The 68,657-nt window shown below is 39.2% G+C and overlaps 4 protein-coding genes across 4 annotated transcripts; 2 read left to right on the plus strand and 2 right to left on the minus strand.

Annotated features, from left to right (window-relative positions):
- Window positions 1-26,484: 26,484 nt before the first annotated feature.
- LOC120294609 (probable calcium-binding protein CML44) lies at window positions 26,485-27,196 on the minus strand. The gene has a single exon (XM_039314888.1). The coding sequence runs from the start codon at window positions 27,112-27,114 to the stop codon at window positions 26,632-26,634; it is 483 nt and encodes a 160-aa protein (XP_039170822.1). The 5' UTR covers window positions 27,115-27,196; the 3' UTR covers window positions 26,485-26,631.
- A 6,285-nt stretch (window positions 27,197-33,481) lies between these two features.
- On the plus strand, window positions 33,482-35,691 carry LOC120294564. The gene is made up of 2 exons (XM_039314720.1): window positions 33,482-34,128; window positions 35,613-35,691. The coding sequence occupies exons 1-2, from the start codon at window positions 33,482-33,484 to the stop codon at window positions 35,689-35,691; spliced, it is 726 nt and encodes a 241-aa protein (XP_039170654.1).
- Window positions 35,692-37,364: 1,673 nt separating this feature from the next.
- On the minus strand, window positions 37,365-40,996 carry LOC120294792 (BTB/POZ domain-containing protein At4g08455-like). The gene is made up of 2 exons (XM_039315304.1): window positions 40,638-40,996; window positions 37,365-38,292 (listed from the first exon to the last, which is right to left on the minus strand). The coding sequence occupies exons 1-2, from the start codon at window positions 40,953-40,955 to the stop codon at window positions 37,828-37,830; spliced, it is 783 nt and encodes a 260-aa protein (XP_039171238.1). The 5' UTR covers window positions 40,956-40,996; the 3' UTR covers window positions 37,365-37,827.
- Window positions 40,997-58,183: 17,187 nt separating this feature from the next.
- LOC120294565 (BTB/POZ domain-containing protein At4g08455-like) lies at window positions 58,184-59,075 on the plus strand. Its single transcript, XM_039314721.1, has 2 exons — window positions 58,184-58,420; window positions 58,560-59,075. Exons 1-2 carry the CDS (start codon window positions 58,184-58,186, stop codon window positions 59,073-59,075), a joined length of 753 nt encoding a protein of 250 aa, XP_039170655.1.
- Window positions 59,076-68,657: the final 9,582 nt, after the last annotated feature.

Here is a 68,657-nt window from a genome sequence, read left to right on the forward strand (position 1 = left end):
TAATAAAGAGCAATATATTATCATCTTCAGCATTCTTGTATGATAAGTCAACGAGATATCCACTTGCGATAGGTAGATTCCACAGCAATCTCAATAGAGATCTCACGCCATGCCATTTGCAACAGGATGCCTTTGTTTCGCGGAAAATATTTCTCATGAAAATGTTTTTTCCTCATTTTCTAGCATTTGATTCCCTTAAAAAAAATGAGTCAACGAGATATTTTCTTAGTTAATGAAAAATTTTTCCCACCAAAACTTAAATTCAGGAAAACGATTTCTCTTTTTAAAAAAACTAGAAAACATTTCAAAATATTTTCCTAATCTTAGAGTCCTTGATTAATAAAAAAAAAAATCTTATAAAAAATTTATTATAAAAATTGAATTTTTAATTATGTTTAAGAATTATGAATTTATTATTATTTTTTTTTCCTTTTTCTTTTTTGTCTTTTCCTTTCTCCTTCTTCCCCCTTCTTCCTCCGCCGGCTAAGTGTCTCAACTACTATTGACAACCCTTTGACGAGTGGCTAAGACATGGGCCTACAAGCTCAAAGCTTGGCCATTCGGCTAGCTCGGGCTCCATCAAGGTGGCGAACATGCAGCTCGCCCAATCTTGGCGAGGCGAGTTTGCCTATGGTCATTGCCGGTAGAGGGAGGAAGAAAAAAAAAAAAGGGAAGAAAAGAAAAAGAAAAAGAAAATAATTAAAACATTTGAATTTTTTTTTTTTTGTTTGAAATAAAGTCATAAAATTGAAATCATTTTTCAATATTATCCAAACATCAAAAAATATTTTTAATCATATATTATCAAACAAAGGAAAATTAACTGTATTTTTATAAAATAATTTACTGAAAAGCATTTTCTTATATCATTAAATTTTTCGCGAAACATACACATCCCAGAGAGAAGAAATACTTGAGAAATATATAAATATATATTTATATATATTAGGAAAACAAAAGTGAGATTATCCTTTTCTTGATAAGATACTAAGTTTGGTTGAACATAATTTTTGTCTTCACAGTTGTTAAGAATCGTTGCGGAAATTAATTGTGGATGAGTTATCTTACAAGGATAAAATTAGTCAAATGCAAATAGAGACTTCAGAGTCGTGAGAGGTTACTTTCCATAATTATATATTATATCTTTGGTCGTTTTAGCGCATTTTAACTTGACCGTGCGCTGCAAAAGATTTCCGACTTTTTAGATTTTATTTGAGTCGTCTCCCGACCGACTCGTCTTTTGTTGATTAAATAGGGAAATAATATATTAGGTACACTAGTGATGCCATATCATTTGGTCCATTCATTATGGAACATGTGCTTATAAAGGGCCCACTTGCTAGGTTTTCCTCTTGTTTTTACCGTCTCTCTTCTCTCCGTAATTATAAATTATATCTTTTGTCGTTTTAGCGCCTTTTTACTTGACCGTGCGCTGCAAAAGATTTCCGACTTTTTTAGATTTTATTTGAGTCGCTTCCTGACTGTCGCGACCTTCCCGAATTTTTTATGTGGTCAATTACCTAAAGAAGGCTAATGGATTATTAAGTCCGAAGACTTGGTATGGACCCTCCCAAGTCCTACCAAACGCGACTTAATATTAAGAAATTAATCTATTTAAACATACAATTATATTCAATTTGGAGCCGCCACTAACCAATTAGGGTTGGTTAGAAACCCAAGTAAAGTATGGGAGAATACTTTACTTTTGCGAATCGAGATTCAAGAGGTCGGGAACCGGTTACGCTAGATTAGTCTAACGCCCTTTCGGTACCTTTTATTTTAATTTCAAAAATATTTTGCAGGCAATGTTGATTAATTTTAACCTAAGCTACTAACATGCAAATGTTGGTCATACGGGTGCACAATCAATAAAATAACATTCGAATAAAAAAATGCTAATAAAAATGCATGTCCTAAACACACCTAATTTTTCTTTTTCTTTTTTTTTAAATGTTAATTATATGCAATCTTAATTTAACTTAATATGCATGAATTTATTTTAATGACATGCGAGATGCAATTCATATAATATGACTTAAACTTATCACTATATATATGCAATCTAATTTATATAATCCTAAATATGAATGTGCTACGTGATATGGGATGAATAACACGGTAATTCTACATGCTTACCCTTTTATGATTTTTTTTTTATGAAGATTCAATTTTTAATGCATATATGCAACCTATGCTAACAAATGATGATATGAGATTAATTATGAATTAACCTATTAACTAACCAAGGAAATGATTTTTTTTTTGATTTTTTTAATGACATAATGTTTTTTATTGAAAAGAAAGTAACTTAATGGTGCAATGATCATCTTTTAGCATTTTCCTTTTTGTTAAGAAAAAAATTAATTCTAATTCATAGGGCATGCATAACATTTTTTATTCCTCTTTTTGTTTTACTAAATGAAAGTTGACTTAATCTAAAAATATCTAGGTGCGTTGCTTTAATATGAAATGTATGGACCTAAACACCTAAGTTCTAGATTTTTTATTGAAATTCGAAATTAATAAAGAATAATTAAACTATCTAAAGTGAATAACATTCTAATTTATTTTAGGAATCAATTTAACTTAAACTATATCTTATCTTAAAAGCTATAAAAAAAAAAATCAAGACATGCCAACATTATTTAAAATTAGCCCTAACAAAAATCACCCATCTAAAAGTATAATCTAAAATTATATTCCTATAAATGTAATTCTAATTTACTAACCCTAAAAATACCGTCCTAATTTACTAAACATAAATGCTCTAATGCAATATTTAGATTTTTATGCACTTTTTGATTTTTTTAAAATCTTTTCAAGCAAGTAATTATAAAGATAAGAATTAAAATAACCGAAAAAATAATCCATTGTCTCACGGATTAAATTAACAATTATTTTAACTCTATAATGATTTAATGATTGAAATATTATCAAAATTCCTAAAAACTAAATTAATTAAAAAAATGACTCGACATCTTACGGGTCAAATTAATAATTACCTTAATTTTGGATAAAACTCATAATGTCTACAAGGTCTACAAATACTAACATACAATACTACAAATAATTAAACTTAAAAAAAAAAAAAATTAACATAACAAGGAATAAGTAAAAAATAAAAAATAAAAATATACTACCTAAGGCTTGGAAAATGGGAGCAAAGAACGGTGCTTGGTGATGGGTCGTGGTGGTGGAGTGGGGCGGTCGTCGGAACTCCGGCGAGGCTGGGTAGCAACCAGGACTGCGGCGAAAACGGGGAGACGGCGGGTGGCGGAGCTTGGGGTGTTGTAGCGGCGGACACGGGCGGTGCGGGGTCCGGCGAAACGCGGGCTGACCCGCAGCTGCGGCGCGGGCGTCGGGGTGGAGCGGCGAGGCGTCCGCGGCGGGTCGGCGAGGAGGGCTCGCGGGCTGGTGCGTCGGAGGCGCCGGAGTGGAGGGCTTCGGCTCGGTTGCAGCGAGGTAGTGTGCGGCGATGGTCGCGTTTCGCGGCTCTGGGCGACGGGGCGGAGCGAGAACAACGCCGGGCCGTCGGTGTCTCCGGGCGAAGGCGACAACACGGGGAGTGCGGGGCGCGAGATCGGGCACGGCAGCGGCAATCGTCGGAGGAACAAAGAAGCGCCGGCGTCTCGGTGGCTCGGAGTAGCACGAGCACGCGGACGAGGCGGGGTGCGGCCCGGCGGGCGTCGGGTCGATAGCGATCCGACTTGGGTCCAGTTGTTGGGCGACGGGTGGTGATCGGGATCGAGGCGTCGGGAGTTTCGGCGCCGGCGGTGTCGGTGCGGTGGCGCGGCGATGACCGGGCTGAATCGCGAACCGGCGGGTTGCGGCGAAGCCAAGGGAGCCGCTGCAGCGTCGGCGTCGGCGGTGGGGCTGGAAGTCGCGGCGTGGGGCGGAGCAGCGGTGGCGAAGGCGAGCGAGCAGCGAGGTGGCGAGACGCGGCGGTGGCTGGCGTTGCGGCGGCGCGGGTGGCGCAGTGCGGTGGGCAACGGCGGGCACCGGTGGTTTCGGAGAAGACGGTTTCGTAGTCCCTTTTCTTTTCTTTTTTTTTTTTTGGTTTTTCTCCCTACTCTCACTTCTCTCCCTCACGTCACTTTCTTGTTAGTAGTATGCCCTAAATTAACTTATTAACAAATAATTTAAAAAAAAAAAAAAAAGTAAAGCTTCATGCATGTGCACGAATTCGTGCACATGCACGAAGCGTAATGGTCGCCGGTTGCTGACCATTATGCTCGTAGCATTGATGGTCAGCAACCGCTGACCACCATGCCACTGTCGTGCATGAGCGGTTGCTCATGCACGATGGTCGTGCATGAGCAACCGCTCATGCACGATCGTCCACTATGGACGATCAGCAACGGTTGCTGATCGTCCATTGATCAGCAACCGTTGCTGGTCATTTTTGATATAAAATGAGTGAGGACGAGTGTAAAATAGCTGCTGAAAAATTGAAAAAGACTTCGTGTGTATTGTCTTCTTGTTCCGGATCCGCTCTTCACCATGAACAAATATTTAGAGTTCTCTAGTTGCTGAATATTGAGAAAAAGTGTGCGTGTGTTCTTGTGTCTTTGAGACACGAGGAAGAGAAACAATTCTCTCGTTCGGGCCGTGACTATTATACATCAAGAATACGACGGATTCTTTCCACGTGATTGCTAGCACGATCGAAGTTGTGGATATCCGAAAGTTCTCTCCTCCGTTCGACGTTCGTTGTTGGTGTGTCTGAACTAGAGGTCCGACGCTTGTGGGACTCAAATTGTAGAACAACCGAACCGACTCGTTTCAAAGTGCACTTCGAGAGGTATTTCGTTTAACTCCCTTTTATGTTTAGATTTTTGATTAAAACGCACGAACAACGCCTAAGGAGAATCATGTGTAATATTTATCTTTTGTTTCCGCTGCGTTTATTTCGTTAATTTTCTTATACATGATTCATGAAATCCCAACAGTGGTATCAGAGCCAACCTTAGGCGTTTTCGTGCGTTTAATTGATTTATAGTTCAAATATGTTTTTGCGTTCTAATGGGCAATTTATTTTGTTAAGAGAATTGGTTCTCTTACTCTTATGTGGCCTATAGAAGTTGATTAATTTATATGATAAATTTAATCAACTAAGCAAAAATTAGAACTAAATCAATTTTGAATCAAAAATCCGTAATTTGTTATACTTTGTGTTTATATTCTACAAGTGATATGCAGAATTTTATGCATGCCTTCCAGAGCTTTAAATTTTGAATTTATGGCTCATAAGGAAGGGTGGTGATCATGGAAAAATCCCTAAATGTTGTGATTATTGTATGGATGAATGTATGATGATTACGGGTATTCTTTTTGGGGATGTAATTATTAAATGGAGGCTGCGTCCTTCCTTTTATATTTATTTTTATGAAATGTAATTTTAGTATAGTATTTCAATTATTGATGTAAATACTACAAGAGAGGAGGAGCCATTGGAGGAGCCATTAAACCGGTGAGCTCTTTGGGCCCGGTCTTTGAAGAGTTCAAAGATTGAAGAAAAAGTGAAGAGCAGGTCCATATAATTAAAACATTAAAATGGCTAAATGGGTCTCTTTGGCTCGAGACCCATTGAACCATAATTCCATGATCACCACATAGGATAGATATTATGTGATATCTATTTATTTATTGTGTTTATGGTATCGTGCATGTTAAACCGGTTAATGTGCAAAGTGAGACCGTTAATAACGACCCAAATCTCCTTACAAAGAATATTAAGTCGAAACGGGTTTCGGACTCGTGGCCTTCCATCGTCGTGGTTTGATCCAATATTATAGTGGTTAATTAACCGGTTATGGATACATAGGGGTTAATTACCATTTATAATATTGGACCACTCCATTATGCATATGATGCTGTGGGGTTGGAGCCAAATGATTTCCAATAACTGTTAGGTGAGGGAATTATTTGTGTTTTCAATACTTGCATGAGACGATGGGCTAGACTTAACTATGATCATGATGCCAATAACTGTTAGGTGAGGCTTTCATGGTCTAGAGGCCGAAGTTATGATTGGAACTCGCATATGATGTGTTGAACAAGCTGGTTCACTCACTAAGTTCATAGGACACCAATAACTGTTAGGTGAGGTGGACTTTGGACTAGTGGGACTCCAATCCCCACTAGTAATCTTTACCCAACAAAGATTACCGCTTCCCATCTTAAGGAGTATGGGATTCGAATATAAATTTAGTGGGAGGATCTATTTCATTTAAAGGCCAAAATGAAATAGTTACTTTGAAAGATACAACGGCTAACAATTTATTTTCTGCAAAGATATATTATTACTCTGAAAATGGTGACCACAAACCCACTCGCTTCTATACTTGACAAGAATTGTTTGACTGGACCCAATTTCACCGGGCGGGTGAGGAATTTGAGAATTGTTCTCAATTCAGAAAAAATTGGGTATGTGCTTGATGAAAAATGCCAACCTCCTTTCCGAGGGTGGGACCCAAGAGGAGCGTGTCACTTATGATAAGTGGCGTGATGATGACTTAAAAGTTAGGTCATATATGCTTGCTTCTATGAATAATGAATTACGAAGAAGTATGAATCTATGGAAGATTTGGGTCGATCATTTTGCACTTAAAGGAATACTTTGATGAGAATGGTCGAACCTCTAGATATGAGATATCTAAGGCATTGTACCGTATGAGGATGGCTGAAGGATCATCCGTTAATGATCATGCTTTGAAAATGATCGGCACATTGAAGAATTGGCTAGGCTGAATCTCGTTATGGACAATGAGTTAGCTGTGGATTTGATCCTCCAATCTTTACCCGATTCCTTCTCTGGTTTTGTCCAAAACTTCCACATGCATAAGATGGAGAAAACTCTTGCTGAGTTACATAGCATGCTGGTAGTTTATGAGAAGGAAATGCATAACACGAGGCCAAATGTAGTGGCTATGGCTAAGGCTTCTTCTTCAAAGGGTAAGACCGTTTTAAAGAAGAATAAATGGAAGAGGCCTGCCAAACCTGTTGTGCAACCAAAACCCATGATTGATAAAGGGAAATGTCATTACTTGTGGTGTCAAAGGGCACTGGAGGAGGAACTGTAAGAGGTACCTCGCGAGCTTGAAGGTCAAGCCCAAGAACCGACCTTATGAAGGTATGGTGTCTATGCTTATTGAAACCAATCTTATGGTTAGTGCTGAATCCAGCTCATGGGTTCTAGATTCTGCTGCAACTTCACATATTTGTATGTCTTTGCAGAATCTGGAAATAAGCGGATGCTAGGGCGAAATGAGATTGTTCGACGTTTGCCAATGGAGCAAGAGTTGCTGCATTAGCTATAGGGACTTTTCGTTTATGTTTGCCTTCCTGGACATGTAATGGTATTAAAGAACTGTTTGCATTATAAGAATGCTGTTAGGAACATCATCTCGTACCTCGTTTGGGTAAAGAGAATTATGAATTTTCTTTTGTTGATGATGTATGTTCTATTTATCATAATAGAATATGTGTTGGTTCTAGCATATTAACCAACAATCTTTATACCATTACAATGTCCGGTAATGTGATTACCAATGTCAATAAGCAAAATAGAATTGATATAAATGCCATAACTAATAAACGCCCTAGAGACGGTCCAAATAAAAAGTATGTTTGGCATCTCCGATTAGGTCATATTGGAGAAGACAGAATTAACAAGTTGAGTACTGATGGATACATTGATCCTTCAAATTTTGAGTCATACTCGACTTGTGAGGCATGTCTTCTAGGAAAAATGACCAAAGCGCCTTTGTGGGACAAAGTGCGCGAGCTGCTGACATATTAGGATTAATACATACAGATGTATGTGGACCAATTAATGAATTTGCTAGAGGCGGTTATAATTACTTCATTACCTTCACTGATGATCAGTCACGGTATGGTTATTTATACCTCATGAAGTATAAATCTGAATCCTTTGAAAAGTTCAAGGAATTCAAAGCTGAAGTTGAGAAACAAACAGGAAAATGTATTAAGGCTCTTCGATCAGATCGAGGAGGTGAATACCTTAGTACTGAATTCCGGACTTTCTTAAAGAGAATGGCATTTTATCACAATGGACACCTCCGGAACTCCGTAACATAATGGTGTATCGAACGAAGAAATCGTACTTTATTAGATATGGTACGATCTATGATGAGTTACACCGATTTGCCAATATCACTTTGGGGATATGCCCTTGAGACAGCTGTATATATCTTTTGAATAGAGTGCCGTCAAATCTGTTCCAACTACGCCCTATGAGATATGGCATAGTAGGAAACCTAGTCTTAATCATATTAAGATTTGGGGTTGTCCAGCTTTTGTGAAAAAGCTGAAAATGGAAAAATTGGAGGCAAGATCTGAACAAGGTCGCTTCATTGGATATCCAAAGGAAACTCTTGGATATTATTTCTATTTTCATTCAGACCAAAGAATTTTGGTATGCAAGCACGCTTCCTTTTTGGAGAATCAGTTCGTCCAAGAAAGTGGTGCTGGGCGGAAAATAGTCTTACAAGAAGAAAATAATGAAGTATCAAACAACCGAGTTCAGATACCAATCTACGATTCGGTGGGAGCTTCGATACACAACCTCTTAGGAGAAGTGCGAGAACGTCTCGCCCACCTGCTCGTTATAGACACTCGGTTGATCATATTGAACCATTATTCATTGTGAATGATAGTGATCAACCCGGTGATCCTAAAACCTATGAGGAGGCGATGTTGGACATCGATTCGGTAAATGGCTAGAAGCCATGAAATCCGAAATGGATTCAATGTATTCCAATGAGGTTTGGACCTTGGTGACCTGCTCGATGGTATTGTACCAATTGGCTGTAAATGGATCTTCAAGAGGAAGATGAATGTTGAAGGTCAAATTGGAATTTATAAAGCACGGCTGGTGGCGAAAGGATATCGTCAAAAAGAAGGAATTGATTATGACGAAACTTTCTCACCTGTGGCCATGCTAAAATCCATTCGGATTATGTTGGCTATAGCTGCACACCTTGATTATGAGATATTCCAGATGGATGTCAAAACGGCTTTTCTAAATGGTTTTCTCGATGAGGACATCTATATGGAACAGCCACAGGGTTTTGAATCCAATAGTGAAAACAGAAGGTGTGTAAGCTTAAGAGATCCATTTATGGACTCAAACAAGCCTCCAGAAGTTGGAACATTCGTTTTGATGAGGTAGTCAAATCGTTTGGCTTCATCAAAAATCCGGATGAACCTTGTGTATATAAGAAGATTAGTGGGAGTGCAATTGCATTTCTGGTTTTGTATGTCGATGATATACTTTTGATTGGAAATGATGTACCAATGATATCATCGATAAAACTATTCTTGTCACAGAAATTCTCCATGAAAGATTTAGGAGAGGCAACCTACATTTTAGGTATCAAGATCTATAGAGATAGATCAAGACGATTGATTGGCCTCTCACAATCTACGTACATAGACAAAGTGTTAACACGGTTTAACATGCAATGTTCCAAGAGAGGATTATTGCCTTTTAGGCAAGGGATCCGTCTTTCTAAGGAGATGTGTCCCAACACTCTTGAAGAAAGAGAGCGGATGGCAAAGATACCATATGCATCCGCTATTGGAAGCATAATGTATGCTATGCTATGTACTAGACCGATATTGCGCATGCTGTAAGTATTACCAGCGAGATATCGGCCTCGATCCAGAGAAGAGCTTTGGATAGCAATCAAGAATATTCTTAAGTACTTGCGAAGGACTAAAGATTTATTCTTGATATATGGAGAAGGAGAATTTAAAGTTGTAGCTTATCTTGATTCCGATTTTCAATCGGATCCTAATGATTATAAGTCTACATCTGGGTTTGTCTTTACATTCAATGGTGGTGCGTTAGTTGGAAAAGTTCCAAACAAAGTATAACCGCTGATTCCACCACCGAGGGCAGTATGTAGCGCTTCGAAGCAGCAAAGGAAGCCGCTTGGATGAAGAAGTTTATTTCTGAACTTGGAGTTGTTCCTTCAATTGAGCAACCGATCACATTGTTTTGTGACAACAATGGGGCAATAGCTCAAGCTAAGGAACCAAGGTCTCACAGAAGTCCAAGCATATTGAGAGACGCTTCCATCTCATCGAGAAATTGTTGGGAGAGGTGATATCGCCTTGCAGAAAATTGCCTCAGCAGAAAACGTGGCAGATCCCTTCACTAAGGCCTTACCTCGCCCACTTTTTTTGAAAGACATATTGACAAAATGGGTTTGAGGTACTGACAAGCTGGCTTTAGTGCAACCGGGAAATTGTTGGATGTATGCCCTAAAGCTACTATGTAATAGTTACATATTAGGGATTTCAGTTGTACTTTCATTATTATTATTCAATTAATGGCAACGACGTATTCATTCATTTGTCCAATTATTTTATATTGATGAATGATTCCATAAGATCAGTTGCAACTAGACCTATTCTTGAGACGTCAAGAATATATGTGACGGGTTCATAGTTAGACTGAATCTTTAAATTGTTCCCGGTCGATGGATTATTAAGTGGATATTAATAATCCTGTTGAGACCGGTGTGTTCTTAACTTCGCCATTAAGTATTGGATACTTAAGGGAATGATGAGTCACATGTCATTGGGTATTATGATGCCTGAGTTAGAACACAGGTGTTTGTATTAGACAAATTCACTGAACGTGACGCATATGGAACGATTAGCGACATGGAAGCTTTTAGCGTGGTCAATGTCTAATTGTTCATGCTTTGGTCTTGTGCAAATAATCCTTAGACTGAGGCACAGTGTTAACTTGTGTATCGAACAACTATGGTTCACGGGTGCACATAATGCCGGGTCGTCGATCCGTCTTTATACTTGATGGTCATAGTTTGTTCATATACGAAGTTACACGTGTGCGCAATATGGAATCTGTCTCCTTGTTATATGCAAGGTATGATAATGATGTCCTATGCGATCTAATTGTGACACTGCATTGAAATCCTCGGCCGGGGTTGTAATCGAGAATAAATTGTTTATGTCTCGAATAAAATGCATGTCAATTAGATTTGTGCATATGATCGAATTAATGACTTGACAAATATTCCATGGTCTTTGTTTGATCGGGACATAGTAAGACAGAGGGATTCAATTACACCGTAGCCAAAGCGACGGGTTCATTATGTTCTTAAAGTATTCACACTATCTGGGTAGCCATGATATATTGCTAGATGTCAATCGTGGCTTGTAGGACCTAAAAGATTAATCGGGACAATTAATTCTTTTGGAAGTACTAATGTGTTAGTACAAGTCTTACTACCAGCTTAGTGATGAACCTAGGGATGTCACACACCATAAACAACTAGAGTGACGTGGAACAAGAGAGAAATATTATTGCAAATATGTTTGCAATTATTGCAATCGAATTGAGTCGATTTGAAATTAAATTAAATGAGATTTAATTTAATTTGTATTATAGTCACGAGCCTATTTGCATATGATGCACACGATGCACACGCATGCCCAAAGTGGATATATGTTAACATACCAAATAAGTTGGCTTTAGTGCAAGTGGGAGATTGTTAGTAGTATGCCCTAAATTAACTTATTAACAAATAATTTAAAAAAAAAAAAAAGTAAAGCTTCATGCATGTGCACGAATTCGTGCACATGCACGAGCGTAATGGTCAGCGGTTGCTGACCATTATGCTCGTAGCATTGATGGTCAGCAACCGCTGACCACCATGCCACAATCGTGCATGAGCGGTTGCTCATGCACGATGGTCGTGCATGAGCAACCGCTCATGCACGATCGTCCACTATGGACGATCAGCAACGGTTGCTGATCGTCCATTGATCAGCAACCGTTGCTGGTCATTTTTGATATAAAATGAGTGAGGGACGAGTGTAAAATAGCTGCTGAAAAATTGAAAAAGACTTCGTGTGTATTGTCTTCTTGTTCCGGATCCGCTCTTCACCATGAACAAATATTTAGAGTTCTCTAGTTGCTGAATATTGAGAAAAAGTGTGCGTGTGTTCTTGTGTCTTTGAGACACGAGGAAGAGAAACAATTCTCTCGTTCGGGCCGTGACTATTATACATCAAGAATACGACGGATTCTTTCCACGTGATTGCTAGCACGATCGAAGTTGTGGATATCCGAAAGTTCTCTCCTCCGTTCGACGTTCGTTGTTGGTGTGTCTGAACTAGAGGTCCGACGCTTGTGGGACTCAAATTGTAGAACAACCGAACCGACTCGTTTCAAAGTGCACTTCGAGAGGTATTTCGTTTAACTCCCTTTTATGTTTAGATTTTTGATTAAAACGCACGAACAACGCCTAAGGAGAATCATGTGTAATATTTATCTTTTGTTTCCACTGCGTTTATTTCGTTAATTTTCTTATACATGATTCATGAAATCCCAACATTTCTCTCTGACTCTTCTCTCTCGTGTATTCTTTTTCTTCTTTTTTCCTCTCTCTCACCTGTCTCTCTCACGTCACTTCCCCTCTGTTTTCTCTCTGCACATTTCTTCTGACTTTTCCTTCAGCAGATTTTCTTCAAAGGCATGAACGAAAAAACCCTGAAAAGACCTTTCATTCTTTTCACTTCTTTCGAACCCCGAGAAGCCCCCCACACTTTTTCTTTCTCTTTCAGTTTTCTATTTATAATTACTTGCTTGAAAAGATTAAAAAAAAAATCAAAAAGTGCATAAAAATCTAAATATTGCATTAGAGCATTTAGGTTTAGTAAATTAGGACGATATTTTTAGGGTTAGTAAATTAGAATTACATTCATAGGATTATAATTTTATATTATACTTTTAGATAGGTGATTTTTGTTAGGGCTAATTTTAAATAATGTTGGCGTGTCTTGATTTTTTATAGCTTTTAAGATAAGTTATAGTTTAAGTTAAATTGATTCCTAAAATAAGTTAGAATGTTATTCACTTTAGATAGTTTAATTATTCTTTATTAATTTCGAATTTCAATAAAAAATAAAAAAAAAAATATTAGGTACATATTAATTAATTTGCATAATAGGGTTTAATTAGAATTTGTTTACTAGTAAAATAATTGTCATATCTAGAACTTAGGTGCTTAGGTCCATACATTTCATATTAAAGCAACGCACCTAGATATTTTTAGATTAAGTCAACTTTCATTTAGTAAAACAAAAAGAGGAATAAAAAATGTTATGCATGCCATATGAATTAGAATTAATTTTTTTCTTAACAAAAAAGGAAAATGCTAAAAGATGATCATTGCACCATTAAGTTACTTTCTTTTCAATAAAAAACATTATGTTATTAAAAAAAATAAAAAAAAATCATTTCCTTGGTTAGTTAATAGGTTAATTCATAATTAATCTCATATTATCATTTGTTAGCATAGGTTGCATATATGCATTAAAAATTGAATCTTCATAAATAAATAAAAAATCATAAAAGGGTAAGCATGTAGAAATACCGTGTCATTCATCCCATATCACGTAGCACATGCATATTTAGGATTATATAAATTAGATTACATATATTTAGTGATAAGTTTAAGTCATATCATATGAATTGCATCTCGCATGTCATTAAAATAAATTCATGCATATTAAGTTAAATTAAGATTGTATATAATTAACATTTTTTTAAAAAAAATAAAAAATAAAAAATAGGTGTCATGTCATTTAGAAATCATGTTTAGGACATGCATTTTTATTAGCATTTTTTTTATTTGAATGTTATTTTATCGATTGTGCACCCGTATGACCACCATTTGCATGTTAGTAGCTTAGGTTAAAATTAATCATCATTGCCCGCAAAATATTTTTGAAATTAAAATAAAAGGTACCGAAAGGGCGTTAGACTAATCTAGCGTAACCATGTCCCCGACCCTTGAATCTCTGGTTCGCAAAAATAAAGTATTCTCTCATACTTTACTTGGGTTTCTAACCAACCCTAATTGGTTAGTGGTGGCTCCAAATTGAATATAATTGCATGTTTAAATAGATTAATTTCTTAACATTAAGTCGCGTTTGGTAGGACTTGGGAGGGTCCGTACCAAGTCTTCGGACTTAGTAATCCATTAGCCTTCTTTAGGTAATTGACCACATAAAAAATTCGGGAAGGTCGCGACACTGACCAACTCGTCTTTTGCTGATTAAATAGGGAAAGAATATATTAGGTACACTAATGATGCCATGTCATTTGGTCCATTCATTATGCCCACTTGCTAGGTTTTCCTCTTGTGTTTACCGTCTCTTTTCTCTCCGTTTTCTCTGTTTCGTTCTTGCAGGTCATGGATAGCGCTCCCTCCTCCGTTACCCCCTCTTCTCTCTCCGACCTCTCCCTCATCTGCATGGTGCACCGATAATGTCGTTGACCTGACCTCTCCCTCACCTGAGTTTGACCTCTACGCCTTCCCACCAGTGACGGCACCACCATTGAAGTCATCCACCGCCCCCCGAGTCCAAGGACAAGCCCATGTCCCTGCCGTCATCACCCATGACCCCAGGCACTCCCTTTCCCTCAACCCTGCATACTTGAGTCCTCTATAGCTCCGATGTCGTCACTTCTCTCCATAGCTTCTGGCTTTGACGAGGGCGTTCGGCGCTATCGACCCTCGTCCAAATTTTTCTGTATTACTCATAGATTCAAATATTATTATATCTCCAACTCTCCAGGTCAAAACACATAATTACAAAATAGCTGAAGGGTATATTCCTTTAACTATTGTCTATAAAGTTCACTATAAAGCCATGGTCTCATATTTTGGGATTAATACATTTAAAAATAGTCCAGGAGAAACTCAATTTCTCCAAACCAATATCCCTAGGGTTAATACTATTATTTCTAGATCTATAAATTGGAATGATATTGTTTTTGCGAACAATGGGAGTTAGAAGACCAAACTCCACCAAAGGTTGTTCGTAATAGTGAACCAACAAATATAATTCAACATCCTAAAGGAAAAGTAACCATTTGATATAAGATCTATACTTTTCTCTTCCTCTAGGAGATCGGTTGATCTTCATCCAAACCTCTCTCCTCTAATTACTCTTCCGCCAAAAAATCAAGATGGAGCTACAACTTCTAATCAACCCAATAATCCTAGCATTAGTGGTCTTGATAATCAATCTAGAATTGCTAAGCCTATTTATCAACAAGGTCAAAATGAACAAAACTTTGATAATTCATACTCTCACCATCACTCTCCTACTTATTCACAATTAGTAGATCCCAAGGTTCTTGTTATTTAAAAAGAATTTGAACCTAACCGTGGGTTTCCAAATAAAGAATTTAATTCAGAAGAAAACAAAGAAATTAGACAATGGTTTTTTTAATACTTTCCATAAGCAAGCCAAAGAAATTAAATAAAAATATTATGATTTTCTCTATGAACATGAAACCTATATCTTCTTTTTTTATTGGTTTGAAGAATATTTTCTCCAACCTAGAGAAATTTACGTTTTTCGATCATGCTTATAAATGACAACTCGATAATGGCCAAACTATAAAATCTAATCATCCTCCTTTGAGAAAGATTAGAATCCAATATAGGGACAGTGAAATCATTTCTACTCCTTTCAGAATCACAGCTGATAATGATGAATCCCAAACTTCAAAGATAATACAGCAAAATAATAACACCAACTAGCATTTCCATACTATTGGTAATCAATTAAATAGAATAGATTCTTCTATTCAGTTGTATTCTACTCAATTACCAAAACCTGAAACCTTTAAACCATTGATTTTTTAACATTTTGAATTTCCTAAAGCTTATCGCCCAAAATTTGCTAAAGCTTTAGAAAATGAAAGGAGGTCTTTAGGAAAGATACCCGTCTTAGACACTCTTAATGTTAGGGGACCTCGTCCAACAAAAGAGACTTCTAAGGTCAGAGGTCTAGTTATCAACGATACTCCTGACCAAATAAATGTCCTTGAAAAATCCAATGAAGAATTTGAAAATGAATTAGTTCTTGAAATAAATATATTTTCATGGAAAAATCCTTAAGAACTTTACTATCAAGGGGCCACTCCTCCTGATATTGTCCTTGAAGAGTCATTACAAAGAGTTCAAAATAAGTATTCTCCTAATGCCATTTATGAATGAGATATAGATGGTGTCTCAAAAAATAATATTATTAATATTCCGAATCAAATGGTCACAGTAGCCAATGCCTATAAAACTCAACAAGAAATTTTATTATTGGAGTCGCAATTACTTCTGGTTAATGAGTATGACATAAGCTACGAGGCACTAGCCGAGGAGTTCCATATGGAGGAAAACACTCTAGAGAACAGAGCACTAGACTTTTACAAAAGAACAGAAATTTTTATTTCGAGAAACAGAAACAAAATTTGCCAAACAAGCCCTTAGCTAAGAATCAATGGCGCATAGATGCTTGCCTAATCTGACAACCTTTGATAAAGTTATTCAAGTTATATTAACAAGGCCAGAACTAACATGAACTCGATGGTATAGGTTGTAGAGACATATATCAAGTTTATATGCAGGAACATTTAGAAAACATCCATCTTAAGCATGCTTAAGATCATAAAATGATAAATAACATCATAGATCAAGATCCGAAGTATTACTTGAAAACAAATGTCTGCACTAGAAGTCGCGGAATTTTCAAAAGGTAAGTTACTTTAAATGAAAGGAATGCAGGAGTAAAAATAAGAAGTTGCAACCTAGGACAGGCAATGGGAAGAGTCATTAGTTGCTTCAATAAAAAATACAACAATGAAGAGAATTTTTCTAGTTCTCTTTGATCTATGAAATGAAAAACACTTGCATCAGCAATTAGTTGCGAATTTCTTCTAGCTCTTTGATCTATGAAATAAAAACACTTGCATCAACAACAAGCTGACAAGTTTCTGTTAGCCTATAATTATATTATGTTTTCTATATAACTTCTAAATGTCCATAAGAGGACTTTCTTCATCGGCATATTTGCCTTCTCAAAGAAGTATGAGGCAGGTTTTCTCAGGCTTAGATACTTCTTTTACTAACAAAAGAACCAAAAGAAAAAAGACAAATGAATCAGGTGACAAAGTTTCAAAGTTTGGTCTCTATCATACATCGACCAAAGTAACTGAAATGGTTGGTATCGAGCCTAACGAACGAAAAGGATCATTAAAACTAACAAAGCCCTTTTCTTGTGGATACGAAATTCTTTTCTGCAAAAGAGAGTATTACTTCGCAGAAGTATCTTCAGGTGCTGCATTTTTTTCCCACCTTGCAAGACATGCTGTCAGAAAAAGGCACTGCCTCTCTCTCTCTCTCTCTGGATTTCTCCAGATTTCTCTCTCTACTGCTCTAGATTTTTCTCTCCCTCTCTCCAGATTTTTCTTGACCACATAAGTCCACCGACTTTGCAGCCTGTAAATAGGAGAAAGTGTGTGTGTGGAGTGTGTACGTGAGGTGAGTGGGGGTGTGTGTAGGGGTCTTGTGTAGTGTGAGTGTAGGGTGATAGGAAGTGAGTGGGTGTGTGCGGAGTTGTGTTCGTGTGTGGCTTGTGAAGTGAGTGGGTGAGCAAGTACAATGAATTTGTGATGGTATAGAGAGTTTGTAATATTGTTTAATAAAAATAATAATTATTTTACTTGTACACCCATTTGTTTCTCTACACATGCTTCTAGTAACTCCAACCCAAGGCGTGGGTTTTCAGTGAGTATAAAGTATACTTGATGTTTTCTAAGCTTATCCAAGTTGTCTAAGATTAGGGACGTGGCGGCCTCCTTTGCATTGTGCTGGTGCGCAAAGGCATAGTACCTAATCGAGTTGCCCCAATTTAATTTTGATATCAAGAACTTCTCATGATAAGCTTTGAGGTGCTCCACTTGATACTTTTCAGCCGATGCCAGAAGCTCACAAGCCATTTGCTCATTGAGGCATGCTTCAGCATAAAGAAAGATAACAAATGCTCGGAAGATATGATACGACATGCCACTTATCTTAATGGTGCCACTTCAGCTTTCTTCCATCTCATTCTCGAGCATTGCTTTAAATATTGGGGATTGACTAGCCATATAGTAAATAGAAAATTGAAGAGCACTTAGAAAGTACAATTCTTGCAGTGTGAAAACTCAATAGTATTATAGGAGATATTTATGCATCCACTCTATAAGAGTCAAAGTTTGCTAAATCGAAAAAACTCGTATAAATATTATGAGCATGCGAGCAAAGCTTTGAATATGTACATGCTAAAGTTATCAATGACAAAAATTTTGAAAACTATGTTATGCTCATAAGTGTGCTATGCCACGGGAAAGACCATAACTCAAGCTTTCGTAATGTTTGAGTTGATAACGCCAATGAAATGCACATAGTAGCAGGCAAAATGCATATCCAATGGCACAAGCATCGCTTAAATCAAATCTTGTGAAAGGGTCATAATGAATAAAGTATCCAGCTACGCAATTACTAAATATGTCACTTCATATAGAGGTTAATATTCCACCCTACACGACCCTCATTTCAAGCAAATAAAAGGAAACAATTAGCTGCAAAAGAAAAAATTTGTGAATCACTCTCATTTAGAAATCCGGTCCAAGCAAATAAATATGTACTTCTAATGCCTGAATAGATGAAAACTAATGTAAAAACTTCAAGATCAACCTAAGAGAGAGTTTAACAATTGACTAGGAAGTAAACGATATAATCCGTTAGTGGAAATGTCTTATGTAGGTGCATCTTTAGCAGAATGCAGTTCCAAATGTAAATGCAACCCGCATTTTCACCATATTTACCTCGCCACAAGCATGTACAATGGCAGAATTTTACAGTGAGCGACCTCACCAGCGGCAAGAGGATGATGAAGAAGAAGAAAACAAAAAGAAGAAAGGAGAAAGAAAAAAAGAAGAAGAAAAGGTTTGGTTCTAGATGTGTCCCTGGAAACAAAGAATATTTTTTTTACTTCAAATCTATTCTTGGAACAAAATCATTTCTAAACGGATTTCTTTTTTTTTTTTTTCAAGGAATTAAAAAATAGAAGTAGATTAACAAATACACCCTAGTCCACTCAAAAAATTAACTACAATGCTTATCCACCGGCACTCTCGCCTCTTTTGGAAATTCTCAAATTCAAACGGAGAAAAACTCAAAATTTAAACTGAGATCAGAGCAAGAACAGAGAAAGAACCATAATTTAAAGGGAGATCAGAAAAGACACAAAATTTAAATCAAGGCAAAACCAGCCACGAACCGAGCAAAAACAGATGCTCACCAGAATGGCCCTGTGAGCCGGCACTGGCTTAGAGGGGCCTCCGTTGGGACTGTCCCCCGCGGCGACCAAGACCACGTCGGTCGACCCGGGGCCATGAGGGCGACCACTGAGGTGGAGGTGGTTTATACTCAAGAAGGCGACTTTGGCCTTTAAATCCTCGATCTCTCCCTTGAGCTCTTCCTTGGTTTCCTTGGTCTGTTCGGCCTCCTCGGAGCACCCCTTGCACGTGCCATCCTCGATCTCTCGCTTGAGCTCTTCGTTCGTCTGTCTGGCCTCATCGGAGCACTCCTTCCACGTGACGGCATCGAGCATGACGTGCTCCTCCTTGCAGGAGGTGCATGTGCATGGCATGGAGTCGGTCTCCTCCTCCTCGCAGGGTCGCTGCATTTGCTGAGGGAGAGCTAGTTCGCTAGCAGATCCCAAGAGATTTTGCGTGGATAGGGGCTCGATGAGGCCTCCTTACTATTTAATCAGCAAAAGACAGAGTCAGGAAGTGAATCAAATAAAATCTAATTTGGAAATCTTTTACAAGTAAAAAACGTCCGAAACCACCAAGGATATAATTATAGTTATGGAAAGAAATCTCTCACGACAGCTCTGAAATCTCTATTTGGATTTGATTAATTTACCCTTATATCTCATCCCCAATTAATTTCCATCTGGAATCATCACATAATCCGATCTTCTTTGATTAAAAGCCGAACACGATTTTCGATAAAAGATATCTTGTCCGCAGCCAATTCCGACGAAACAATATCTAACTAATAAGTCTTTAATTCAAAGCACAATTACTAATATAAAATAGGGGTGTGCAAAAGAACCGGGATCCGCCGGATCGCTCAGAATCGGACTGGAATCGCTCGAAATCAATGGTTCTTGAGAGAACTAGTCCGGTTCCCGGTTCCAATTTATGGGAACCGGTGGATACCGGTTCGATTCCCGATTCCATGGGCAGATCCATCCACCTGCTCACCCGAACCGGACCGATTAATTTTTAATATTAAAAAAATAAAATTACTAATTAACAAACTCTCGATAGCACCTCTCCGGTTCGGTCTCTCTCTCTAACCAAAGGATGAATCTGCCCACTGCAGCTTAGGATTTACGAGAAGGATGGAAAGGCCACTTCCACTTGAAGTCATCAGCAATAACAAAATATGTAGTGGAGGGACATACTAAAAGTTCTCTATATACTCCATGTTCACATTGTCATAAACATCAACTATTTTGTGAAATTTGCAGCTTGCCCATCCCTCTTTTAATGAGTTTATCAATTTTCAAATATACGTTGCTACTATTTCCGTTGTTCCTGTTCTGCCGATTTAGGGAATAAAAAAAAAAGGTTCTTATTGACTCTTAATCTTCAATTGAGTGAGACCGGTTCCATGGATCTACTCGGGAACCGGATCGGATTGGCGGTCTGGTTCCCGGATGGATCCCGGTTCCAATTTTTCAGAACTAGTCCTTAGCGGGCGGTTCCCGATTCTAGGTCGGGAACCCCCCGCCCGGACCATGCACACCCCTAGTATAAAACGTGGAATAACGATGATGGAGAGATGCATTACAAATACGAACAATTTTTCACAGAAAATTAAAAAAGAGTAGCTAATAGAATAAATCAGAAAAATTAAGAAAAGTTCCAATTTGAGAAATTTAACAGAAGCTCGCCACATGTAATTTGAGGTTTTCTGGGTTCTTTCCGCAAGACGTGTCTACTAATGTATGGTGGAGTGCAAGAAAGCACACGAATGGAACCAAAAAAAAAAAAAAAATTATGTTAAGAAGCAAGGACGAAAAAGTGAGATTTTACTTTTGTTGATAGGATACTCAATTTGGCATAAGGCAATTTTTGTCTTCCCAGTTGTTAAAAATTGGTGGATCTAAGTAAATTCTTGAAAGGTTTCTTTTAAACTCTGGGAGGTAAAAATATGAGGTACTCTCTTGAGAGAAGCAAGAAAAATATTTCTCTATTTAGGGATTTCATAGTGATTCCGGACAGAAAATATCTCATGGTGAAGTAGTCAACTATGTTATTCTAGTGTTGTCTACAGGAAGTACCGTAGATGCTAGTAAGCTAGAATGTAGATAAATTTTACCGAAATTTAATTAACAACAAAGAGCGAATACACTCAAAATAGAGATATTGTGCCAAAATTTAAGCAATGACAAAGCACCCAGAGAAGTGATTACACATCGAAATCTAATCGACGACACCAATTGGAAATAAAGTGTGATACAAAGCAATAATGAAATTTGCTTGATTTTTTATTTGGGGGGACGGCTAGGGGTATTTATATTTTATAGTGACTCAAGAAACAACTGCCTTCCGACGATTCTTGATGGTTGCAATCTCTTCGATCACGGATCTTCACGTTCCCTATTCTTCAACTTCTGCTTGCCTTTAAATTGACACTTTTAATCACGCGTCTTTCACGTGACCATTTGTGCTCCAACTTAAGCACATGCTTTTCAGAGTCATCGACTGTGTTATTTTCAGTGTAAACATATACCCTAAAGGATTTTGAATTCTTTTAAAATATCACCTCTATTGCGCACATTCTTATTCTACGGGCAGCTCTAAAGATAAACGTACATTCTCCTGACCTTTCGTACTCTCTGCATAGTTGACCAGCCTGCGATATTCTATAACATTTAGACATATCACCTTGATTACTTCTAATCTACTAATCGTCATCATTATGGGTCATATCGTTTCAAATCACTACTTTTCATGTGATCATTTACCTCGAGAGATATACGTAAGAAAAATCCAATCTTTACGTTCTGGTCTTCAACCCTAACCCTTCGTAAGACTTCAAACCCTTGATCTTCTTCGCCGCTACTCTCTATCGTCATGGCTCCCAAACCTAGTGAGTATTCCCTTGCGGATTATATTGTTTGATTCGATGATTCACAGGGAGACAAGTACTCTAATAATTGCTGCTTTCGCCTTTTATACTTAATCGAAGAATGACCTGAATGGCTTGTCCTTGGCTCCTGTTTTAAAGATCATCGAAGCCTTACTTCTCTCAAACCCTGTTTCCCCCCGGAAAAAAAAAGGGGAACTACCCCCCATCGAGAGATCTTTCGTTGTTGATATATTGACTACCCAGCCCTCACGATCCAGAGGTTTCCCGTCTTTTGAAGTTGATTTGTACGAGTGGTATCAGCGGATGAAATCCAATATTCGAATACAACTTGTTTGGAAAAGAGCCGGAATCCAGATGGCCTCAGCTTTACCTTCATGGCTGGTCATAGAGCCACTGAAACTACAGAAGCTCCTTCAAGTCCTGAAGATTGTTGTCTTCATCGACCAACCCTCTTCTGAAGACGACACTGGAGCAGATGCCGAATCGAGCTGCAATCCCCCATACCCTCTTTTTCAGGCGCATCATTTACTCTTGTTCCAACTCCTTTGGCAGGACGCGGTTATTATTCTTAACATGCTGCTCACTACTCTCTTTAAATGACCTTTTCCCAGCGGTGAACGGAACTGACAAATGTACTTCCTGCTTCAATAATCAAACCTTGCTAGAGGAAAACCAACGCCGCTTCAAAACAGCCTAGTTCATTGAAACTTCCTCTTTTACTTCTTCCAGAACCAGAACACAGTATGCATTTGCAATCTCTTTGCCATACTTAATCCTGTATTGTAGGCCAAACTGATTGGCAGCATATTTACTCTCATCAGGCAACGTAGAGCTCTCTTTATTAACCTGATCGTCACCTGCAAGTCAAGTCATAAGTTTGGAAATCTTCTCCGATTCTGACGTCTAATGACACCACTCTTGCTGCTGTCACTGCTCCTGATGTTCTTCTAGCCTCGGCTTCCACTGGAGGTTCATCTCCCCCTCCAGCAATGCCGCTGCCATCTTCTCCTTTGACTGAACAGTCAAATCAAAGCCGAACCAGGAAACCCTTCCAACATTTTGGCCGGGGCCAAAGCTTATTTTAGCAAAAGTTACAAAGCTTTTAACTCAGCCGATGGTGGACTCCAAGGACCCAACTTCCGAAGGTTCCTCTTCTTAGGATGTCATTTTGATGAGATGGTGAAGGACAAACTGTTAAGAATTTCTTAGAACTCTCGAGTGGTGGCCTTCCAATGATTGTATATCATTCATCAGCTGTTCCGAGACTCGAATCTCTACTCAGTGAGGTATGCAGCAGTGGCGTCTCTTCTACCAAAGCTTCGGAGCCTAGGCAGCAGTTCTGATGAAGCGGAGGTTTACCGACGCAACCACGAGACAATTCTCACATTGACCGTTTCGGGAGGAGATCGTCCACGCCCTGATCATGCCATCGAAGAGGCCACCCAGCATTTGAAAGTCAATAAGACTGCTTCGCAAGTAATAGCAGATGACTTGGCCAATCTAAACGCGGAGGAGGAAATGGATCTCGAAAAAAGATTTAGCTAAAGTGCGTGGCCAACAAAAACTCAAGCACGCTCAATGAGCCCTAGCAGAAGAAATTTCAAACCGAGGCACGAGCGACACCTCTCTCGAAAAGTTGAAAAAAGAGAGAGAGGACCGTTTGGTGGGGCTGAAGGTTGAAAAGAGACGCCAAGAACCGATACCTTGGTGAAACATCATTCCACTATCCATGTTTCCTTCCATTATGCACGCCTTGGTGTGAAACGTCGAGTCAGTTAATTGGAGCCGGCCTATTTTGTGTCAGGCCTTCGGGGTCGTCCCAGATATTTCCTTCTTCTCTATCTCCTTACATACACCGTTTCCTTTCTTCTACCATGGCAAGAACGACCAAGAATATAACAATAATTATGGAAAGTAATCTCTCACAACATCTCTGAAATCTCTATTTGGATCTGGTTAGTTTACCCTTAGAACTCATTTCCAATTAATTTCTGTAAGGAATCTTAACAACTGTGAAGATGAAAAATTATCTTATGCTAGATTGAGCATGTTATCAAGAAAAGTACAGTCTCAATTTTGTTTCCTTGCTTCTCCCCCATAAATAAATGAATATATATATATAAATAATTAATTAATTAATTATCAATTCCAAGTATCTTCTCTTAACAAAATTTTCTTTTATTTTTGTTCCATTCGTGCGCTTTTGCACTCAGCCATTGGATAGTAGGCTCGTGTCGCGGAAATAACGTAGATAACCTCTAATTATTTGTGGCTTGCTTTTGTTAATTTTCTCAAATTGGAACCTTTCTTAGTTATTCTCATTTATTCTATTATCTACTCCTTTTTAACTCTATGCGAAAAATTATTTATAATTGAAATGCATCTCGCCGTCGTTGTTGTTCCTCGTTTTCTGCTGGTTGTTCCACACGCAATAGAATGAAAATACTGATTTGCTGGGTTTTTATATCTTGGATGATCTAGGACTGAATTAGAATAGTCTTTGATGATCTAAGACAGGGCATCACGGCCGCTTAAGGATGAGACACACTCGAACCCAAATTCGTCTTAGGTCAATCGATGCCAGATTTCGACCCAAAAATAAAAAATAAAAAAATAAAAATCAATGCTGGATTGAAAGAACGAATTGAACCACCTCGCAATTTCTCGGTCGTCACTCTCCAGAAAAATCCTACAAATTGAGAATCCCCTTTCTTCTCACCACCATCATCGTGAAAAAGTACAAGTGTCTGGAGAACACAGTGGAGAACCAAGATGACTGAGAGAACTCGTCCAAGTCGAAGAAGAGTAAAGATTGAGCTTCGGAGAAGGGAGAAAAGAGCTATAGGAAGCGCGATGAACAATAAAAAGAGAAAAAAAAATTTCAAATCGACATCGTTTTGAGTGGAGTTATATACGTTGAATCATTGATTGTGCCACTTAGACATCCGACATTGACTAAATCTCCACATTAGGCTAAATGTAATACATAGAAAAATCGTCAAAAGATTTAGAATTACATTGGTCAAATTAAAAGTTTAAAACTAAATTTAGTAATCATACATTATGTTTAAGATTGATTGAGTGATTATCTATATGTATCTCTCTTTCTCTTTTTCTTTTTCTCCTTGTTTATACCTAGGGAAAGTTAACGTCCCCAGCTCCAAAGCAAAACATTTATGGTTGGCACCAAAAGTGTGCATCTAAGCTTGTCAATTGTGTGCGAGCAATTGAATCAATTGGCTACTCCCGTGGAGTTCTATCCAAACCGTACATAGGGAACGTTTGAAATTGATGTCCTCATTAATTTACTAAAATACCCTTAAAGCTCCATAATTATTATAATAATACAATCTAAATTGGTAATCTTGTGCAAATTCTCTTCATCCTCAGTCACGCACGTAAGGCATGGGCAACAACTTGTTTAATACCCCGTATCTTGGCATTATCTTTTTTGAGAAAAATCTCTTGAAAATTAACTTCTCCCGCTCGAATTGAACATTTACCTCCAACTTCCACTATAGAATTAAATCATCTCCTACCGAGGAAATGTCTAAAGTGTGTAGAAAGTGAAATCAATTCATGTCCTTAATCATGTGATTAAAATGCGTAAGTAAAGATGAGGCCTGCGTGTGCGTTAAGGACTAGTATTGTTAAATGACAATGTGTGGGTGGGACTCAGCCCCGCATCAGGCATATGTGTAATTACCATTGCATGTTTAAAGGTAGAATTAGCATTGACGGTAGGAACATAGAGATGGCCAAAATACTAGTTAGAAAGGAGAATTGTCCAAATAATTCTAAACATATTGTATTTTTACCAATTCAGTCATAAACCTTTTAATTTTCAATTTAGTCGTAAATATGTTAACAATTTACCAATTGAATCCTAAACATTTTGACAATTTGTCATTTGAGTCAATCCGATCATTTTTTGTTGAAAATCACTAATGTGGATGCCGGTTGTCCTACGTGACATTCTGGTTTTGATATGGATAATTTTTTTTTAAAAAATTCCGAATTATTTATTTATTATTATTTTGTTTTTCCATTTTCTTTTACAACTCTTGCCCACGGCTGCAATGGTCTAGCGACGGCCGCAAGCAAGGGTCGTGGCCCTCACCTACTCACCGGTCATGGTAGAAAAGAAAAACAAAAGAAAATAGAAGAAAAGGAAGTAAAAACAATAAATAAATAAATAATTCAAAATTATTAAGATATCATTCAAATTTGTCTATGTCAATGTTGATTATACCACGTACGATAGCTAGCATTCATGTTAATGATTTTCGTTCAAAAATAATTATATCAATTAATAAAACGTAAAAAGGCTTCAAATTCAATTGATAAAATTAAAAAATGTAGAACTTAATTAGCAAAAGTACAACAAATTTATGATTTTTTGAATAATTTTCTCCTAACTAAAATAATAGCACGCTGAAGTAGGAAGGGAGAGTAACGGCAGAAGCTAAACAAACGTATAGAGTCATAGAAGTACATAGATAGAATCAGTGTGATGTATAAAAGGAAATCCCACCCAAGACATGTCACGTTGTTGTAGATTTCATCAAGAAATTGTAATCGACATCATGCTCTTGAATTCCTCAAAATCGAGTTTCCCGTCGTTGTTAGTATCATACGCACGAATCATGCTGTTACAGTCTCTCCCGCTTCTCTCGTCCCATAACTCTAGTTTTGAGAGGACGCTCTGGAGCTCGTCGCAGGAAATGAAGCCGTCGTCGTTCAAATCGAACACCTTGAACGCCTCGGCAAGGTCGGTCTCTTGATTGACATCTCCTTCGCTGCTCTCTCGGGATTCCACTCCACCGCTCCTCATGGTTTCTTCCGACGATATGGAGTCGTAAAAGAACAAAAACTCGTCAAAGTCGAGGCTCGGTTTCCCTATAGATAATTCCAGCTCGCCCAGGCTATGATGGATACCGATTTTCTCGAGCAGCCAATTGAGTTCCTCGAGGCTCACCTGGCCATCGCCGTTCTTGTCGAGGTTCTCGAAAATCCGATGTAAATCTCCAGTTCCGAGGGGAGACATAGTTATACAATGAATCGAAGATTGGTATGTATGTGCAGATTGGGGGAACTAATGAAGAAGCATGAGGAAATGCTGACGGCGCCGTGAGACGTCAATTCGAATTCAAAGACTCCACCGGTCTATTTATACACGCATCGAGCTTCCGTGGTACGGTTGGGTGCGTACGTGCTATACACGCATCGAGCTTCCGTGGTACGGTTGTGTGCGTACGTGCACAGCAGGAACTCGGAAGAAGATTGTGGTTTTTAGGGTTTCGTGGAAGTTAGCGAGAAGCTTCGCCGAAGAAGCGACCTTAGAAAGCTGAATTGATATTTTCTTGTTTTGGAATTTCATTGACTTTTAGATGGAGAAGATAATATCAACGCTTACATGCTTTTATCAACACGTATTATTTTTGTTCTCTCATTTAATGAATTATGCCATTGATCTTCCGAGATGATTCTTGGAAAGAAGAGTGGTCCATGGTAAGCCACGCTTTTGACGCTAAGAAAACGTGCCGACTCGAGTTTAAATGCTTTGATTATTTAGGAATCTCTCGACTATGTAGAGTTTTCTCTCTCGCCCATGTAGAGTTTTCTTCTTCTAGCTGAATCTGGTTTCTTGCCAGCCCCTCATCTTCTTCATTGTTCCTCCCCTTATCGCGCCTTATGGGTGTGGTCTCTGGAGTTGGTCTAGCTGCCGCAACACCTCTTCGACTCTGATTGTTTCCTCCATCTCCGCTTTCTAGGATGTCGACCCATCATCATCCGGGTCTTCACCGCCCATCTCTTTCTTCTCTTCATCGTCTCCGTTTCTGGTTCATTGTCCTATCCATCAAGCCCTTAGGCTACGTTGGTCGTCCGGATTTTTAATCAAGATATGATTGGATAGGATAGGATATGAAATCACGGGATTTTTATATCCAATCCATCATTTGGTGAATCGTAGTATTAAAGTCGGATATATTCACATCATATCATGTACATTTTTTTTTTTTTTATATAAATGGCATATCATTATAAATAAACCTAAATGTTCATAAACGAGAGATGGTGAAAATCTCTCGTAACATTATTACTTAATTTATTTTTATTTTTTCCTCTTTTTTATATTATTTTCTTTATTATTTCTATTTTCCCCTTTCATCATTCTTTAATAAAATTTTATCAAATAGTAAATTGTACTAACACACCTAAAATACAAAAATACATAAAATATATATTAAATATAAATATTTAATTTATAGATTGAATGTTTATTATAAGATAGAATTAAAGTTGAATATATATAATAAAATAAGATTAATTTAAAATAAATTTCTATTTTTTTATTTTTAATTTCTTAAATTAGAATTCAAATATGATTTATATTGAAATATAATTTCAATTTTGTTAATTTAATAAGTTTGTTATTCGAGAAAAATAACTTTCCTATTATGAACATTAAAAATCCTATCCACCTTTATCCCATCTCCCCCATGGGATTATTTTATCCTGTCTATATCCCATTTATATCCGACTTTATCCTGTCCTGCGCGAGCACCAAATATAGGATAGGATAAATCACATCCTATCCTAAATTTTATCCGGACTGCCAAACGCAGCCTTATAGTGTTGTCGCGCCCAATTTCCCCCCAATTTACCTTTGCATGTCCCGATTACCTTTCATCTACTCCAATGGGTGGTATTACGTAGTTGCTCGCTCGTTATTCGCTTATAGCGTCCGGTAGCGTTTTTCTCATCAGATGGAGCCATCGGGTCAGGGAGATGATGCTTGGCTTGCTGCCCTTTGCAGTCGATTAGGATGTCTGTGGACTGCAAAGCCAATTGAAGTATGGGAAGAAGAGCCCCCTGCAAATAAGATCGAGGAATGTAAGTTAAGTCTTATTGGGAAAATTGTTACCAAATCTTCTGTTAATCTTACTACTTTTCAGAATACAATGAATCGAATTTAGCGCACAGAGAATGTTGATATCTCACAGAGGGAGGAAGGTCTCTATGTTTTTAAATTCAACTCAGAAGCGGAAAAACAACGTGTGTTGTAATGGTCCCCGGTTATTTTCTAGCAATCTGATCATTCTTAAATCCTGGACCCCAAATACTCCATTTCATTGTTATGATTTCACATGTTGTGCGTTTTGGGTGCAAATCTTTGGCCTTCCCCTAGAGCGATGTACGGAACAACTACTTAGCAAGGCCATTAGTGAAGTGGGAACGGTACTGGAAGTAAGAATTGAAACAAAGGAGAAATCACCAATCGGGGTGGTGAGAGCTAAAGTGGAAATCAGCCTCAAGGAGCCTCTCAAACCTGGAAAACTTATTCGAATAGTGGGAAAAATATATGGCTAGACTTCCGTTATGAACGTCTACCCCACTATTGCTACTCCTGTGGAATTATTGGCCACTATGCATCATATTGCAAGGAAATTTCATATCACGATGCTAAATTTGACAATAGGGATCAACTCTACTATGGACAGTGGCTTCGGGCTGATGTTCGGGAACACAGCCCATTCTACCAAGCCTTTTATGAATCACAACCTACTCAAGAAAATCTCGAAGAAACAATACCTGAAACTCCTCCATCTGGACCTTTCCTACTCCTTGCTGCCCCTTGTGAGGTCAACCAGCAATCCCTCCCAATGGAGGATCAACTAACTCAGCAGATGCACCCTACATCAGAGAATAGAGTTTTGAGCTCCCCTCTCCCTGCTACTTCACAGGGTGCTCAACCACAGGCTCTACCGATCCCTACACCAGAACAACAACATGATCTTCCAATTTCAACAGCGGGGGCTTCTTCATAAAAAAAAAGTAAAACATACTCGCTTGCCCTCAAAGACAAATCCCTAGAAAAAGGTTAAGCGGTTTTCTCCATATGGCTCACACTCCATCTTAAATGCACCATTAGATGAAAGTCTTCTTTTGGATACTCCAATACTGGAGGCCCCAAGGGCCAGTGATTGAGCTGCGATGGCTTGCCCGAAGAAGCCACCGATGGACAAATGAGGATTCTAAGTTGGAACTGTCACGGATTGGGCAATTCCCTAACGGTTCAAGCTCTAAGGGCCTTAGTGGCTCAAGAAAGGCCCAATATTTTTTTTTTTTTGATGGAAACTCGAAACTAGGAACATGTTATTTTGCAAATTCAGAGAAGGCTGAATTATCCTAGTAGTTTTGTTGTTAACCCTATAGGTTTGGCTGGGGGTATGGTGCTTTTTTGGCGGGACAATGTTTCTCTCTCGGTTCAAGCTCACAGTTCTTTTTTCATTGATGCTATCTGTTCTGATGATAGCTACATTTCCCCTATGTGTATTACCTATCTACATGCACCTGCTATTTATAATCAGAGACAGATGTTATGGGTCGATTTGAGGTGACTCAGCCTCTTACATACTCTGCTTTGGCTGTGCATAGGTGATTTTAATGAAGTTTTACACCATTGGGAAAAACTAGGACATAAACCCGTTGAACAGTATAGATTACATTCCTTCAGAGAAATGCTACATGATTGTGCCTTATTGGATATGGAGACTAAGGGCTGTGCCTATACGTGGGTTAATCAGTGAAGTGGAGATGCAATGATTAAAGAGAGGCTTGATTGTGCATTATGTACTATTGACTGGCAAGTGGCCTATGCGGATGCTGAAGTTCTAGCTTTACCTACCCTAGGATTGGATCATAGCCCACTCATACTTACTACTGTTCTCAATTCAGTAAGAAGGAGCAGATCATTTACCTTTGAATCTTATTGGCTGTAAGACGCCAACTGTCATAGGGTAGTTTCCGATACCTGGTCCTCTTTATCTCTTGCTAACTCTACAATCTCCAAGAAGCTCCGGGCTACCTCTGCAGCTTTAGCGTGGTGGAGTAGACAGAAATTTAAAGTAGGACATCGTCAAATAGATCTCCTTCAACAACAGCTCCAGCAATGTACTAACCAACCTGTCGGCAATCATAACAAAGATCAGATCAACTCTTTGAAGGCTCAAATTCAGAACATATGGTTAAAAGAATAGCACTACTGGGTGATGCGTTCCCGCATAAAATGGATGAGATGCGGGGATAAAAACACGAGATTTTTTCACGCCACGACTATCCAACGAAGAAAAAGAAATACTATCAGCATCCTTAAGGATAGTCATGATGACTGGATCCGAGAGCCCACACGGATTAAAAACACTACTTTCAACTTTTTTCGGGATCTTTACACTTCAGTGGGCTATAGGGATTTTGGTCTTATTCTAGCACAATGTCCTCGAGTAGTTACAGATGAAATGAATACTGTTCTGACTGTTGAACTCACAAGGGAGGAGGTAAAGCAGGCTACCTTTCAGCTGGATGCTACTAATGCTCCAGTCCCGACGGCTTGAACGGCATTTTCTATCATCACCACTTTGGGATATTCTTGGGAGGATGTTTTTCAAACGGTTAACACCTTCTTGATTTCAGGAGTGTTGCCAGTGGAAATAAACAAGACTTCTATCTCGTTAATCCCCAAGATTCCGAACCCTGAAAGGTTAGATTAGTTTCACCCGATTAGCTTATGTAACTTTCTTTACAAAATCATATCCAAAATATTAGCAAATCGCCTAAAAACTTGCCTACCTAAGTTAATCTCCCAAGAACAAAGTGCCTTTGTATCAGGCAGACAAATACAAGACAATATACTCGTTGTTCAGGAGGTTATCTATCAATTAAAAACTCGAAATAGCAAGAAATTTTTTTAGATAATATTGAAATTGGATATGAAGAAGGCCTATGACAGGGTGGAGTGGGATTTCTTGGATGCTTATCTTCGTCAAATGGGTTTTCAAGCTAAATGGGTTTCGTGGATAATGCATTGTGTATCTTTTACTTCTCTTAGTGTCAAGCTTAATGGCGAACTGCTACCTTATTTTCAGCCATCTCGAGGACTTCGCCAGGGCAACCCTCTCTCTCCCTATTTATTTATCCTGGTGGCCAATCTGCTCTCCTCTCTTATACTACAAGCTGTTGACATGGGCTCTCTTAGGGGTATTAAACTGAATCGATGGTGCCCTATTTTATCCCATCTCCTTTTTGCTGATGATGCTATCTTTTTCTTGGAGGCAGCACTAGTGAATGCCAAAATCTCGGTAATATCCTAAATCAATATTGCCTAGCCACTGGTCAAGCCATTAATAGAAATAAATCTAGCCTATTTATGAGGAAATCGTGCCCTCAGCTACTTAAGGTTAACTTGGCTAGCGAACTACGAGTTCCTATTCTGGAAAAATCAGGTAAATACCTAGGGTTACCTTCAGATTGGGGTTCATCAAAAAAGGACATGTTTGCTTGGATCCTTGCTCGAGTAAATGCAAAATTGGAGGGGGTGGAAAGAGAATTTCACTTCAAAAGGGGGTAAGGAGGTTCTTTTAAAATCAGTCGTTCAAGCTCTACCTCAGTATGCTATGTCTATATTTAAGGTCCCGGTTTCTATATGCAAATCTATTGAACAGAAAGTATCCAGGTTTTGGTGGCAAAACAACAACAACAAATATGGCATTCATTGGAAAAACTGGGATCTTTTGAAAGCAAAAAAAGATTGTGGAGGTATGGGGTTCCGAAACCTTCTGACCTTTAATAAGGCCCTCCTAGGCAAGCAAGCTTGGCGACTGTTCCAAGATCCTTCGTCGTTGTGGAGCCGCATGTTCAAAGGCTTGTATTTTCCTTCCAAGACCTTCTGGCATGCGGATAGAGGTCACAGACCCTCCTGGGGTTGGCTAAGTATCCTGTTAGGTAGAGATTCAATTAGTCCAAAGCTTCAATGGTCAGTGGGAAATGGCCAATCGATAAAGGTTAGAGAGGATAAATGGTTGCCTGTCGGAATTCTGGGTGGTCCAGCTCTCAGAGACGAACCTCAAACAGTGGCTGGTTTTATCTGTCCCACGTTGAACAACTGGAATGTTGACCTTCTGAATCGCTCCTTTGATGAAATCACTATACAACATATCATTCAGTTAAAAATTTGGCCAATATCAACTGCAGATAAACTAATATGGACAAGGACTCAATATGGTATTTATACTGTAAAGAGTGGATATAATTTTATTCAATAATCAGCACACCAGCAGGTACTCACTCACGCTTCTTCTTCGCATCAAACACCCAAGCATGTCTGGAAGCAGATATGGAAAGTTAAAACAACACCCAAAATACGCAATTTTCTTTGGTCTGTATGCCAAAATGCGTTATCGATGAAGGACAATCTCTTCCGTCGAAGGATCATCCCAGACCCGGTCTGTGTACTCTGTTCCTCTACCTCCCCAGAAACTACAGAACACCTATTTTTGCATTGCCCATGGACACAAGGTATATGGAATCATTCCCAAGTTCAGATTAATATTATTGCTTACAACCCTAACCGAATGGACTCCTGGATAGCAAACATCCTCAATCAGAAAAGGGGCTTACCAAATTTTGAGCAAATAGCAAGCCTTCTATGGGAAATTTGGAAGGCTCAGAACCACTTTTTGTTTCACCGCCATCGCATCTCCCCGGATAAGATTGTTGAATCAGCTTTTGCCCTGGCCAATCTCCAGAAATGTTCCCAGCAGCAGGATTCGACAGGTCATTCCTCTTGGCTGAACCCTAATCGGTCTTGGCATCCTCCGCAGCAGGGAACGGTGAAGATCAATATGGACGGTGCTTTCCCCATAGCGAATCAAATGGGCGCAATTGCTAGTATCGCTCGCGATCACTCGGGTAGCTTGATCGGAGGCTTCACGCACTCTGTCTCCACATCCTCTGCCCTCGAGACAGAGATCCAAGCTTTAGTTTTCACTCTCAAGGATCTGCTACAGCAAAATTTAACCGCATCTCACCTGGTTGTGGAGTCCAACAGCCTCATCCTTGTCGAAACCCTCAATCGGTGCTGTCTGCCGCCGTGGGAGTGCCGCGCCCTCTTCGCCGAATGCATTGTTCTCCTTCAGAGCTTCTGCAACCTCAGCGTGCAGCACTGCTGTCGGGAAGCCAATGCCCTAGCCGACTGGGCCGCCAAGGCCCACGGACGAGGGTTTCTTTCTCCAACTTGGATTGTCTCCCCTCCTCAAGTTATGCTAGACATACTTTGTAATGACGCCCAAGCCCAGGGTGGTTCCTTTTTTCCTACGTGCCGTTTTATTATCAATATATTACCTTTTTCGATCAAAAAAAAAAAAAAAAACATGCCGACTCAACTTTGGCATGCTCCTTCTTGTTTTTTTTTTTTTAATTGGTATGACGGATCTCACTAACTTCTTTGTTGGGTTCGTTCACTAATTGGAATATTAATTAGCACTTTAATCAGGACAAAGTCGGAATCAAAGTGATCGATGGATATTCTTGGGACTTGTTATGTACGAATATTGTAGGGGGTTTAGGGGGAATCTCTGTGATTTCTTTGTTTGGTACGTATGCCGTCATATTGGAGATGTGGAGAGACGAGATTTGCACACGTAACTATCGGACCAATGTGTTAGGGAGAGATTAATTGCGTTATGTTTCCGTGAAGGAGTTTAACGCGTTCCTTCACATCCTAATGTTTTGAAATCTCATCGTTTTCTTTGTGGCAATTTACAACCCCATGATACCAAACTTTAGCGATCCGATTTGCTCACAAGTATCTTTAATTCAGTACAAATCGAGTCATCATTATTTAGTTTGTGTAAATTGCCACCCTCAAATTGTCTCATACATTGACTTATTAAATTTCCTATTTTTAGAATTTTCTTCACATGGGCCGATGTCAAATTTCCAACTTAATGAAATAACTAAGTGCAGGTCATAGAAATGTTTTTTATCGGAATACCGAATCATCTCAGGAGGACCCCAGTTACATACACCAACTTATAAGGAAATGAAAATGTAATGTAAATTACTATCAAACAAAGATTCAAGATACAATGGTTTGCCGCATCTTCGTCATCCAATGGCCGAGAGAACTGATAAAGACCGTGTTCCCGAATATTATCATCCACATTTTTGCCAAGAACTATTCTAAAATTTCTTATCGACCACTTATTTACCATTGATCAGACACCCCGCTATTAGAACTTGGAGCGAGAACAGAACATTCGAACCCACTCTACAAACTATTTTAGCTGTGGAGTAGACCTCGCGCCTCTTCTGAAGTTCTCAAACTTCAAAGCGAGATCAAAGGAAAACCAAAATTTGGACGGAGATCTGAGCAAAACCAAAGAAAAATCCAAAATTTAAATGGAGATCAGAGCAAAATCAAAGAAAAAAACCCAAAATTTAGACAGAGATCAGAGCAAACGCAAAGAAAAATCCAAAATTTAAATGAGGATCGGAGCAAAATCAAAGAAAAATCTGAAATTTAGATCAAACCAAAATCAGCAATGATATCAAGGAACCAAGCAAAAGCCAGTGCTCACTAGAATGGCTGTGAGCCCGGCTCATCAGTACTCGGACAAAGCAATTACTTTGTAGCACTGATGAGCTATGTCTTAGATAATCTAATAAGACTGAATTGGAATGTAAATACTTTTCTAAATGCAGCTGTTTGACCTTTGAGGGCGTGTGGAGATTGACAGAGAAGGAACTTAGGCCGGGAGACGCATGCATTGCATGTTCATAGGAGATTTATAATGCAATATTTACTGGAGGTAACATTTGAAATTTGATTTTCTTGCTCCCGCCGTGCCACCCGATTATGCGATTCTCAATGATCATTGCTCATGATGCTCTTTGGCATAGTGTTTCGAGCCAGCTTCAAGTGAGTAATTTAAACTTTAAATTAAGACTAAAGAAAGTAACAAAACTTATACGCAACGATGATTGAGCTGAAATTCAAAATTGAAGGTCCATGTTCACCCTCAAGTTCATTAGAACACCCTTAAAATTCCATGACTCTTATAATATTAAAATCTAAGTAGGTTATTCTATGCATTTGAGTAGGTAGTTTTATTGCAAATGACAAAAGTGTCAAAAGTAAAATTCCCCGTTGTTCAAGGCACTATGCCAAGAGGAATTGGAAGTACCTTGATGGTGCATAAAGCAACAAATAGGCTAATTCCTAAAAAGCAACACCAACTTTAGGTCAAATGACAATTCGACCTCATTATTTTGTCTCGCAAAAAAAAAAAAAAAAAAAAAAAACTAACTTGAAGTTGAGTGACAATTCTACCCTCAACTTTTTCTTATCCCATAAAAACTCAAAACTTTTATTATTATCCCAAGTTTAACTTAAACCGTTAACTTTTTGCTCGAAGTCAACCTTTTTTTTAGGAAAAAAGGTTCTAGTCGTGAGCTTGGCGGATCTTATCCATCGTGTCTCTCGATGAGCGATGGTTTACAGCTTCAGATTACGACAAAACGGTGAAGTTTGGCCAAAGAAATTCAATCTAGAGATTTTTTTAACTTGTCGGTGAAGTATAAAAGATGAACAGCTTCACCATCATTCTCCAAGCTATGACTCCAAAAAGAAGACAACGAATAATGTTTTAAATCCAACTAGCAAGTGCACATGGATTTATTGCCAGGGACAATCAATGATTCTAAGTTAAAGGGAGACAAATTTGGGATTTAAGTGAAAATTTAAGGTTTTTTTTTAGACAAAAAAAGTTAGGGCCAGAATTGTTACTTAACCTAGAGTTAATACTTTTAGAGAGAAAAAAAAATCAAATCAGAATTGTCACTTAATCTAAAGTTGATAGTTTTTTTTTTAAAATTAAATTTGTCACTCAATCTAAAGTTAAGTGTTTTTTTTTTTTTTTTTTTTAATTATGCCAGCAACAAACACCGCCACTTTTTTGAAGACAGCTACCCCATCTAAACATGATAAAAGCCAATACCGGACACTCTGCGTTCCTAAAGGCCGAACCATGGTTATGGGGGATCTTGCTCATTTAGCTATGAATTAGTGACAGGTTGCTGCTTACCTAATCTGAATACCTTTGGTAAAAGTTATTCGAGTTATATTTTTCTATCGATTAACAAGGCCAGAACTAACTTCATCAAGTTGCTTTACTCAATGGTATAGGTTGTAGAGATGTATCAAGTTTATATGCATAAACATTCAAGATAACATCCATCTCAACCAGTGCTTCAGATAACAAAATGATAATATCATCACCCAGATCAAGATCCAAAGTATTACTAGAAAACAAATGTTTGCACTAGAAGTTGCGGAATTAAGTTAGCTTTAATGAAAGGAAAGCGGGAGTACAAATAATAAGTTGCCGCCCCAAGTTAGAAAAGCAATGGGAGGCGTCATAAGTGGTCTCAATTGAAAATACAAGAACGAAGGAATTTTTACTGGTTCTGTTTGATCTATGAAATGAAAAACACTTGCATCAACAAGATAAGATAATAAGTTTCCATCAGCCTATATCATGCTTCCTACATAACTTCTACATGTCCATTAGAGGATTTCTTCGCTATGTCATAATTGCCTCCTCAACGAAGTAGAAGGCAGGATTTTCAGGCTTAAGACATTCTTATAATAACAAACAAACCTAAAGAAAAGAGATAAATAAACTCTCAGCTCAGATGGTAAAATTTCTAAGTTTGGTCCCTATCATACATCAACCTAAGAAAGTCATATGCATGGTACCGAACCTAAAGAATGGCTTTCACTAGTAAATCAAAAAATGCTCCCCAAAGTCACAGTGATCATAATCATCTGAGAATCTCCTATTCCTGTAGGAAAAAGATTATTAACACTAAAAAAGCCCCCTTCTTGTGGATACCAAATACCTTTCTCCAGACAAGACTATTGTTTCGCAGAAGTATCCTTAGGCGCTGCATTTTTTTTCTGCTTTGCAAGAATTGCTTCATATAACTCCACCACAAGGCGTGGATTCTTTTCAACGAGTTCTAAGTATTCTTGATGATTTCTGAGTCCATCCAAGTTGTCCATGATTAAGGACAAGGCAGCCCCAAGGAGACGGTTCGCGTTGTGCTGGTGCGCGAAGGCATAGCATAGAAGTGAGTTGTCCCAGTTTAATTTGGATACCAGGAACTTCTCACAATAAGCTTTGATGCGCTCCACCTGGTACTTTTCAGCCAATACCAGAAGCTCACACGCCATTTGCTCATCGAGGCATGCTTCGACATAGAGATAGCCAACAAATGCTCGGAGGGCATCGTATGACACATCACTTATCTTGATGGTGCCATTTCGGCTTTCTTCCTTCTCATTCTCGAGCATTGCTTTAAATACTGCAGACCGGCCAGCCTGATAGTAAAAAGAAAAGAGCACTTAGAAATGCAATTCTTGCAGGGTGAAAGTAAGTAGATTGATAGGAGATGTTTATGCATTTTATCAATGTGTGTCGGAGTGTGCTAAATTGAAGAAACTCCTGAAATGAATATTATGAGCATGCAAGCAAAGCTTTTGAACATGTCCTTGCTATCATTATCATCTACGAAAATTACATAAACTATGTTGGGCTCATGAGTCCCGTATGCCAAGCGAAAGACCATAACTCAAGCTTTTGTGATTTTTCAGTTGAGAACTCCATTGAAATGCACCGAGCAGCAGGCAAAATGCATATCCGGTGGCTCAAGCATCAGTTAAATCAAATCTTGTGAAAGTCATAATCAATGAAGTATCCAGCAGCTCAGTTACTAAACATGTTACTTCATATTGGGATTAACATTCCACTCAACTCAACAAAGCCACATTCAAGGCAAATAAAAGGAAAAAATGCAAAATAAAATTGAGAATCTCTCTGATCTAGAAAGCCAGTCCAAGAAAACAAATATGTACTTCTAATGCCTGAATAGATGAAAGCTAATATAAAAACTTCAAGATCAACCTAAGAGAGAGTTTATCATCAGACTAGGAAGTAAAAGACAATCTGTTGGTGAAAATGTCTGATGTACATGCATCTTTAGCAGAATGCTGTTCCAAATATAAACGCAACCCCCATTTTCACCATATATATCTGGCCACAAGCATGTACAGTGGCAGAATTTTACAGCAAGTCTCTAGAAAAAGAGTCGCATGAATTCATATTGAGTTGATAATGCTGATTATACACGCTCAACAACTATTTACTCTGCCAACTTTGGCATTACATCTTGAAAACTCAAGTAAACACAAAAAGTTAAGTTTATGTGAAGAAGAGAGAAGACCAAGACCAGTCCGTGCAATTATTGAGGCCAGAAAAGAGAGAAGGAAGAGGTCCAACATCCTTTTGAGGCCGGATCACCAATAATATTTATCATTGAATGCATATGTTTAGAATTCTTGATGATTTAGTCGAGACTTGTTTGTGGAGGAAAGAAGTGATCTAACAGAACTAGTTTGGTAGTGACCCACTATATAAAATTTAAAGTGGACAAAAGGCATAAATCTAAGATGAATAATTGCAGTTTCATATCAATTGGTTAGCTTCACTCCAATACACAACAATGAGGATAGTAATTATGTAAATCTTTTATGTGACCCCCATCCAAGCATCTCTGAAGAGTAGCTTGCAGCAGGCGTAGTCATTTCCGAAACGAAGTTTGTTACATTACGTTGTTGCCAATTCTAGAGTGGCTGCTCCTAATTGATTTCCTCATGCGCAAGAAATATGAAGGCTGGCTTAACTGACGGGCAGGAGATAGCTAGAGGATTTCACTCAGCTATTAATAAGTAACGTTCTTCAAGAATATGACAGCATGAAAGTTCAAGATGGCGAGCTTGTTAAAGGGGTTGTCTAGACCTCCTCTGGCGTATCAGAAGCACTTAATCGTGCGAGCCCTAACTCGATATTCTCAAGTAAAATCACTTTTGGGGCACTCTTTGCTTTCAGACTGAAGCTACCACCCTGTCATGGACTTCCAAGTGGCGAGGGCAGAGAGTGATCGCTGTCAACTAGTAAGCCAAGGTACCACTGTGTGAGCAACATCCCATGTAACCAAATTCTCATGAACACATAATAGTCATCTTAAAAATCCAACAGCAAACACACCACAGGTTCCCCTTAAATCTATCAGTACAAACTATCATTACTCGTTTGCAAGAATGCCCACGAGAGCCAAATGAAGACAAAACTTCTAAAGAAATCCTCTATGAGCATTGCTCTTTCCCTCTCTTATAACTCCTCTCTGCCTCAACTAAAATGAAAGATCTGAGAAACCTTAATAGCTCAACCCGGACAACTGAATTCATAACACTGTTCCTTCGCATTATTTCACAGTCAAGCCCGTACTTTGCAGAAATTAAGACTATCGAACAAAGATCCAGTATACCTCCGTTGGCTGATCACTAAGACAACTCATAGAGACAGCGTCCCCGCATCCTATCTTCCTCACTTTTACCAGGAATTATTCTAAAATTTCTTTGTGACGTAATTGAACCGTTGATCACCTATGAGACACGCCGGCTATTGGAACTCGGACAAAGGAACAGAGCATTGGAACGCACCCAAAAATCAACTGCAAACTAACGGCGCTTTCTCCCGAAGTTCCAAAATTCAAACGGAAATCAGGGAAAGGCAGAAGAAAAAACCAAATTTAAATGGAGATAAGAGAAAAAACAAAGAAAAACCCAAAATTCAGATCAAAGCAAAATCAGCAATTCATGCTCACCAGAATAGCCCTATCAGCCGGCACCGGCGTAGACGGGTCTCCTGTGGGACCGTCCTTAGCGGCGACCAAGACTACGTCGGTGAACCCGGGGCCATGGGAGCCACCGCTGAGGTGGTGGTGGTGGCGGCCGGTCGGAGACCAGAAACTCAAGAAGGCGACTTCGGCCTTCAAATTCTCGATCTCTCGCTTGAGCTCTTCCTTAGTCTGTTTGGCCTTCTCGTGACACTCCTCGCACGTGCTGCTGGAATCGAGAGTGACGCACTCATCCTTGCAGCACTCCTTGCAGGGTCGCCGCATTTGCTGAGGGAGAGAGCTCATTCGCTTGCGAAGCCACTCGACTTCTGCGACAGAAAGAGGTTCTGTTAAGGACGAGTTGGGAACTGAACGAAATAAAATCTAAGGTCGGATATTTTTTGCAGCCCACGGTCCCTCCGGGTGGAAAAAGAGGAAGAATATAATTTATAATAATGGGAAGTAAATCCTCGCAACAACACTGAAATCTTTATTGTGATTTGATTAATTTGCCCTATGGAAGGATACATATGGACAAGTAATTTCGAATTACAACCCTTAAAGGATTATCATTCAAAGGGAAGAAGACTACTCAAGAATTTCACATTTCATTTATGTAGTAATTTCGAATTGAATAAAGAATTCTAAACTTGATCTCCAAGCATTAAGCTCTGGTGGTCCGTTTTATTTATTTCCAAGTTCGAATTGATGTGATATCTTTGGTGATCAGAGCTTATCTTGTGCAATTTATAACTTATATTGTTTGATTGATTTCCTTGTTTGAAAAATATACAATAAGATAACATTGTAAAATAGATAGATTTATTTTCCAGATTAGATTATATGTTAGGATAATATCTATTTAATCAGGATAAGTTTCTCAATTAAAATAGGATTTAATCTAAATTATTTTAAGATGACTTTTTACTTTGGATTGTTAATTTTCATTATTTATCATCCCCAATCAGTTTCCGTGAAGATTTTTGACAATTATGAAGCTCTCTTCCAAATTGGGTATGTTATTAAGGAAAGTACAATCTCACTTCTGTTTCCTTTACTTCTCCTATATATAAATATGTGTGTGTGTGTGTAATTCTCAATCCCAAGTATCTTCTTCCTTTTTCTTTTTTTCATGTTCTATTCGTGCTTTTTGCACTCAACCATGCGATGGTATGAGGCAAGCATGAAGTGATTACAGCAAAAATTTAAAGCAATCTATATTATTAATAATACAATAAAATGAAGGCAACCAATAAAATACATATGGGTTATAAATATAGTGTTTAGTTAAAAATATTGTAAAACGGAAGAGCGTCGCTGATTGAAGTGAAGTGCGCGCGCGTTGTCGTGACAACAGCTTGGTCTTGCTCAATGAATGCTTGACGGATTCAACAATAGCTTTTTACGGGTTCCAACATGCTTACCTTTTGTTGCGATGGGTCGCCTAATTATGATTTAGGTGAAATCTCAACAATGCATAGAAAATTTTAGACAAGCCAAATGCGTGCGGTTAAGAAAGACTATATTTCAAGTTGTTACATTTGGGGTCGTCAAACTTTGTTCTTATTTTTGGTTAGGATATATTGCAATTTAATTATTTTCAATCATATCATTAAATTTTGACCTCAATCTCAATTAGTTTATTCGATCTTATATATACCGACCAAACGCCCAACCTAGAAAACTTCGTCCTGTCATTGAGCTTTGATGTGAGAAACATTTAGAAAATATTCAAAAAAGTCAAGAGAGATGATGCATTTCACTCATTTTGGACATGTCAAATTTTTCTTTTCTTTTTTGGTCAATAGAACATGCCAGTTAAAAGTCTTTGGACAATTAACTGTTTGGTGATCTTTCAGAAAATTAAAGCCCCTTTCACCCTTTGTGATTCCTTGAACAGTTAGTCAAAGAATATGGCGTTCGAGAAGAGTGAAAGGACGACTCACCAAATCCTTCCTCTCCTCCCTACGTTGGAACACATCCTTTTCATGTTCATGTTTGTTGCACCAGGTAAAAGGTCAATAGGTCATGTTGATCTGCCTTGGGTGATCTAGGGAACTCACGGGACCAAGCCCGATGACAATTTCACGTGTTTCACCCAGTAAATATTTGTCTGTGATTCCGAATGACTAATGTGAACGTGGGAAGATATTAATGTTGCCGTCAGAAAAAAACTAATGGTGAGGCATGTATATCCCTCTACATCATCGGAAAACTTGACTAGCAAAGCTAGTTATGTTCGGCAATATTTCATTTTTGTCCATCTAGCTCTCTTAACTTGAGATAGTTACAAGATGTGGACCTTTTAATAGATTAGAAATCGTACTACATAACAGCAATCTCAGTAGCCGTAAAAGTGACATTATCCACAGGATTAGAACATATAAACTTTCGACTACAAACAACTTCTAAGAGACGTAGAAAACCCAGAATAAAAAGACAACCCTGAAGTGAATCGTTGCGGCTAATGACACTTCACACTTATTATGCAGTTGTGCACTATTCTTAGTTAAAATGTTCGCACATCAGATTGCGAAGTGAGCCTGTAGAAGAATTTACATTTGATAAAAAAATTCAGCATTTGAAAGAAAGAAAGTAGAACATTCATATTCCACAACCACCAATTCTTATCTGGGGATGAGGCAGCTGCTCAGGAATATGTTGAGCTTACAATTGCAAAATCAGGAAGAAAATAAAACCGACCGTCATGTGTGATAAACAATTTTGCAGATTCTGATGCACTAACGCTTTCTGCAGGGAGTGTTGATAATATTATCATCCTATCCGCGTAATTTGCTGTGTATTCCAAATCTAGCCAATCTTGTAGAAGAAAGTAAATTACCTGTTGTCTAAATAAATCAGATTGTCATGTAGGGCTGGCGCAGCCCCTTCAAGTTTCATCAACTCCAGTTCAAGCCCTACAGGTTATAGGGTGAATATATTATGAAAGAAAACAGAGGATTTATCCAATCCAATCTCGGAAGCATAGAGATAAGTGCAATATTTCACATATTTGACCTGAATCTTTCCTTTTTTGCAACTGACTCCCAGATCTCAGCTGCGATTCCAATTTTCCCGTCAAGGCCAACTGTCAAACCAGCACCTTCTTGATGTTTTCCACCAATGCAGAAATTTGTCTAGTAGCTCCCGGCCTCGGAAGTTGTAAATGAAAGCTGACCGTGGGTCACAATTTTATTGCGGGGAAGATTATTCCCATAAGGAGATGTCACCTAGAAGATGGGAGAAAGAGAGGAATTAGTTGACATTAGCTCCAGAAAAACCGTGTCTACCGGAGAAAATGAAAATATATGGACTTTGTATAATTAGAGATTGGAGTGGAGAGAAAAACCGTGGGTATCATATAGATAACACATGTATTTATACTATATTCACATTTTTTTTTGGGTAAAGGTAAGTATTATAGATAGACTTGTGAACCAGGAAGCTATACATAGTACAGCAAAGAAGAGCTGGCACCAAAAAACTTGTACTCAGAGGGTCAGAGAAATACCAATTGAGTGGAAGGGTGCCAACCCAAGCTGCAGAGAAAGATACAAGAAACGGGAAAACAAGCAGCTGGAAGAAGGCTAACGAATAGCGTAGCCAGGGCAGAAAGCAAGACAAGAACAAACGAAAAGGAAGGGCAGAAATACAACCCAACAAAACTAGGTTACAACCAAATCGAAGCAGCAGCCGAGTGAACTGGAACCGGCAACATCAACAACTAAAAGACCCAGGGAAAAAACGAGGTATAGAACCTCCCAAGCAAGGAGGAAGAGGGGGCGACCCACGAGCATCTTCAATACAAGGAAAAACACGAACGGGGCACAAAAACGAACGGCCATATCATCACTTCAGTAGTAGGCCAAAACACTTACTCAAAGATAGAAGGGTGGATACCCCAGCTAAGTTGAAGATGTCTATTGCGGGGGTTATCCAAGACCTTTGAGAATGTAAAGGCCTTGTCTTTAACAGCTTTGATTAGATGGGCTTTCAAAGTTGGGAGGAAAAGCTATTGGTTGCGGAAGATGATATTGTTTCTCTCCTTCTAGACAAGATAACATAAGGCACCAAAGGTAAACCGAGCTATCGATTGGTGGAACCCTAGATCAGATAAGTGCTTAATAGCCCACAAAAGGTTCTCTTTCCAAGCCTGCATTCTCCAAGGAAGATTAAACTTTGCCACCCAAAAGGCCCAAGGTCGCGAGTAATGGAGCAGCCAAAAAAAAAGTGATCGATTGAATCTGGTCTAATTGAACAAAATGCACAAGACACATCCGGGATTCTTTCATGGGAGAGTAACCTCACCTGAGTTGGTAGACGATTGTGAGTAATCAGCCACAAGTGAGTTTGATATCGAGGAAGGAGAGAGGGGCTCCAAATAAACCTGAACCAGTGACTTAAGTGCTTCCTCGACCTCAGGAAATTCCAAGTATAAGCTGAAGAGTAGATACCAGAGGGGTGGCCCAGCCAAACCAGTCGGTCATTTTCCCCATTAAGGTTCGAGAGGGGTTCCTCCCAGGTCGCAATAACATTCGCAAACGTGGACAAGGTGGTCAGGGCTGCCAAACCAGTTCTAATTGATGCAAGTCGTGGAATATCGGAGCGATAGATATCATGATTAGAGAAGATCTTATAGAGAGGGCCACGAGGATGCCAAGAGTCGAACCAAAAGGAGGCTAAAGAGCCATCGCCAATATTCCACCTAAACTGAAGCTGGATCAAGTTACGGAGACCAAGTAATTTCTTCCAAGCCCATGAACAAAACGTTGGCTTAGGCACAATCCAAAAATTCTTATGCTTTAAGAAGTTTGAATGGATCCATTTACACCATAGGGACTCTTTATCAGTAAAGAGAATCCATAAGTGCTTGATCATGATTGCCAAGTTACTTACTCGAATGGATCGAATCCCCAACCCACTTTCCTCCTTAGGTAGGCAAGCATCATCCCAAGCCACCTTAGCCCCACCCAAACCCAGGGTAGGTCCTTTCCAAAGGAATTGTCGAAAGATTTGTTCAATTCGCTTAATAACCAAAGAAGGCAATATAAAGACACTCGACCAATACACCTGGATAGAGTGGAGGACCGATTTTATCAATTGCAACCTGCCTGCCATGGACAAGAATCGGTCGGTCCAAGATTGGACTCTCGAGGTGATAACGTTCACCAACGTAGCACAATCTACTTTCCCAAGTCTAGTAGATATAATAGGCACACCAAGGTACTTAAAAGGAAGAGATCCTAACTGGAAGCCTGAGGCACTTACCAGGGCATCCGTAAGAGAAGCAGGTCCTCCCGAGATAAATATATCACTCTTGCGAAGATTGGGTAAAAGGCCTGACCAGTCGGCAAAGAGATGGATCCCATCCATTAAGAGTCGCACCGAGGTCAAGCTGGCCTTCAAGAATTATAGGACATCCTCCGCAAATAAGAGATGGGAGAGGTTAGTAGCTTTGCATCTCCAAAAGTAATCAAAGCTTGGCTTACTAGATTGGCGATTAAGGATACCAATGAATACTTCCATAGCCAGAGTGAAGATGTAAGGAGACATCAAGTCACCCTGACGAATTCCCCTTCCACTCGAGAAAAAAACCATGAAGCTTGCCATTTAGGGAGATGGAGAACATGGGCAACCAGATAAAAGCCATGATACGGTCAATAAACACACTAGGGAAGCCGAAAGCTTTAAGGGTTAGTTCAATGAAATTCCAATCCACCGAGTCATAGGCTTTACAAAAATCAACCTTAACGATGCATTTAGGCCGGTACGATTCATGATGGAAATCACAGAATAATTCCTAAGCCAGTAGGACATGTTATTGAATAGGAAAACCAAGATTCAACATATTATGGTAGTAGTATACACATCTACTATGACAATGTTTCCCATTTTGAAAGAAGATGAAGGGGAAGAAATCGAGAAGAAAAAACGAGATAATTTTCTTTGTATTCTTTGTGTGTGTTATAATGTACAACGACCACTATTGTTATAATACAAAATATGTATAAGAAAAGCAACTAAATATTTTACAAATTGGATCTGATTTGATCCAATACTAATTGACCATGATTGATCCTTGAATGATGTGCTGAATCTTCTTGCGTATCTTCCAATACTCCCCCTCAAGCTGGTGGCTTGTAGATATCCAAGACACCTGACTTGCTTAAGAGATACGCGTGCTGGCTTTGACACAAAGGCTTGGTAAAGACATCCGCTGGTTGTTCTTCTGTTCGAATCCCCTATGTCTCGATTATCCCTTACTGGATTTTTTCTCGTGTGAAATGACAGTCCACTTCTATATGTTTCGTTCTTTCATGAACGATAGGGTTTGAGGCAAGTTTGAGGGCCGCATCATTGTCGCAAAATAATTTGGTTGGCCCTTCAACTTGTACTCCAAGATCTCGAAGTAATCCACGTAACCACACTATTTCACATGTGGTTTTTGCCATGGCTCGATATTATGCTTCTGCTGAGGATAATGAAACAGTCAGTTGCTTCTTTGTTTTCCATGAAAGCAAATAATCCCCTAGCTTGATATAGAAGCCGGTTATGGACCTTTTGCTCATTGGACAGGTCGCATAATCTGCATCACAATATGCAGTCATCCTCATATCACATTTCTTGGAGGGGAGAATCCCAAGTCCAGGACATTTCTTCAAATACTTTACCACTTTGAGTGCAGCGTTCATGTGTGACTGCTTTGGATTGTGCATAAACTGACTGAGGGTTTGCATGGTGTCGCGACCCAATTTTTTCGGGTTCACCACCTAAACCTAGGTTAATGGATTACTAAGTCTTTAAGCTTAGCTCGGGCTCTCCCAAGCCCATACCAATTCGCGACTTAGGTTTGAATTTTTAACATGCAAATGATTTTCAATCAGGAGTCGCCACTAATCTATTTTTGGTGGGTCAATTAGAAACCCAAGTAACGTAACGGGAGATTTACTTTACTCCTACGAACCAGAGATTCATGAGTTCGGGGACTTGGTTACACCAGACTATCCTAATGCCATTTAGGTACCTTTTATTTCATTTTCAAAAAATGTTTGGCAATTGAATTGATTTTAATTTAACTTCCTAACATGTGAGGTGATCACACGTGTGCGCATACCACCAATTTAACACTCAAGAAAGCAATTAAATAATACAGAACTTACCCCAAAGCAACGAAAGCATCTGCAGTGTTAAATTAAAATCCATATCAACAACCCTAGATATGGTTTCTAATTAACACGCAATTTCAATTTTTGTTTTCACTTTATTTAATGAAAATCATGCGATGCATGCTAATAATCTAATATGACATGGCAGCACGACCTAAACTATATGACATGAAGAAATGCAATAATTAAATGCAATCTAAATGACCTAATTCTAATGACATGCAATGCGATGCAATGCAATAATTATTTCAACTAAAATGACATTCAACATGCAATTTAATATGCGAGCTATATGTTATGCGATATTTATTAAATGACCTAGTCTAATGACGAGGAAGTTCTAATTAAATGAACCTAATAAAAACTAAATGTCGTGCATTTGATATTTCTATTTAAAAATGAAAAAATGATCTAGCTAGATTAAAATTCTATCTAATTTAAACTAAGGATCAAGTCACATTAAATCCTAATTTAAACTAAGATATTATCTTAATCTAACATGCAATTTATCTAATATGCAATGACGTGCAAAGAATGCCCTAATTCAACATGATATTTGCATAATGATTTTTTGTGTTTTTATATTAATTTCGAAATTAAAATTTCACATGCAATTCAAATAATGATAAAACTAACAACCTAAATGAATGCATTTTTTGTTTTTTTATATTTTTCTAAATTCGGAATAAAATCTCTATTCTAGATATGCAAGATAACAAAAAATGTTCCAAAACAAGCTGAATTCTAATTCAAATATATTTTTAGATTTTTAGTGGTTTTCAAAAAACAAGCAATTATCAACTAAACATTAAATCTAAACAATCAAAATATTCAATCAAATAAAGGATTAAAATAATCGGAAAAATAACTGTTGTCTCACGGGTCAAATTAACGATTATCTTAACCCCAATTATCACGACAAAAAGATCGAAAGAACCAAAAATCTGATCCGAATTCTTATGAATCAAATTAATAATTATATTGATTCAACACTTAAAATACTATCGACAAACCCCAAGAATTAATATAATTAAAAAAAATGACCCAACATCTTACGGGTCAAATTAATAATTACAATAATCTTAGGGATAACTCTTGAGGATAATGCCTACAAGATTCATAAAGTGAACATTGTGATCCAGTTAAATAACTAAACTAAAGAATATAAACAAAATAAAGTAAAATAAATGAAAAATAAAAACAACCTAATTGATTTTCAGGCAAAGCTTGGCAGCTGGTTCGAGGCTCCGGCAAGGGAGTCAGCAAGCGTCGAGCGCTGGCAGAGGCGGAGGCACAGGTCTCTGGGCATCCGGCGCGGTTGGATCGGACAGGCGGAGGCGCAAGCGCGGCGGCTATGGCAGCGTCGCGGGCGATGGAGGTTTCGTGAACAGAGGCGTTGGAGTCGGGACTTCTGGCGTCTGGTGCTGCTGCGAGCAAGGCGGTTGGTGCAGCGGAGATCGGCTGTGGCGCGGCGATGCGGGAGCAGAGGCGAACGGAGCAGGAGCAACGTCGGTGGTGCTCGGTGATGGCGAGCGAGAGATCTGCAGGTCACGGGTCTGTGTGATGGCGCGGGTGACGACTAGTGACGAGCGGGGGCGATCGGTGGCCGGCGCAACGATGGCGGAGGTGCGGTGGAGGCTGGCGTCGCGGTGCCGGTGCAACGCACGGCCGGCTCGTCGGGGTCTCCACGAGTTGCAGCAACGGTGGGTGAGGAGTGGCTCCGGCGTCACGAACCAGTGCGGATCGGAGATGAGGCGGAGCACGCAGATTGGCGAGGCAGCAGCGGAAACCCGGCTAAAAGCGCCGGCGACGGGGCCGGCGTGGGTGCTCGCGGACGGAGGCCGGGAGGGGGCGAGGACGCCTGCACGAAGGAGAAAACCCTTTTTTTTTTTTTTTTTTTGTTTGTCTTTTCTCTCTCCTCTTCCGGCACATCCTTTCTCTCTCACTTTTCTCTCTGCAATCCCATCTCTGTTCTGCTTTTGCTTTTTGCTTTTTTAGCAAAAGTCCAACCTTCACTCTTTCCTTTCCCCCAAACCCTTATGAAACCGAAGCTCTTCTCTCTTTTGGTGTGCTTGATTTTCGTTTTTTCTTCAATCGAGAAAAGAATCCCCCCTCTCTCTCATCCTACACAGCTCCCTTTATAAGCAAATAAGATGTGATCTTCGTGAAATATTTCATCCACTTTTTCAATATACACAAAGATTTTCCTATAACCTCTGAATCACAAAATCCTCTTACTTTTCTTATCTCCTAAATATTTTCTATTGATTTTTAAAGATAAGATCAAAACCCAATTTTCTTAAATTCCAAAAATCCTTATTTCAAATCACAATTTTTGAAAACAGACTCGGGCCAATTTGTACTCTTTTCGTGGGCCTAGCCCATTTCGCTAATTTAAAACCCAAAAACACTAATTCGACCCATCCGCCATTGATCCAGTAAATAAGTGTAAAAAAATGCAAATTAAAAACAAATGCACCTAAATCTATATGCTATGTAATTAATATTTTTTTGATAAAATTAAACCATAATTTTTTAATAACTAAACGGACCGTTAAAATTTAGGTGTCAACACATGGCATAACTGATGTCTGGCCTGGTCATAATTAAATATATGAGCTTCTCAACAAGTTTCTGATAACTTATTGGATCTCTCAGTATAGGATCAGCATCTTGAGAGATTCCAGTATCATAATCTGCCGTGGTCAGTTTGATATTTTGCTCAATTGGAATTACAGCTGGCTTACATCCTGACAATCTTACTTCTGATATGATTTCCAAGGCAAATTTCCTCTGGCTGAGGGATATTCCTTGGTCTGATCAAGCAATTTCTATTCCAAGAAAATACTTTGGCAACCCTAAATCTTTTATATGGAAAGTAGAGTGCAAGTATTGCTTGAAACCTTTGATAACTACCTCATCATTCCCCATAATCAGTATATCATCTACATACATCATCAAGTATATAGATGACGTACCTTTGGTCCATGTGAAAACAACATAATCAAATTTGGACTGTTCAAAATCAGCAGTTATTAGGGACTCAGAAAATTTTGCGTACCATTGTCTGGACGCTTGCTTAAGCCCATATAGGGATTTGCAGAGACGACATACTTTATTCTCTCCCTATCTCCATAAACCCTGCGGTATGTCCATATAAATCTCTTCATCTTGATCTCCATGTAAAAATGCATTATGAACATCTATCTAGTGTAATGGCCATTCCTGATAAGCTACTACAGAGAGAAATGAGTGGACTGTAACATCTTTGGCTACGGGAGAGAAGGTTTCGTGATAATCAAAACCTTCCTTCTGTGTAAAACCCTTAGCTACCAATCGGGCTTTGCACCTTTCAATTGAACCATCAACTCAATATTTGATCTGGTAGACCCATTTGCATCCAATTGGCTTACGATGTGGAGGCAGACTAACAAGTTCCCATGTCTGATTATCCACCAATGCCTGCAATTCTGCTTCCATAGCCTTCTGCCATCGCGGATCAGTGCTTGCCTCTTCATAGTTTGAAGGCTCTCGCTCTTAAAAAATGCGGGCAATGCAACATCTATGCTCCTCGGATAATCGATCGAATGAAACATAAGAAAAAATAGGGAAAAGAATACCTAGTGGATTTCTTACTCCACATATGTAATATTTTGTCCAAGTTGGGGGACGTGTGGCTCGTTCGGAACGTCTTGGCTGGATGTCTTCAAAGGATGATTGAGCTGCTAGAGTCTCCATAGGAGATGACTCCAGTGTAATTTCTTCATCCAGGCTTTGATCCGTGTCTGTTGCTAAAGCTGTCAGGGCCGTAGTAGATGTTGGATCAATACCTGTATCTTCTGAATATGAAACCAGAACATATCCCGGATCATTAATGGACTCTTCGATACAATGAGCATGGGAATATCCTAGTCTATCTATGCCTGATTCCTAGGTAGCAAAAGGAAAAAAATCTTCTTGGAACTGAACATCTCTACTAACGAAGAATTCACCTGTAGAGGGATCAAATATTCGGTACCCCTTTTGTAAGGTAGGATACCCCATAAATATGCAACGGCGAGCTTGTGGATCCATTTTATCCTTAGGTCCTACTATAGAAGCATAGCATAGACATCAAAAGATCCTCAAATGATTAAGATTCGATTTCTTCCCAAAAAGGAGTTCAAAAGGGCTTCGATCGTTAAAAATCTTGGTTGGCATACGGTTGATCAAATAGACTACAGTCAATACGCAATCTCCCCAAAAATTATCCGGGATAAAAGCCTGAAATTTTAAAGCCCGGGCAACCTCCAACAAGTGGCAATGCTTCCTTTCCACTATTCCATTTTGTTGTAGTGTGTATGTACAAGAGCTCTCATGTAAGATCCCTTGAGATGATAATAAAGTCGCACACTCATAATTAAAAAATTCTTTGGAGAATTTTCCCAAATTGAGTTTTTGATAGAGAAAGAAAAGTTCTTAAATGTGACACGACCTGACTCTTAGACTGCATAAGGAAGATCCATGTGGCCCTTGAATGATCATCCACTATGGACTATGGTGAGGAAGAACCGAGAACCATCATGATTTAGTATATGGTATGGTCCCCAGACATCAATGTGAAGTAAAGAAAAAATATTAGCTGCGCGACTTTTGCTCAATGGAAAGGGGGAACGTGATTGTTTTGTAATGGGACAAATATGACATTGAGAATAGGGAAGTAAAGAACTATGACCCAATCTGGAATGGAAAAGGAAATTTTTATCATTGGTAGTCAAATTACACAATGATTGTTTATTACAAGGAAATCGATCTAGACTCTTGGGCGAACTTCTCCAGAAAAATAATCCTTCGGATAGATTACCCCATCTTTCTCAGTCGAAAGGGCTTGAAATTGACAACTATTAGCATTGAAGAAAACCTGACATGAATTTTCCTTACAGACTCTAGACACAGATATAAGATTGAACTGGAATTCAGGAATATAGAGGACATTTGTGAGAGTAATTTGAGAACTAAGATTAACTGTCCATGTTATAGTGACATGAGCAACATTCTCATTTGGTAATTGCACGATAATGGGGCTATCTAGTTCTTCATTAATGATGGTAAATAATTCTTCTCACATGCAATATGATCACTGGCTCCAGAATCAATAATCCAAGTATTTCTCGATATATTGTTTATCAGATAATGAGAAATACCTGTAAAGCTGCTCCCCCTTTTTGGAACGTCTAATTTTTGTAATGCCTGCATCAATTGCTCATATTCACCATGAGTGATTGGTTAATTTGCAGTTGCCTGTCCTGTAAGTTGATATGTTGCTGCTGATATTTCCTTGCCCCTTTTTTCTCTAGGTCTGCCATGCAGCTTCCAGCAATTTTCAACCGTGTGGTGGGGCCCTTTGCAAAAATCACAATACAATTTCCCTTTATTTTTTGAATTCGGCCCATGGGAATTTTGCCCATAGGAATTAGGCCCATAAGGATTTGGCCTGTAATTCTTCGAAAAGTCCACTGTTGGATCCTTTAAAGACATAACCATCTCCACCATCCAGATCTCCAGGGTTGCGCGCGCCTCTTGAGTCGTTTGATTGCTGTGCGCAATCCTAACCGTCGAATGTGGACCCTTTAAAAGCCCTATGTTCCGCGAATCCTAGGTTCGCATTGCGCCTCTTCTCTTGGGTTCGCGAACCCCTTTCAACTTTCGCGGCCAGTGCTAGGGTTTTAGCCCCTTTCCCCTCCGTCAAGGCAAGCCTTTGGCTTTCCTCTTGCACCGCGAGCTGGAATATGTGGCCGATCGAAGGTGCAGGCTCCATAGCGAGAATCTGTGACCTGAAATGGAGGTGAGATTCATTAAGAATAAGCAGGAATCATGTCGTCTTTTCTCTGTCCTTTATTGCCTTGTATTGCTGGAGGGTGGTTTCGGGTCCATCGAGCTTCTCCTGCGCTGCTTCTAGCTCATTCCAAAGATCTGAGAGCTTGTTGAAGCACGTCGTCACAGACGTGTTTCCTTGCTTTAGTTCGGAAAGAGCTTGATGTAGTGAGAAGATTCTCGTCCGATCCAGTTTTCCATACATCTCTCTTATATTATCCCTAAATATTTTGGAATCCTCTGTGAGAGGCAAATCGGCAGCTATTTATGCGCTGATACAGTTTCCTATCCATGTCCTGACCAACTGATTGCATTTTTTCCATTGTTGCCCAAATTTTTCATCAATTGGAACCGAAATGGTTCCATCGATAAATCCCTCCTTATCTTTTGTTACGAGGGCTCAACGGAATTTGTGCGCCCAATTTGAGTAATTCTCCGGTCCTATGAGGGGGTGGTTGATAAGCTGCAACTCAGGGCCGTCGGAGTTGGAGACATACAGCGCGTTGCTGAGTTCTGGGCGACCATGGTGGCCGCGAAAGGAAATGGTAGAAACCCAAGTGGGAATCCTGGATTGTTTGTAGTCTGACCCGAATTGAAAGCGCCCGTTAATCTCGCATTCGAATTGCCTGAGCCGCCCGTCTGCTCAAGGCCGATGGTTGAGCTTGCCCCAGTGTTGGTTGGTAGGCCTCCATTGGTCTGCACGCTCTGGTAGCCCGGCTGTGATGTACCTGGATTTGATCCATGGATCCATGAGTATGGCATCCATTGGTAAGGATTGCCCGAGAAAGGCTACCCCAGATTGAACTGAGCTGGAAAAGGTTGTCATTGCGTGTGTTGTGCTTGAATTTGGCCTTAACTGAGCTGTTGTTCAGCCATGGAAGTGACGATGGATGAATCTGGATTGGACGAAGCATGTGGTGTCATATTCCTCGCCGACTGGTCTTCTGGATTTGAGGTGGGAGTTTCTGGTTTATTGATAATGAAAAAATCCCCTTCAGAAAATAATAATTCCTTTGGTAACTTTCCTTGCGGGTTAGAGATCCTTTAGGCAATCAAGAGAAAAAAGAAGCGGAAGCTATGTCAAAACCTTGCAGGCTCTGATACCATGAAAGAAGATGAAGGGGAAGAAGTCAAGAAGAAAAAACGAGAGAATTTTCTTTGTATTCTCTATGTGTGTTACAATGTACAACGACCACTATTGTTATAATACAAAATATGTATAAGAAAAGCAACTAAATATTTTACAAATTGGATCCGATTTGATCCGATACTAATTGACCATGATTGATCCTTGAATGATGTGCTGAATCTTCTTGCGTATCTTCCAACACATTCCTAACAGACTTAAATAGTCACTTTTGCACCAGCTTTACTTTTTCGAGAACTAGAAATCAGTAGGCTTGGTTAGCTACTCAAAACACAATATTGAATTTGTTAGAGACATTTCAGCCAATTTCATGGCTCAACCTAGGAATTGGACTACACCGATCCGATTCCTAATTGTTTCCACGGAATTAATGGATGGTTTTCAATTCCAATTTTTCGGAATCGATCCGTCGCGATCGAGAGTGGCTCCCAATCTCTCCTAGTGAGCATTCAAGTAAAGCTTTTGTAACATGTCCTTGCTATCCTTATCAATAAATTTCCATAAGGCTAATTGTTAATTAATCATTAAAAAAATAGAGAAATGTATTTAACTAGAGTAAATTGAAAATAAAACAAATTTAGAACTCACATTATTACTAAAACGTTTATTCATTGTTTTAAGCACGGTTATTTGAGCATCGAACAAATCGTACTTAAATATCTATTCTTACCAATGAAGAATGCACAGTTAAAATAAATATATGACCACTAAAATGACTCTTTTCTTTTTTTCAATTTAAATGGAAAAACGGAAAAACTAAGTATATGTTACTGACAAAACACGTTGCTTATAATTTAAAGAACAGTCATTTTAATTAAGTAATGAATATCAAGTAACAAAGATATTCGATTGATTCTACAAATAAACCGAGTAAAAAATATAGATGGTCGTACCGGTTATTAGTTGGTTGGACTAAATTGCCCTTAAAACTCACGGACATCATTCATGAAAGATTCTTGAAATTTATAAAGAAAAAATATCCTATACCAAATAGAGCCAATGGTCAAAAGAAGTATAAACTTAATTTTTTTTTTCTACCATTTTTTATCGTACATATTTTGCTTATTTAATCTTGTTGTAATATAAGAGTAATAATATTTTTTTCATCTAGATATTATTGTCGAAGTTATTAAGGAAAAAAAAAGAAACCCATATTCTTCAATATCGATTTAATTTAAGCACAAATTATTCAAATTAAAGGACAGACTATGAACCAATACGATAATTGTAAAAGCCCGAATTCTTGTCGACATTTTAAAATATCTATTTATTTTGAAAAAATATATATATATATATATATATATATATATATATATATATATATATATAATGAAGAAGAAGAAGAAGAATGGAGTGGGCCGGCGGGCATGCCCGAGCCACTTAGCATAACTTTCGGCCCTCCCCTAATATCCTTCTACTTCGGCCCATCCTTTCTTTTATTCGAGTGGGCCGGCGGGCATGCTCGACCCACTTGGCATAACTTTTGGCCCACCCTTCTTTTCTGTTCCTAGCCCATTTCTTTTATATTTTCAAAGCTAATGAGAGCTTAACAGAGCCTAGTCCTTCCTTGGCACGACTCACGTCTCTCTGTGATGCAAGAGGGGGACGATCCTCGACCGACTGTGACCGAATGGAAAGCTGCGAGCGAGCATGCGCCCACGAGCGCGAGAGGAGCGACGGATAGGGGTGACGGGAGCAAGTCCGAATCTTCTAGAATGGTGAGCTGGCAAGGCTAACGGAAAAATATTCCCTGCTGAGGCAAGGGGCGCGTGTCGATCAGGAGAGACGTCGCATTAAGGGAGGCTTCTTCTCTTCGAGGAAGCTATATCGCGGGGAGCAACCGAGAGAGCGACTGAGAGCTGAGGAGTGCCCCGGTCGCTTTGGCCACGCCTGAGCCCCGCTCGCCGACGGCCGGCCGTTCCCGACCTCGCTACCCCCGTGCTCGAACGTCCGGTGAGTTTCGTTTCTCTGGTTCGAGCCTTCCTTTCTTTCTTTTTCTTCCCGAGGATCTCGCCTCGGAAACATGCGGTCGGCCATTGCTTGATTCATCTCGAGCTCGCTCTCCCGTCGCTGTCTTCCGAGGCCGAGTAGGGAGCCCCTCGCGATTTTGCGCCCGTCCTGTGAAGCTTCTGTTGCCTTGCCCTGTTTTGGCTCGAACCGCGAAACCGAGGCTTGACGTTTTCTAGTTTATCTGTCCATCTGTTGTAAAACAGCCGTTATCCGTCGTTTTTTAACTTTGTTTATCGGTCCTCTCAAGTTCGGACGTGAGTTCGAGTTCTACAGATGGTCAGTGTCTTCTTCTCGATCCGCGGCCACCACCTGTTTGATAATAGGTCAAAGTCAGTCCATGCGCATGCGTTGCCGATTTCCATTCGTTCTTTAGTGCATTAGGCAGATTTCGCATCATCACAAGCTCCTTGTCACTTGTTGAGCATTATTTTCATCGCTGAACTGAGTGCCTGCATAAGAGTTCTTTTACGTTTTATTACTCTACGTTTTGCGCATGAGAAATCAGTTCAAGTCTACGACCGAAATGTCAATCTCTTCGGTCATTTGCGTTGGCTTGCTTTCCCGATCTCTGCTCTATTCAGTCTTTTATGTTGCGATTGTGAACATGGGATGCGTATCAGGAGATAATGGTGATTAATGGTGATCTGAAGAGGGTAATGTGGTTAATGATGTCTCACTGGCGGACATTCGTCCTGTGGCTGGCGATGGCTTTGGCATGACGGCGATGGCGCGGGTCTGGTGGCGTATGTAGGCTATCGAGGTGATGTTTAAGTCATTCTCATTTGGAAGTCTGAGAGCGTTGATGGTGGAGCCGTGCTCGTTTTTGCATTAATGTTTAGCTTTAGGAATGAACTTGCAGCAGGAGGGAAACATCAGTGACAGGTTGGGTCTTTGGGAAGAAGAAGACCTCCGATTCTGTTGTTCGAGATTGTTCTCTCTGTTTGTTCTTTTAGTATGCTTTCTCATATTCTCTGTTTTGTCCTTCTTCATTATAGGATCTTTTCTCGAATAGTGAGGTACCATGGACTGTCACAGTAGCTGATAAGGCATCTTTTCATTTAACTGTTCCCCATGTATATGCTGTTGGAGTAGATCGTTGCTAAGTTGGGTTTTTCATCTTTCTTTAATGCTGATTCTCATGTGAGTATGATTCACATTACACCGGCTGCCTTTGATTCGGTTTTAGTGATTTCAGTTTTAGTTGATTTCTGTTTTAGCTGAACCAACTCTTATGGGTGCTAATGTTTTTTAATTTTGCAAGCAGCCCGCATTTTAGGAAAATGATGCCACCGTTGGGACTAAGTGGGATGCATTTCATTCAAGAGGACACTGAGTCCATGTGGTGTAAGTCCTGCAAGATGGAGGGCCTCACGCAGGATGCCTGGTTTTGCCAGGCGTGCTACGACAAATTTAGCACGCATGCTCAAGGGCTTAAGCGAAAGATAGATGATTTGGAGGCGAAGAATTTGTTTTTGAGCTCCTGGAATGGGACCAACAATAACCCTCCCAGTGGGTTCAGCGACATTGTCCTGGTTGCTATTGACGGTCCTGAAGGAGTCCCCTCAACACCGGTCTCAGCTCACAGGGTGATACTGGTGAGCACTGTTGCTGATTATGCTTTGATTGAATTTTGGGTTTTTCTTGCTTTCGGACGATAAGTTTAGTCAGCTTCTTTCCCCTCGGACAAATCCCAACTGAAAGAGTTCTGAGTTCTCTTCAACTTTGAATAAATAGGCTAGCCGGTCTGAAGTTTTTAAAGTGATGCTCGAGAGTGAGATGCAAGAAAGCCAGAAAGGTGTGGTCAACATCAGCAACACGTCGCCTGATGTCCTTCAAGCATTCGTGAAATTTTTATATACTGCAGAGGTGTGCTTGGATGAGCAGAATGCTTGGGAGCTTCTGCCTTTGGCCGATAAATACCAGGTGATGTCACTAAAAGCTCATTGTGAAAATTTCCTGGTGTCAAAATTGAATTGGGAGAACTCGATTGGGAGCTATTCCTTCGCACATCAACACAATGCAAAGATTCTTCTTCAGGCGGCTTTGTCAATAATAGTGGAGAACAGGAATGACTATCGAGTACATCCCAAATATTTAGCAATCGTTGAAGAGGAACCGAAACTTGCGATAGAGATATATGAAGCTTGCTTTGATAGGATGGGGATGCGTGCAGCTATCAAGGATTCTTCTTCTGACCAAGCAGCTCCTGAGACTTCTGACCAAGCAGCTCCTGAGACTTCTGACCAATGAGTTTTAAATTTGTTTCTTTTTCCTCAATCAGGAGATACAATCTCCTTTTCAACAGTGAACTTTTATTGTAGTGTAAGTATGTACATGATGTCATTACAGCTGCTTGATCTTACAAAATGGATCTGGACGGATATAACCATGGTTTTTACAGGTTGCCAAATGCTTGTGTTTTTTTCTCTTTCTGAAAAACAAATTATCTATGCTATACTTCTTTACCAAAAAAAAAAAAAAAAAAAAAAAAACTATCTATGCTATACTTTTGGTCATTGCATTCATCTGAATTATGATTTAGGTGAAATTTGAGCCTTGCACAGGAAATTTTGGACAAACCAAACTCTTGCGGATAAGAGAGATTATAATTCAGTTCAGGGTTCTACTTATAAGTGGGATTATCAAACTTTGTTCTTTTTCTTCCAAGATACATTGCATTCCAATTTTCTTCAAATTGTATCCCTAAATTTAGACTTCGCTTTCAATTGGTTCACCCGACCTTGGATATTCCGGCCAATGAGCCCCAAAAATTTATTTGGTCAATTGGACTTTCATTCAAATAACGTGCAAAACAACCTCAAAAAATGTGAAGACATGGAGTCATTTCATTCGTTTAGAACCTGTCCATTAAAATTCTTTGCGCAATTAACTGCTTGGAGTTTCCTAGAAAACTAACGCCCTCTTCCATGCATCTTTTAAAATTTCTTGACTATGTGGTGTGAAGGACCTGTTGTTTGACTAAATAATTTTACTTGCTCCCGGTCATCCACGTCGAATAGAATTTGCCAATCCATCTTTATAATTTTCAACGGGAAGGTGACATGCAAATTTCTTAGAATCCGCGCACGCATGCTTAGTTCACGTTTTTAATGGAGCATTATGTTAAGATCATCTGTCCCATACCACAAAGGAAACATCGGCCGTTATCATGTGCTAAAATGTTTGACTTTCAATAGTTAATGTGGTTATAGCAATCCGTTTTTTTCTTTCATAATGGAAAAAAAAGTAATTAATGGTAATTAAAATCTTGGTAAAACTTACCGATAACTTTTTATGTGCATTCTCTAAACTTAAAATTGTCAGCATTTAAAATTCGATGATTAAATTATCAGTGCTTGTTTTTCAGTTTTATTAAGCAAGACCTAAGTGAAGTAGAAATTCTTATAGGATATTTAAAGAAGTTTATAATTCAATTCATGGGTCCTACTTGTGCGACATTAGTTAGGTTTGGTTTGATGACCCAATTAAGGCTGAAAATTCCCAAGTTCAGCACTTTAATGAGATTAAATTTGTTCGATTATGATAATTAACATCAATTGAAAAGAGTCAATTAACTCAAAAACCACTTGCCGGGATAAGCAAGCAAGGGGTTACTTATGGCTTGTTTGATAAAACTGAATAACGAGATTTTAAAATATAAGTACGGAATATTGAAAAAGTTTTGCTTTGTTATCAATGGTGTACTGGAAGTTCTAAACTTTATATATGTAATGCAATAAGTGCTAAACCTTTTAATCGGTTTAATTGAGTCATAAACATATTTTCAAAAAGTATAATCAAGTCCTTTTGATAAAGAATACTTAAAATGGCATAATTATAACTTAAAAGTTGCCTATGTGGCACCCTTAAATTGCCCTTCTAAACATGAATTTTGGGATTTAATTACACTTTTTAGTAAATATTTAGGATTCAACTGAACCACTAAAACTGTTAGAATTCAATTGAACCTTTTAGTAAAAATTTAGGACTTGATTGAATCAATCGAAAGGATAAGAGCCTGCTTGCGTTTGGTACATAAGATTTAAGACTTGTGATGCAATCTTCTCTATAGAGTTTGAATAATATGAAAAATGTTGGGCTTAAGACAAAGATTTGTTAATTTCGTCAATCCACAAATGAAAATACGATACCTCATTATCATCATCGCACAAACGTAGTAGGCATTCTTTCCCACGTGGAGATATCTACTAGATTTAGGTTATACCTAACGTGATGGGGTGAATTAATCGAAGCCTATAAACTATGTGAAAGCTTTCAATCTTTAGTGAGATTTAATGTATATCCGACGGTTCCTTCGCACGCAATTAACATCGCCTATTAGTTTAACTATACTCAATACATTCTCCAAGTATCGGCCATGGTAAAAAACTATTGTTTGAGGATGTTGTAATCACAGATTAGCTGAAATCTTAACAATGTTAACATCCCGGCACAAATTGGCTGAGAGCGACGTGTGTGTGAATCTCGACTTGCCACATCTCCAATACGCACGACGTACAAACAAAGCAAAGAATACACCAGAGATTTCCCATAATTTTTTTTTTTGGTCGAAAACTAGAAATTTCATTATAACTGCGGAAGCTTACATTCAGACGCTAAGGCGTCGGCATTTACAAGGTCTAGCAACAGGTAAGGTGGATCTATGTTCCAATCTTGGGCCGAAAAATTGGAAAGCTGGGCCTTAGCAGCCCAGTCAGCCACAGCATTTGTTTCTCGCTTACAAAACCGAACAACTAGGTTAGGGAAAAAAGAAAGGGAATCGGTTGCCTCCGCGAGCAAAACGCGAGTCTCCCATGGCGGCGGTCCCTCACCCGTGACAGCAGCAATAACAGTACTACAGTCTGATTCAAGAATGATTGGAGCCTGATGAAGCCCTTGGCGTAACAGATGCCGAAGCGCAAAGATGAGAGCCTGGAATTCCGCAATCAAAGCTGATGCAACTGGAAATCGTGCGGTATAAACGTCGGTAAGTCTACCCTACTGATCTCTGCAAATCGAAGCCATCGATCCATGTGTACTTCCTGGCTGAAAGGAGGCATCAATATTGCATTTTAAAGTTCCTGGTTCCGGTGGATGCCAGATCTGATTCTGTTGCTATTGTCCTGTAGATCGTGTCGAAGAGAAAGAGGGGGAAACCTGATAAAGTTGAGTATGTAATAGTGCAGTCTCCACTGCTAAAGAGGGATCCAGAGGATGGCCACGGAAGATAAAACCGTTCTCATTTACCAGATTTGCCAAAGAAGATTGGCGATGAGCTCCAGAGTAGGTAAGTTATTCGGTGATTGAGCCATTTCTGTCAACCAAACTTCTAATCGAGTAACCGAACTAGTCTGGATATCTATGTTGATCTGCGGATGAGCCCAGATACTTGTAGTCCATGAACAAAATAGAAATAAATGCTTTAATGTTTCTGGAAATCGCTGTTTACATAGTTGGCAGAAAGGTTCAGAGATGATATGTTTCTTGAATAAATTGTCTTTTGAAGCAATGGCATTTTGGCATACTGACCATAGGAATATTCGTATTTTTGGAGCCGTACACATGGTCCATATTTTTTTCCATAGAATCCTAGGATGCTGATATGATGTTGATGCTCTACTACTGTTGGGATTTCTGTTCATAGTAGTCAGAGCATGGTAATTGCTCTTCACTGAATGATGGCCATCCTTGTTGGCTGTCCAGACTAGTTGATCTTCAGCAAAATTTGGTCTAACTGGAATGCTTAGAACCTCTACTACAATCTGGTCATCTAAAAAACTACTGATCAAAGAGGTACTCCAACTATTGTGGATGGGATCAATGAGATCAGCCACCAGTTTGGGTTCCTCTCTAGCCGTAGGTCCACCAATGACTCCTCTTGGTAACCAGCAATCCTCTCTAATTCGAATATTCCTTCCATTACCCACTAACCATCTAACATGAGGAACAATAGCATCCCGACCAACTAGAACACTCTGCCACCCCCAGGATGGTCGATTTCCTCGGTTCGCCAATCGGAAATATGTAGAATGATAGTGAAGACCCTTAAAAATCTGACTCCATAAAGCTTGAGGCTGTTGTAGTAATCGCCACGCTTGCTTACCAAGCATGGCTCTGTTGAATTCAATTATATCACGAAATCCTAGACCGCCATCGTTCTTACTCCTCTTTAAAATTTCTCAATTCTTCCAATGTATCCCTGCTTTATTCTAATCATTTTTCCACCAGAAACGAGTAATGCACTTTTCTATTGTTTTACAAAGAGACAAAGGAAGTTTGAAAATCGACATAGCATAGTGAGGAAGTGCTTGGATGACAGATTTAATGAGAATTTCCTTGCCCCCTTTCGAAATAAACTTTTCTTTCCATCCTTCCAACTTTACTTCTACTCTACCCAAAAGCCAAGAGAACATTTCCTTTTTAGAGCAGCCCCAATCAGACGGTATACCCAAATATTTTCCACAGTTTTATAACACCGAAACTCTAAATTCAGACGACAGATTTTCCTATAAGCCAAAAGGACAATTCTTGCCGAAAATAAGTCCTAATTTATTACGGTTCAAAGCCTGTCCCGTGGCCATACAATACTGATTTAGAATATTTGCCAAATTCTGGCATTCAGGATATTTGCATCAAGGAAAAAGATGGCATCATCCGCAAAAAATAAATGGGACAGTGTAGGACACCATCTATTTAACTTAATGCCCTTTAAATTATCCATGTCGACTGTTTGAGTAATCAGAGTAGATAAAACATTTGCTAATAGAATAAAGATGTATGGAGAAAGAGGGTCACCTTGTCTGAGGCCACAGGTTGGATGGAAAAAAGGAAGTAGCTCACCATTAAAGCGGACACTACAAGATGTGGTAGTGATGCATTGGAGTATCGAGTGCACTCATCTTGGATGGAAACCCAGTCTGAGAAGATAGTCATTTAGGAAATCCCATTCCACTTTATCATAGGCCTTTTTCATATTTGTCTTGAGGATTGCATAAAATTTTCCCGTTCGCCTTCGGGTCTTAAACGGATGAATAACTTCCTGAACAACTAGAATATTGTCTTGAATCTGTCGTCCATTCACAAAAGCCGACTGTTCCATGGAAATCAGATTAGGTAACCAAGGTTTGAGACGATTAGCAAGTACCTTCGAAATAACCTTATAAGCAAAGTTTCAGAGGCTAATCGGTCTGTATTGATCTAGTTTCTCTGGATGAGGCGTCTTAGGGATCGGAGCGATGATTGTCTGATTCAGATTCGTAGGCATCCCGCCTGATCGAAAAAAAATTTGTACAAGAAGATGAAGATCTGCCTTTATTACCTCCCAATGAGTTTGATAAAACAAACCATTGAAACCTTCAAGGCCAGGAGCCTTAGTAGAGCCCAACTGAAAGGTAGCTTGTTGGACCTCCTCTAATGATATCAATTCCAGCAGCTTGTCATTCATTTCCATAGTGACAACCTGCAAGCATTGATCTAGGATAGGTCCATAATCTCGGTAGCCCACCGTTGTATATAAAGCAGCAAAAAAGGTGGACACCATAGCTTTTAAAACCTCAGGGTCACGAATCCATCGCCGATTGTCATCCTGCAACATGATAATACGATTTTTTTTGTCTTATTTGGAGAGTAGCAGCATGAAAAAACTCCGTATTCTTATCACCCCATCGCAACCATTGAATCCTCGAACGCATAGCCCAATATTGCTCCTCTTGTTGCCAAGTTCGCCTTAGTTCCTCTTTGATATGGGTTACTTCGAAGCCATTAATGGAACATTGCTGCTGGTTTGTGATAGCCTGAAGTTGTTGCTATAAAGCTGTAACTTTAAGATCGGCCCTAGGAAATTTTGATCGACTCCACTTGGTTAATGCGAAAGAGACTTTTTTCAAGTTTGGGACTAGATCACAACCTTGCACTTGCACTGAATTCCAGGCATCTGAGATAACTTGTTGGCATTCTTCATCGTCATTCCAATAAGATTCAAAAATAAAATTCTTCCTTGGTCTTCTATATGATGCCGAAGTATTGATAATCAAGGGGCTATGGTCGGAACCCACCGCAGGCAAAGCAAAAACCTCTGCATTAGGGAATAATAGTCGCCAATCAAGAGTGCACATTGCCCTGTCCTTTACTTTCTAACTCCATGAGAGCACAATCATTGAGAACCTACCGAAAGGAGAGCACGCGGAGATGATGAGGCTGCCTTTTCCCAACTTTTTCTCACGGATAAAGGATTTCGTTAAAATCACCAACACAAATCTAGGGTAGTACATTAACCGAATTGATCTTGCGCAGCTCATTCCACAAGAGTTGTCGAAATTGAAAATCATATGGAGCATGAACACAAGTTAGTCTAATAGTACAGTCTTCATGTACTTCCCTATAAGTCATATCAATATAATCCTTTGATGAACATAGCACTTCTATGGATACCTGATCATTCCAAAAGATTGCCAGACCTCCTGCCAGACCAACAGGGTTGATAACATGAGCATTATTAAAGTGTAAACGTCGCTGAATACTGGTAAGCTTCACTGCAATATTCTTCGTCTCCATTAAGAATACTAGATTGGGCTTTTCCTTGGCCGTCATAGCCTTAAGTGCGTGAACTGTCAAGGGATTGCCCAAACCCTGGCAATTCCAACATATAAGTTTCATTTGTGAGATGGTGGCTGTTGAGGGCCAGCCACCAGAGCCCAAGGTCGAGCTTCCCTGCCGTCAAGAACAAGTGTTTCTAGTAGACTTGCTTCATCCAGGTCATGCAAGACTAAACCCTTTGTGTCAGATGGCATGTATAGTCGTTGTTTTTTTGCTATACCCACCTTAGGTGTCAGTCGTGAACTCTTCATTTTCTTATACTGTTGAAATTCCATAAGAGGGGGCTGAGCACTCTTCATTTTGACCAATGCAGGAATTAGCGTTGTATGAATAGAACTCCCTTGAAGATGCTGCTGGTCAAATTCTGTTGGTTGCGGAAGTATTGGCAAAACTAGTGTAGCTGTTGTTGCTGCTTCATTAGAAGTCGGAGGTGGTAAAGGAGGCAGATTCTGAAGTTGTGAAGGAGGTGTCTCAAGTATAGTATCTTCGGACTGAGCTACTGTAGGTTGAGGTGTGTAAAAAGTTTGCCAAAAAGGACTAGGTTCCTTAACTTCAGCTTTAAGCCACTGACCATACACCATACTATCCCTTCCATCAAAGTTAGCCTCATCATAGGAAATCGCCTTGCCGTACATTGCATAATGACCCAGCCTTCCACAAGAGTAACAGAAATGCGAGAGGCGCTCATAGCGAAAGTCAAGCCAGAGTAGCTTCCCATCAAGTCGGATCAACTTACCCGCCTTTAAAGGGTCCTGTAATTGTAACTCAACTTTTGCTCTTGCAATCCTAGAAGAGGTGCCTTCTTTAGTGTCGACTCGGACCTCTATAACCTGACCAAAATCTTGCATGGCCTTTTTTATCATCTGCTCAGTTGTCCATTCCAATGGTAGTCCGAAAATTTATACCCAAAAAGCACATGTTGAGAAATCATAACAATGTAAGGGTGTATTGGGCTGCCATGGCTTGAGAATAAAGAGATGGCCCGAAAAAAGCCAAGGACCTCCATCTAATACCCGTTGTTTATCGGCAGCGGAATGAAATTGTATTACATATTGTTGGAATTCAAGTTGGCGAAAGACGACTTACCGGATTCCGATGCGCAAATAGCAAATAGCCCCGGAACAAACGTTGAATTGCTGATGAAACACGAACAACACTTTCTCACGTTAGTCTGGATGCAATCACAAGGAAAACACCCAATTTCCACGGCGTAAATGTCGATTGTTCTTGCAAAAGTGAAAATGGAATGCCTTCTTCTCCTTTGATGTAAATGGAGAGAAATCTTGTGCGTATGTTTGCCAACCTTTTCAACGGTTGTGTTCAGGAGGCTTTTATATGTCTCCCTTCGTACCCCTCCATTTGTGTCTTTCCATCGTAACGCATCAAGACGAAACGATGCGTTCCAATCGCACTCCATCATGGACGTACCAGCTAAAGTACAACACAAATAGACCGACTTCACGTTGGGAGAATTCAACTCTGTCTATCCTCCAAGCTTTTTTTAATGTACTCTGGAATGCTGGGAAATTTATGGATGGATTAGATAGAAGCCTTCAAACCAAAGTTAATCTACATTCTGCCAATTTTTCAGGTGGGGGTTCTTCCTCCCAGACATCAATGTTCTTCTCAGTTGAAAGCCTACCCAATCTAGAACACAGAGTAGCCAGGCGCATGGAGTCGCTATACTCTTCCGATTCCATCCCATAGAGAGGAAATAAAAACAAGACCTATGGGCTAGCTAGCTTGAAGCTTAATAAAAAGCGAGAAGGGGCCCTCGATAGAAGACATCCAATTTTGCAGAAGATACAGAACAACACATGCAGCGGTAAATTCAGAGAATCCATTCCGAAAGTTAGGGGTAAACAGGGGAGCTGAAACATACAGAGAATAAACCCGGCGAAAGAGAAGACCGAAAAAAAACCAGTCGGGCTCCAATCAGGATTCAGGGCCAACCAGCAATTCCAAAGTTGACGAACAAAATCGAAGATGCAGAAGCATTGGAGCCATTGTGGGAATGCTTGGCCCACCGTCGGTTACGAAGATGAGGACGATGGCACAAAAGTGGGTTTCGGTGATGAAACAGAGAACTAGAAGAAGGAAACAGAAAATTAGAAGTACAGAAGGATGGTAGTGTTGTAAATTAGGGTTAGGGTTCGATTAACCATGGCTATCAAAGGATAGAAAATTCTCTTCATAACGAGAGGAGAGGGACTCTTCATAACGAGAGGTTTTTCAGAAGATTTCCCATAATTCCCCTACAACATTTGTACATTATTAAGTCTCAAGACTATCCATCCCTCGCTGTATGATTTGATTCCGACTTCATCCTAATTAACGTATTCATTGATATTTCATTTAATGAACGAACCCAAGCGACCATTATATTTGAGCAATGTCAGAAATTTACTAAGTCAATTATTTATTTATATTAAGAAAGTTTTGTCAAATGTTTTGACCGGTTCAAAGGTATTATCAACTTATGTTCGGAAGCTTTTGCTAAACATTTTAGCAATGTTCAAAATATTGTTCGAATTTATCGATATTTAGAACGGATGATTTTTTTTATTTATGTACAGAATCCTTTGATTCCCTAGTATTTCAACCAAAAAAGGCTATTTTGGAAAGTTTTTCTTTTGGTTCTCTTCCATTGGTGAGTGAGGCTTTGAACTTTTTATCTCTTGCTTTTCTTCCATGGGCAAGTCTCACTTTGAACTTTGCATTTCTGGCTTTCTTCCGTCGGCAATTTGAGACATAGGATTTAGCTTTGTTGATGTCATGCCTATTTTATCTATATTAACCTCTACTTCATTAATGCAAGGGGTGACTCATACACTTGAACAAAGGAGATGAATCCCTTGTAAATATCTCCTCTTAGCTTATGAGGATGCACCACATGCCTAAGCTATTCAATTAAGGGCCACATGAACTCTTTTAATTGGAATAATAAGCGTCTTTACTCGTAAACCTCATGATTTCACCCTATGAGCATTGTATGCACTAATTATGGTTAACCCATCTCCTTTTTCATTCTTTGTATTGCGCGTGTATAAATTGGAGAGAGAATCCCTCTACTTCCCTTTCAACTTTAGCTTTCAATTTCAAGAGTAAAAGTAAGAAATCCCATGTTCGTATTTCATTGAAGTCAAGTCTAGAGATCATTTTTGGGTTTGAACGAGGTAAACTCATTAATTTCCTCATGGGTTTGTCATTTTCAAGACAAAATCATTGATTTCAGTT

This window comes from Eucalyptus grandis, chromosome 6, assembly GCF_016545825.1.
Source record: "Eucalyptus grandis isolate ANBG69807.140 chromosome 6, ASM1654582v1, whole genome shotgun sequence".
Classification (NCBI taxonomy): Eukaryota; Viridiplantae; Streptophyta; class Magnoliopsida; order Myrtales; family Myrtaceae; genus Eucalyptus; species Eucalyptus grandis.

Coding starts and splice junctions, on each gene's coding strand:
- LOC120294609 (XM_039314888.1), bottom strand. CDS start 27,114: ATGTCTCCCCTCGGAACTGGAGATTTACATCGGATTTTCGAGAACCTC.
- LOC120294564 (XM_039314720.1), top strand. CDS start 33,482: ATGGACTCCTGGATAGCAAACATCCTCAATCAGAAAAGGGGCTTACCA. Junction 34,129..35,612: donor GCCAAGGCCCACGGACGAGG/GTTTCTTTCTCC, acceptor TTCTAAATGCAG/CTGTTTGACCTTTGAGGGCG.
- LOC120294792 (XM_039315304.1), bottom strand. CDS start 40,955: ATGAGCTCTCTCCCTCAGCAAATGCGGCGACCCTGCAAGGAGTGCTGC. Junction 38,293..40,637: donor CGGCTGATAGGGCTATTCTG/GTGAGCATGAAT, acceptor TTTTACTATCAG/GCTGGCCGGTCTGCAGTATT.
- LOC120294565 (XM_039314721.1), top strand. CDS start 58,184: ATGGAGGGCCTCACGCAGGATGCCTGGTTTTGCCAGGCGTGCTACGAC. Junction 58,421..58,559: donor CAGCTCACAGGGTGATACTG/GTGAGCACTGTT, acceptor TTGAATAAATAG/GCTAGCCGGTCTGAAGTTTT.